Source organism: Helianthus annuus, chromosome 1, assembly GCF_002127325.2.
Source record: "Helianthus annuus cultivar XRQ/B chromosome 1, HanXRQr2.0-SUNRISE, whole genome shotgun sequence".
NCBI lineage: Eukaryota > Viridiplantae > Streptophyta > Magnoliopsida > Asterales > Asteraceae > Helianthus > Helianthus annuus.
The window spans coordinates 52,548,579-52,620,667 of record NC_035433.2 but is presented as its reverse complement, the minus strand read 5'-3'; the positions used below and the strand labels follow the sequence as shown (position 1 = coordinate 52,620,667).

At 39.2% G+C, this 72,089-nt stretch overlaps 2 protein-coding genes across 3 annotated transcripts; one reads left to right on the top strand and one right to left on the bottom strand.

Annotated features, from left to right (window-relative positions):
• Nucleotides 1-13,081: 13,081 nt before the first annotated feature.
• On the bottom strand, nucleotides 13,082-15,718 carry LOC110902160 (PH domain-containing protein DDB_G0287875-like). Its single transcript, XM_035987515.1, has 4 exons — nucleotides 15,325-15,718; nucleotides 14,341-15,099; nucleotides 13,453-13,637; nucleotides 13,082-13,411 (listed from the first exon to the last, which is right to left on the bottom strand). Exons 1-4 carry the CDS (start codon nucleotides 15,716-15,718, stop codon nucleotides 13,082-13,084), a joined length of 1,668 nt encoding a protein of 555 aa, XP_035843408.1.
• A 31,367-nt stretch (nucleotides 15,719-47,085) lies between these two features.
• LOC118482763 lies at nucleotides 47,086-58,430 on the top strand. Of its 2 annotated transcripts, none has more exons than XM_035978429.1 (3): nucleotides 47,086-47,496; nucleotides 47,598-47,707; nucleotides 57,768-58,430. In XM_035978429.1, exons 2-3 carry the CDS (start codon nucleotides 47,630-47,632, stop codon nucleotides 58,134-58,136), a joined length of 447 nt encoding a protein of 148 aa, XP_035834322.1. In that variant the 5' UTR covers nucleotides 47,086-47,496; nucleotides 47,598-47,629; the 3' UTR covers nucleotides 58,137-58,430. The 2 variants fall into 2 exon arrangements, 1 of the variants encoding a protein (XP_035834322.1); XR_004868775.1 differs by lacking the exon at nucleotides 57,768-58,430 and adding an exon at nucleotides 47,930-49,068 and having other exon boundaries at nucleotides 47,087-47,496.
• The last annotated feature ends 13,659 nt before the right edge of the window (nucleotides 58,431-72,089 follow it).

Genomic DNA, 72,089 nt, shown 5'->3' with positions numbered 1-72,089 from the left:
GATAGATCCATGTCGATAATTAACATGCTTCGTTTCGCTGTGTACGTGCTGGTTATGCGTAAACTATTTCGAACTCTATATGCTATTATCAAACTTGTATACTCGCCTTTATACTATGTGTGTTGACTTTTATTTTAAGATGGTTTTCCAACTTTCTTTCAACTCTTTTACACTCAACACCTCCAAAACCGATAGAAACGGAGCTTGTGCCGACTTACTAACCATTTCGGTGGTTGCGTGACTCAAGATCCGGAATCTATCCACGAGGTTCACCGATTTCGGGTTAAACGTTAAACACCGTCTCAAACCGTTCATCAACTAGATTTGGGTGATTCCTGTCCGATCAGGAGAACCAAGTAAAGACGAGGTTTCTGCTGTTTGACTCGTTGTCAAAATACCTCGATAAAACGACAAACAATCAGAACAACCAAGTGTTAGATGAACAGGTCGACCAGGTCAGGGTGCTGACCGATCGGTCTGCTGTCCGAACGGACAGCAGCAGATCGGACAGTCAGCCGATCGACTGGTCAGCCGATCGGCTAGCACATGGTCCCACACTTAATCAACTTGTTTGAAGTTGGGTATTGAACGAACGGCTAACCGATCGGACTACCGTCCGATTGGATTACTCTTCGGATCATGAGATACTTGACTTCAACACTTAATCGATTTTTCAACATGTTCGACGCACTAGGAGTGCCACCCGATCGAACAGTCGTCCGACCAGGTGACACCCTGCTGAGAACTTGTTTTGCCGAGGTACCTAGCCGATCGGGTTGCCGGCCGATCGAACGACCGTCCGATCGATCGACCTGAAAGGTAAAGATACTTCAAGGTTTTCAAATACTACAACCAAAACTTCAAAAGTCAACCATCATACACAAACGCATCTTACTCAAAGGAAGAAATAATCCACTCGAACAGCCATCCGAACGGACTGTCAACCGAACGGTCAGCCGTCCGATCGACCAGCTGTCCAATCCATCGACACTTGTTTCTGTTTTACGCATTGCTTATCGTTATACTATCGAACTGTTCAGGCTAACCTTACTCTCAAGCGCTCCCTTCAATCCATCAACCGCTGTGAGTATACTCAATCCCTTTTTGCTTTACGCACCTTTGGGTGTTACATACGTTACATATACGAAATCACATCGAACACACTACGTAAAACTTTTAAAAACGCTAACCGTTACCGCATGTTATATGTGACTTAATGAATGCTTGTTTGTTATGTTTACACATGGAATGTTGTCTACCTACCTTAACGACGATAGTACTATAGTTTGGACTCAGCACCCGCTCATGTAGGGGTTGTTAAGGACAATTATTTTCATGGATTACAGTGGTGATCATGTTTTACGAACTGCCTCGGGCAGTCAACCCGCAGTCATTGGTATCGATAGATCCATGTCGATAATTAACATGCTTCGTTTTCCGCTGTGTACGTGCTGGTTATGCGTAAACTATTTCGAACTCTATATGCTATTATCAAATTTGTATACTCGCCTTTACACTATGTGTATTGACTTTTATTTTAACGTATGTGACAGGTAATTAGGATGCTTATCTGCTAGTAAAGCGAGGCTAGAATAAAGCTCTAGAGTCCAACAAATAGTTGCCTGTAGTAATTGAATCAAGGGTCTCTAGAAGCAGATAAACAATTGCTATATTTAAATCTGAGTTGTCGGAACAGAATTATTTGCCTAGATTTTGTCTGTAATAATTTGTTTACTGTTTAAGGCATGGTATGGGACATGTTATTTTAAATTGAATAGTAATGATAATTGTTATGGAAACTTCTGGACAATCTGTTTCGCTCAGTGTCGCGCTCTGATGATTCTACCATCGGTTGGGGTGTGACAGATTGGTATCAGAGCCATAACTATATCGAATTAGGCAAGACTCGACCTAGTCCGGGTCGATGTCTTAGAGACCTAGACTATAGTTAGGACCCAATAGACCAACTCGTGTATGTCCATTAGGGACTATGTATGAGCGTATTACTATCCTTCGCTATTCTCGCCTACGCTACACTATCACCGCACTCGAATTTTCAATAGTGAGGAAGCGATTTAGTCAAGATTAGGTGTGAAAGCCGCAAACTCTCGACTAAATTGCTTGATCAACCCGTATTTTCACTATTCACCTTGCGCACATCAATGCTGTTTTCATCAACTTATCAATGATCTCTTCATTATTTTTGACATACCAACTCCCTCCATTTTAAGTTGAGGTGGCAGAATCTTTCAATCATTTGTGGAACAGTTTCACCTTTCATACAAGCAAGCGAATCAAATTCTTTTTCAATAACGAACACTTGTTTAACGGGGAAAATTATACCAAACTAGGATTGAAATCCATATTTTGATGAATAATCTCCTCTATTTTACTAAAATCAAGGGGAAGTTGTCAAGCCAGGGGTGAAACCCTAACCTTGACGACTTGTCCATGGATTTTACCAAAACTCTCACCAAAGTCTCGACGGACTCCAACGACCTGAACTCACAATACGGCTAGAGGGATGTGCGCCGGATGCCCAAGAATCGAGGCAGAGGCCATATCCTGAAAGTCAAAATATGTACGACAGATCCTTGAGAATAGTCAAATCGCTTTGGGTAGTCAATGTCTAATAGCCGCAGACAATCTGTCTCTCGATTTTTTATGTGTTTCAATTATGAGCCTGCAACTGCTGACTCTGATGAATCGTTGATTTTATTTGTTTATATGTGTTTAACTGTTTATGTGCTTAAAATTTTGAGATTTACTCGATTTTTTCTCATACTTCGATCGACACACACAACCCGCGTTGCTCTTCTATCTCAAAACGCTAACAAATCGTTACTGCCATAAGGAAACGCCGTACGCAATGATGCTCGCTATACTATACGCTTAACCCATACTAATCGCGATCGAACAATCGCAGACTTTGAATGATAGGTTTCTGTATTCTGACTACCTCCATGACTGAATGCATATGTGTTTCTGTGCTTCTGTGCCCTACGTGCTTACGTGCTTACATGCTTACGTGCTTATGTGCTTATGTGTTCCTATGTGAATCTGTGATTTCGTGCTTACGTGTTTGTGCAAATTATGCGATTGTATTCCTAAGCTTTAGTAAGTATTAGACGTGTGAGGTGAGATTCGATTATGATGTGTCTGAGACCTACGACGATGTCTATTGCAGACAATGTCGTCATCAGGACACCGTCACCCACTTACTTGCCAAGAAAAGAGAGACAAACGTCTTGCTGCTATTATCACCAAACAGGTAGCAAAAGTTGTCAGTGATGTCTACGAGAACATCAGTAAATCATCTGCGGAGTCGAGAACCGAAGCTCCTAAAGCGTGCATACACAGGTCCCCACCCGGTTTGCTCAACATGCTCTTATCACCATCCGGTGGGTCTTGCCTGTCGTTTTTGCGCTCACCGCAACATGTACGGCCACTTTACTGCCAACTGCCGTACTGGTCCTCGCAACACCCTAGCTCAAGCCACTACACATCAAGCTCTGCTCCCGGCTCCGCGAGGCCATCAAGCAACTCAGGCACCCGCGGTCAACGTCCGCGTTTACTTCGCATGTGGTGACCCCAACCACTTTGCGAACATGTGCCCCAACAGGGTCGTGAAGCAGGAGCCCCAGCAACACCATCAGCAGCAACAAGCCGCACGCGCCAGAACCTTCAACATCAACGCGCGTCAGGTTCAGACCGACAACAACGTGGTCAATGGTACGTTCCTTGTGAATGGTATTTATGCATCGTGTTTGTTTGATACTGGAGCCGATAATTGCTTTGTGCCGTTCGAATTTGAAGAGCTCCTTAGTCGTAAGCGCTCTTATCTGCCCTCGTCATTTGATGTTGAAGTCGCTACTGGAAGAACCGTCGCCGTCAATTCTGTTCTCCGTGATTGTACTCTTGAGCTCAACAATCACATCTTCGTGAAAACCATGCTGAAGTTGTGTGCTTCGACAAGATGATTCGATTCTCGCTCGCGAATGGTGATTCACTGTGTGTCTATGGCGAAACTGCTTCGAAAGGTCCCAAACTTATGTCCTGTGTCCAAGCTAGCAAGTATCTCCGAAAGGAATACAGAGCTTTCTTGGCCAACATTGTAGTAGTGGAGAAGGAAAAGAAAAAGAAGACAGAAGTCAAAGACTTTCCTGTGGTCCGTGAATTTCCTCAGGTGTTCCCTGATGATCTTCCAGGACTACCGCCAAGTTGTGATATCGACTTCCGTATCGACCTCATTCCTGGAGCCAACCCTGTTGCCAAAGCTCCTTACCGACTCGCACCGTCCGAAATGCGTGAACTCTCGAATCAACTCCAGGAATTACTTGAAAAAGGCTTTATTCGCCCAAGCACCTCTCCTTGGGGCGCGCCAGTCCTCTTCGTTAAAAAGAAGGATGGGTCGTTCAGGATGTGCATCGACTACCGGGAATTGAATAAGCTAACCATCAAGAACCGTTATCCCCTACCTCGCGTCGACGATTTGTTTGATCTGCTGCAAGGTGCTACGTGTTTCTCGAAGATCGAACTCCGATCAGGCTATCACCATCTATGTATTCAAGAGGAGGATATACCCAAAACCGCTTTTCGCACCAGCTAGGCCATTACGAGTTCGTTGTTATGCCTTTTGGCTTAACCAACGCACCCGCGGTCTTCATGGATCTGATGAATCGCGTGTGTAAACCATATCTTGACCGTTTCGTCATCGTGTTCATCGACGATGTATTGATCTATTCCAAATTGAAAGCCGAACACGTGCAACATCTACGTTTGGTTCTCGAACTACTCCAGGGGAATCAACTCTATGCCAAGTTCTCAAAGTTTGAATTCTGGTTGGAGAAGGTTCAGTTTCTGGGTCACATAGTTAATAGTCAGGATATCCATGTCGATCCTGCGAAGATTGAAGCAGTTAAGAGTTAGATTACGCCAAAGAACCTGTCTGAAGTCCGTTCTTTTCTCAGACTAGCAGGCTATTACCGACGATTTATCGAACGATTCTCAAAGATCGTTGTGCCGCTTACCGCTCTTACGCATAAAGACAGGTCTTTTGTTTGGGGAACTGAACAAGAGTCTGCTTTCCAAACCCTCAAGCATATGCTTTGCAATGCTCCTGTTCTCACATTGCCAAATGGAAATGAAGGTTTCATTGTCTATTGCGATGCTTCCAATCTCGGTCTTGGTTGTGTTCTCATGCAACGAGATAAGGTTATATCTTATGCTTCTCGATAGCTCAAAATCTACCAGAAGAACTATACAACCCATGATCTCGAGCTAGGCGCAGTTGTTTTTGCGTTAAAGATTTGGCGACACTACCTGTATGGTACCAAGTGTACGATCTTCACCGATCATAGGAGCCTGCAACATATCCTTGATCAGAAAGAACTTAATATGCGTCAACGCCGATGGGTAGAACTTCTCAACGGTTACGACTGTGAGATTCGTTATCACCCAGGCAAAGCAAATGTCGTTACCGACGCGCTCAGCAGACGGAGTTTTAATGAACGCACCTTGAAGAGAGAGAGAATCTATCACGATGGAGCTCAGCTTGTAAGCAAATCGAATGGGATCTTCTATTTTCTGGACCGAATTTGGATCCCTAAGCGGACTAAATTGCGAAAGATTTTGATGGACGAAGCCCACAAATCCCGGGATTCTATTCATCCCGGTGCCGATAAAATGTACCAGGATCTTCGTTACAAGTACTGGTGGCCGGGAATGAAAAGGGATATCGCTCTCTACGTTGGGAAGTGCCTGAGTTGTGCAAGGGTCAAGGCTGAACATCAAAGGCCCTCTGGCTTATTCGAGCAACCCCCAATCCCTATGTGGAAATGTGAGAGTATAGCTATGGACTTGATAACAAAGCTTCCGCACATGTCATCAGGTCACGACAGCATTTGGGTTGTTGTTGATCGTTTAACCAAATCAGCCCACTTTCTGCCAATACGAGAAGACTACAATGTGGAACGATTAGCCCGAATCTACACCGACGAGAACATTTGTAATCATGGGACGCCTCGTGACATCATCTCTGACCATGATGCTCGGTTTACCTCGTGATTGTGGGAAACGTTTCAAGCTGCTCTTGGAACTACGCTTAACCTGAGTACCGCATTTCATCCTCAGGCCGACGGCCAGACTGAGAGAACGATTCGTACTCTTGAAGATATGTTCCGTTCGTGTGTCATAGACTTCGGTGGTAATTGGGACAAATACCTGCCATTAGTCGAATTCTCGTATAACAACATTTATCATACCAGCATCCAAATGGCACCATTCGAGGCTTTATATGGAAGAAGATGTCGATCGCCTATTGTGTGGCATGAGATCGGCCACTCGTAATTAACCGGTCCTGAGCTATTGCAAGAAACGACTGACAAAGTCCTCCAAATTCGAGACAACTTGTTGAAAGCTCGGAGTAGAGAGAAAAGTTATGCCGATAGACGACGCAAGCCCCTTGAATTTAACGCTTGGGACTACTACTCCTAAAGGTATCACCTTGGAAGGGTGTGGTCAGATTCGGCAAGAAAGGGAAACTAGCGCCTCGATATGTTGGACATTTTAAGATTCTGGAAAGGATCGGAAAAGTCGCCTATAGACTCGAACTACCGGAGGAACTTAGTAACGTCCACCCGACTTTCCATGTGTCAAACCTCCGAAAGTGCCTGGCTGAGCATGATTTAATTGTACTGCTAGATGACCTCCAAATAAACGAAACACTACACTTCGTGGAAAAGCCTGTTGAAATCATGGATCGCCAAACCAAGCAGCTCAGGCGCTCGCGCATTCCTATCGTGAAGGTCCGATGAGAAGGCAAACGAGGCGTAGAGTTCACTTGGGAACTCGAAAGTGACATGAATGCAAAGTACCCGCAGTTGATTGCTATGGCTTCGGCCTAATCTCGGGACGAAATTCCCTAAACAAGGGGAGGCTGTAACACCCAGTGTTTCGAAAGTCAAAGTCAAAGTCAAGATTGAAGTCAAAGGAGGAAAAGATCGCTAATAGCAATCTGTCTCTCCTTGCTCAATCCCTGTTTTGACTTCTTTGACTGTAGAATAGTCTATTTTATGTTTTTACGTTAGTTGTATTATGTGGAGTAATTAATTACAATCGAAGTAATCAAAGTATATTTCTCAATACGAACCGCTTTACGACTGTCAATAATAGGAAGTAACAATGTGATAAAGTTAATTAAACGAAAATCAAACTTATCCAATCATCATCGCGCTCGCAACTCGAACTACGAATTTTGGGTTCTTGTTATACGTGTGTGTGTGTCTTATGTGTTACTTTTGCGTGTTTATTTATGTTATATGTGGCAATCAATCGAATCGCAATCGCAATTGAATCGCAATTGAAACTCAATCGCAATCGAACTCAATCGAAATCGAATCATGATAATCTAGTAGATCTAAACATTTTCACCAAAGAAAGGATTGAAAGATGGTTTTCCAACTTTCTTTCAACTCTTTTACACTCAATACCTCCAAAACTGATAGAAACGGAGCTTGTGCCGACTTACTAACCATTTCGGTGGTTGCATGACTCAAGATCCGGAATCTATCCACAAGGTTCACCGATTTCGGGTTAAACGTTAAACAACGTCTCGAACCGTTCATCAACCGGATTTGGGTGATTCATGTCCGATCAGGAGAACCAAGTAAAGACGAGGTTTCTGCTGTTTGACTCCTTGTCAAAATACCTTGATAAAACGACAAACAATCAGAACAACCAAGTGTTAGACGAACAGGCCGACCAAGACAGGGTGCTGACCGATCGGACTGTTGTCCGAACGGACAGCCAGCCGATCGGACACTCAGCCGATCGACTGGTCAGCCGATCGGCTAGCACATGGTCCCACACTTAATCAACTTGTTTGAAGTTGGGTATTGAACGAACGGCTAACCGATCGGACTACCGTCCGATTGGATTACTCTTCAGATCATGAGATACATGACTTCAACACTTAATCGATTTTTCAACATGTTCGACGCACTAGGAGTGCCACCCGATCGAACAGTCGTCCGACCAGGTTACACCCTGCTGAGAACTTGTTTTGCCGAGGTACCTAGCTGATCGGGTTGCTGGTCGATCGAACGAACGTCCGATCGACCGACCTGAAAGGTAAAGATACTTCAAGGTTTTCAAACACTACAACGAAAACTTCAAAAGTCAACCATCATACACAAACGCATCTTACTCAAAGGAAGAAACAAACCACTCGAACAGCCATCCGATCGGACTCCCGTCCGACCGGAAAACTGTCCGAACGGATTGTCAACCGAACGGTCAGCCGTCCGATCGAACTACCGTCCGATCGACCAGCTGTCCAATCCATCGACAATTGTTTCTGTTTTACGCATTGCTTATCGTTATACTATCGAACTGTTCAGGCTAACCATACTCTCAAGCGCTCTCATCAATCCATCAACCGCTGTGAGTATACTCGATCCCTTTTTGCTTTACGCACTTTTGGGTGTTACATACGTTACATATACGAAATCACATCGAACACACTACGCAATACTTTTAAAAACGCTAACCGTTATCGCATGTTATACGTGACTTAATGAATGCTTGTTTGTTATGTTTACACATGGAATGTTGTCTACCTGCCTTAACGGCGATAGTACTATAGTTTGGACTCAGCACCCGCTCATGCGGGGGTTGTTAAGGACAATTATTTGCATGGATTACAGTGGTGATCATGTATTATGAACTGCCTCGGGCAGTCAACCCGCAGTCATTGGTATCGATAGATCCGTGTCGATAATTAACATGCTTCGTTTTCCGCTGTGTACGTGCTGGTTATGCGTAAACTATTTCGAACTCTATGTGCTATTATCAAACTTGTATACTCGCCTTTACACTATGTGTGTTGACTTTATTTTAACGTATGTGACAGGTAATTAGGATGCTTATCTGCTAGGAAAGCGAGGCTAGAATAAAGCTCTAGAGTCCAACAAATAGTTGTCTGTAGTAATTGAATCAAGGGTCTCTAGAAGCAGATAAACAATTGCTATATTTAAATCTGAGTTGTCAGAACATAATTATTTGCCTACATTTTGTCTGTAATAATTTGTTTACTGTTTGAGGCATGGTATGGGACATGTTACTTTAAATTGAATAGTAATGATAATTGTTATGGAAACTTCTGGACAATCTGTTTCGCTCAGTGCCGCGCCCCGATGATTCCGCCATCGGTTGGGGTGTGACATTCAGGATACGAATTTAATGTTTTAAAATCTTAACTTATACGCGTGTACCACCTCTGAATATACTCCCGTATCCAGACTACTATATTCAGTCTTACAGGTGAGTGCACACTTATGATATCTGTAAGGGGTAAATGCGTGGCCATGAGAGCTCAGGCTAGAACTTCCGTTCAATCAGAGAGATGATGGCTCGACTTTAGGTGGGTCCCCTTTGGGGATCTTCTTTACAACAGCACATGAATAGCATTTTTCAATGTTTCATCATTTTTTATGCTGAGGGTGGGCTTTAAGAATAAAGTAGTGCAGAGTTTTATACGAGGACTAGGCTATTGCTTCCACAAAATCAGAAGACCTGGTATAATACCCCAGATATCATCACGTACAAAGACCTAGTATGTCAGAAATAGAGCCTTTCAAACAGGATTTCAGGGGTTACCTATATATCCGAGAGATGTTCCCCACGTAAAAGCAAGTTGTGATTTAGGTTTATATCCCAAACAAACTTACTAAACGTGTAAAAACCTATCGGCATATCATCAGCGAGACTGCTTAACACATTTAAACTTTACAATTCTTTAGCATACTGTAACTGTCTAGTTGATGTACTATCATTTTCCATTTTACACAAACTCTTTTTCAGTTTTCTATTGTTTTTAGATTTTTGAAATATTTCATGTTTTTGGGTTTTTGAATTTTTTTTTATTGTTTTTGTATTTTCTGAAAATATAACCTATCTCCCCCTAAATACCAAAACAGCTAAAAAATCGACAAACCATTGCAGATTGCTTTTCAACATCATCTACAGTGGTCCCTTCATCTACACCAAGAATCCCCTCCGCGACCGATAGAAGCTTCATACCGTTCAGTTTTTAAAAGATATTGAAAACGAGTTTTATCAAACGCTTTGGTATGTAAATCAGCTTTTTGTTCATCGGTGTGGATTTTCTCAATTCGTATCAACTTCTTCTAGAAACAATCTCGGATGAAGTGATGACGAATTTCAGTGTGTTTCGTTTTAGCGTGATGAACAGGATTTTTAGTTATGTTAATGGCTGTCTCATTATCAACAAAGATAGGAGAAGTAAGAAATTGCAAACCATAGTCGCGCATCTGTTGCTGAATCCACAAGATCTGGGAGCAGCAACTGCTGGCAGATACATACTCAGCCTCACATGTAGACAGAGCAACAGAGGTCTGCTTCTTACATTGCCAGGTGACCAATCGTGGTTCGAAAAACTGGTATCCCACAGTTGTTGACTTAGCGTTAACTTTGCAGTATCCGAAGTGGGAGTCAGAATACCCTTCGAGCGTGAAGTCGCCTTCTTTTGGATACCACAACCCCAAGCTTGGAGTTCCATCAAGTAGCGCAATATCCATTTCACAATCACCATATGCGAAGATCTAGGGCTTGACTGAAACCGTGCTGCGAGGCAGGTTGGATACATGATATCGGGTCTTGAAGCTGTCAAATACATCAGCGATCTGATCATGGAACGATACATCGTTTCATCCACCTTTTCTCCGGTGAGATCAGGATTTATCCCATGGTTCGTCGCTAACGGGGTGGAAGCTGGAGCAGTCCCGGACATCCCAAATTTCTCTAAGATATCATGAACATACTTCGTCTGATGTACGAATATTCCCTTGGGCAGTTGATCAACCTGAAGCCCCAAGAAGAACTTCATCTCACCCATTGATGACATTTCAAACTTTTTCTTCATAACTCTTTCAAAATCTTTGCATAGATCTTCATTTGTTGACCCAAATATGATGTCATCCACATATATCTGGACTTTCAGAAGATGTCCGTCGACTTCTTTGGTGAAGAGAGTGGCATCCACTTTTCCTCGGATGAAGATGTTGGCAAGCAGATGTTGAGATAATGTCTCGTACCAGGCTCTCGGGGCCTGGTGTAAACCATATAGCGCTTTATCCAGTAAATAGACCTTGTCTTTGTGGATTGGGTCGGTGAAGCCCGGTGGCTGTCCGACATACACCTCCTCTTTTACCTTCCCGTAGAGAAAAGCCGATTTAACATCTAGCTGATATACATTAAATAATTTCCAAGATGCAAATGCTAGGAAGATTCTAATCGCTTCAAGTCTAGCAACGGGAACATATACTTCGGTGAAATCTATACCCTCCTGCTGACTAAAGCCCTGGACTATGAGTCGAGCTTTGTTGCGAATAATAACCCCTCGGTCATCTCTTTTGCACTTAAACACCCACTTGGTGTTTATCTTCCTGTGACCATCAGGCAAGTCTACCAATTTCCACACTCCCAACTTCTCGAACTGACTCAGCTCCTCCTACATCGCGTTGACCCAAGAATCTTCGGTTAGTGCTTCCTTATATGTTCTCGGCTCAATCTGCGAAATAAAACAACTAAGTGAAAACTCAGTTTGTAAAGGAGCAACTGTAGAAAAAGAACAAGTAAGGCCTTGGTCAATTTGTCATCTGGTGCAGACGCCTGATTGCAATTCTCCAATAATCAGCTCCTCTGGATGGTACGAAAGAGTTCTCGGCATCACCTCGCCTGGAACATCTACCTCGCCTTCCAAATTTGTGACATTCTGATTTGCACCTTGTTCACTAACTGGAATTGTTTGATCTGAAAACTGGATCTGCTCCCCCTCAGACTCTGAATCACCACGATAAAATGTTGGCCCGTTATCAGGTATTGATTCATTATTTGTTGCCGTCTGATTGTTAGGAGCTTGTTCATGTTCTGAAGATGTCGGAGATTGATGAACTTCGACATTTTCTCTAGTATTGCTTGGACCAGCTTCATCATCGTTTGAAGTTTGTCGTTGACGTCTAGAAAGTTCTGCTGGGAATCTTTCTTGTGATGATTCATATTCTCTTAGAATATCCAACTCGTCAAAGAACTCTGGTTCTTCCTCAATATTGAATGAGTCCCACAGAGTATCATAGTTAATGCGCCATGAGTCGTCGGGATTCTGTGGTGGCGTTGTATAACCTTGGCACTCAACATGATGTGCTTAGATAATTCGCTTAAAGCTTGGAACAAAGACTCGTTTCATTGGACTTGTATAACCCACGAAAATTCCTTCGATGCTCCTTGGACCAAATTTACCATAGGGTTCCAGAACTGTGCAGGGAGACCCAAATGGTTCCAAATACTTGAGGTTCGGTTTGCGGTTTTTTATCAGCTCGAAACACGTCTTGTTGAATTTCTTCACTATAAGAACCCGGTTGAGTGTATAGCAAGCGGCTGACACTGTTTCTGCCCAAAAGTTGACTGTAATTTCGAATCGGCAAGCATCATCCTGGCCGTTTCAATAAGCGTCTTGTTCTTTCTTTCTGCTACTCCATTTTGTTGTGGAGTGTAAGGAGCGCTAAATTCCTGTAGTATACCTCTCTCATCACAATACTCTTCCATTTTGTTGTTCTTAAACTATGTACCGTTGTCACTTCTGATTCTTCTAATTCGAGTTCTGTACAAGTTTTCAATTTTTCTGAACAACGTCATCAAACTCTAGACAGTAGAGATCACCAGTTATACTTTTGACATTTACCGGACCAAAAAGATCCATATGAAGTCTCTCTAACGGTCTCGAGACTGAGTTAACCTTCTTTTGAGGGTGTGATTTCTTCTTTTGCTTGCCTTTGATGCAACTAATGCACTCCCCTTCCAGATGGAAACCTTTCAAATGAACACCATTTACTAAGTCATTCTGTACCAAGTAGTTCATCTTTCGTAGGTGAATATGGCCCATCTTTCGATGCCATAATTGTGACTCCTTTTCGGTGGCTCGTGACATGAAGCAGTGAGTCTGACCCGTGGTAGTAGTGGCTACGCTCATGTCCAACACGTACAGATCATTGACTCTTGGTGCTCACATGATAACCCACTCTTCGGGGACAACAAACCCCGGCTTCAGAATCAAACATTCCTTATCCATGAAGTGTGTTGAATACATACGGTCACAGATCTGAGAGATGCTCAGAAGATTGTTTTCAAGCTCAGCGATGTAGTTTACTCTTTCAAATGTGACAATACCATTGGAAAAAGTTCCTTCACCAACTATACGACCACCTTGATTGCCTGCAAATCCCACATATCCTCCATTAAACCCTCGAACATCGTAGAGTAGGGTTTTCTTCCCCGTCATGTGCTGAGAAGCTCCACTATCCATTATCCAACGTGAGATGGATCTTGGAAGATTCTGCACATTTTAAAAAATAATTAGTGAGATTTTGAAGCAACCCAAGCCTCTTTCGACTCAAGTAGCTTGACGTTTAGAATTATGGTTTTGGTGTACAATGGCGGGAAATTTTTGTCATTCATCTTTAAACTTTCTTCAGTCCTAACCTCAACCTCTTTATACAAGAAAAATTCGTCTTTTTGAGGTTGACCAGATGGTTGGTCTTTCTTCGGAACATACTTCTTCCCTGGTGGGATAGAAATTTGTTTCTCAAGTTTCTCATAGTAATCCGAAGGAACATTCATCTTTACCGGTGTGGTAGAAGATGAATGTTTTGCAGACTCTGAAACCTTTGGTTTTGGAGAACTTGTTTTCTTTTCAATAGATTTTGGCTTCCATGTTTGTTGAGATGACGCAACCCGCTTGTAAAAATTGTCATTTTTAGTTACCAACTTCTTTACGGGTTCAGTTTTGATTTTGATGTTTTCATTTTTCAAAACTTTCTTCTCAACAATCCTTGGAGCTTTGCCTTTTGCATCAACTTTCTTTTTCGGACTCTCAACAGCTTCAGATTTAGGCTTTAAGTTGGTGCACTTCCGTGCAATGTGTCCAACTTTGTTGCACTTGAAACATGTACGGGTATCAACTTCCCAACTTGCGCCTTTGGTCTGATGCTGTGAAGCCTTCTTTTCAAAAAAACTCTTCATTTGATTTTGAAAAAATTTCAGATTCTTGCTCGGAAAGTGAGCTTGAACTTGAACTTTTCACAAACACCTTTTTCTCAACAAACTTTTTGTTTTGAAAGTTCCTTCTTTGATAATTCTTACCACCCTGATATCCGCCCGACCATCTATTTTGATTGTGGTTAGAAAATCGTGGTAGAACAACAGGTTTTTTGTAGTAAGCTTTATCTTTTTCAAAGTTTAATTGCCTTTTGGAACGTTTCAAACCTTCAATCTCAGACACATCAATCTCAACCAACTTGAACACATTTTTCAATTTGTCAACATTCACATTTTTCAAAGGAAATTCAATATCCGAATACAACTTATCTGATCCCGACATTTTGTACATCACAAGAGTAGGTTCTTCACTTAAGTTGTTTTTGGATGTTGATTTCGGAATGTAATTGTTCAAGCATTCTTCTTCCTTAGTTAAATCACTTTCAGATTTCAAAACATTTTCAACCATACTTTTAACAACTTCGGACTGAACACTGTCTTCATCGAATGATGAAGTGAATGTGACGTCGATTGTTTCTGGAAGTTTAACCTCATTTGTTTCATTATCGTTAACCAACCCGGACTTTTTCTTTGAAAAATTATTCAATACTTGCGGTGGAAACTGATGATACCCAACCCCAGTTCCGTCCGAATATACATCTTCGTCAGCTTTGTTCTTCCCAATTGGTTTAGGAACATTATGTTGAAGAACAAAACTTGCGGAGTTGTAACTGTTGAGTTTCAGATTGATTCGTTCATTTTCAATGCTAGCCTCCTGAAACTGAAGCTTCAGATTAGCAATCTCATCCACCTGTTGGTTGATTTTCTTTTCTTTCGACTGAAGTACTCCTGACAGTTGAAGATTTTCTTTGGTTGTTTTATCATTTCTTTCATCAGAATCTTTTATCGTTCTATTTAGCTTCTCGTAATTTTTGGAAAGTTGACGGTTTTCATGAATTAACTTTTCATTTTCTTTCCTAATTCGTTCTACGTCAATTTTATCTTTTTCAAGTTTATCAGTTTATTCTTTTATTAGATCATTTGAAGCTTTTACCAATTTGTCACGACTTAAGATCTGATTTTCAACTTCTTTGACTCTTTCTGTCAGTTCTTCAGTCTTTTTACCACTAAGGTAAGCATGTGTGCTACAAACCTTGCAGTCTTTCATGCAATTTTTGCAGTCACTTTCAATTTTGGCTTTATCAGTCTTACCTGACTCATTTGTTGAATCATTAGAACTGACCTTGTTCTTTGACTCAGTTCCAGACTTAGAATCTACCTCTAACTCTTTCGCTGCAAGAACTTTATCAGCCATTTTCTTCAGGTTATCTGCTGTGAACTCTTTTGTCGTGTCGATTATCCCATCATCGACCTTTTTTGACTTCAACTTTTCTTCAGCTTCTCGTGCCCACATTCTCTGTCTTGCTTCTTCTTCTTCTTCTTCTTCTTCTTCTTCTTCTGCTATTTGCTCTATGAGAGTTTCAACACTGATTGATGAAGGTTCAACAACTATGTTTCCTTTAGGATCCAAATAGCATTCGCGATCAGCATCCCATATTTTTGCGCTTTTTGCCTCTTTCCATGTTCGATAGATTTTATCTTTCATGTTTTGGGCTAACATCTTCCTGTTGACATATTTTCCTTCTTCTGTTCGGTATCTTTGAAAGGAACGATTTTTGCCATGAAGGAATAACCCACTGCATCTTCTTCTGGTAACAAATCACTCCAATCAAATCCCTCATCATCATGGATAACGGCTAATGCTCTCGACTTTTCTTTGGGATTTGCTTCAATTTCCTTCATTCTGGGTGGTTCTTCTTTGTTCCAGTGATAAATGGCCCTTTTGTAATAATCATCATGAAACGGATTTTCTGTTTTATCAGTAGCTGCATTTCGGCATTCTCGTTTAAAGTGCCCCTTTTGCATGCACTTAAAACATGTAACCTTCGATTTATCAAAACCTAGCTTTGTTGAAGGTCCACCAATGGAATGTCTACCTGTTATTTCCATGAAACTTTGTGCCCTCCGAACAACACTCGCCATACACCATCTAATGTCAATCAACTCCATCTCTTCGGGGTCGATTTGATCATAATCTTCTTTGGTGAGGTTGGTGTTTCCGATCTTTCCAGCAACAAGGCTCTCATATGATTCCAAGATGGATGCCAGAAACACCATTTGCTGCTTGGCTGCTTTTTCGCTGAAGTTTTGTGCATTGTTGAGGTTTACAGCAATATTGCACTGGAACATGTTTTTCGGAACAGATTGTTGTTGTTGTCTTGAAGCAGAAGAAGATGATCCTCCATGATATCCACTGCTCGGAGTAGAACTGTTGTTTTGACTTTCTTGATTTGGCATGCTTGAGTTTTCTGCTGAGAATGCAGTCTTTGGTGACACAGTTTTTGGAATCATGCTTCCCCGATAATATAAATCAACATTTTGTTGATACTGGGTGCTGTTGACTTTGTTTGTCTTTCTAATCTCCAGCTCATGACTTTCCAACCTTTCAATTAGCAAATCAACTATCAATTCAGTCGAACTCACTGTGTTCTTCAACATTAGCGCAAAATACTGCAAATCTTTCTCATCGGGCAGTGAGTCAAACAACATATCAACCAATTCTTCCTGTGTAAACGTAATCCCATATCTTACAAACTCCATCTTTAAGTGACAAAATCTTTCTATCATCTTTGACACAGACTCATTTTTCATACACCCAAACAGATCAAATTCCTTTTTCAACAATTTTTTCTTGTTTTTAACAATTTCTGCACCACCCACACACTTCATCTTTAATTTCTCCCATAAATCTCTAGAATCTTTGTAGTCAATTAATGATATAATATCATCCCTCACTGATTGATGTAATAAAGCGATGCATTTCTGTTCTGCAATGAAAGATTCTTGTGCAGTATCAGTTAAATTTTCATAGTTAGTTCTTCCGATGTCAAAACCATTTCTCAAACTCTTCCAACTTAGGTATGCGAATGCCTTCAGCCATTCCTCAAACCTACTTGCCCATCTGTTGTATTCTTCTATAGCCATCAACTTGGGTGGTTTATTGTAGGTGCCATAAGCGTTATCAACACTCAGAGAATCAGCAATGGTTTTCCTATGGTTCGGATTTGGTGCTGAGGTGTTCGTGTTGTCTGATGTGTTCTCTCCTGTGCTACTAGTGTAAGCAAATACATCACTAAACGGGTTCAGAAAATCATCCTCCATTTTAGATTACTGGATGTTTCAAACGATCTGAATCAGATTCAAACGAACTGGATCAATTTCACACAACCTAGTTCACTTCGTGCGAACTTGACCTAATTCTCAAATGATCAGGTTCAAATGATTTAAACTCAAACGACCTGGAACCTATTCACTTCGAGCGAACTGGTTCAAAGACACCCTGTACGAACTGTTTACTTTCTACACGACCTGGTTCAATTACAAGAGACCTGGACACTTTGCACGACCTGGAGGCTTTTAAACCCACACCGTACAAACTGAGCTTGATTTCACACGACTTGGAACCTTAATTCAAACTCAAACAAATTGATTTGATGCGAAGTGGGTCAAACCGTACGAAGTGAACCTTAATTCAAACTCAACTCGTGCGAACTGTTAACCTTTCAAGCGAACTGATTCAACAAAGCTTAATCCGAGCGAACTGACCACACTATTCAAACGACCTGGGGTCAATACGTGCGAACTGAGTGTAATTCCACACGAACTGTTGCTGATGTCACACGATCGGGTATGTTTTTTTGACAAAATTGATCACGATTTAGGTCGAATTAGGGTTTGATTCTTTCAAGGATTGATTAAAACAGTACTTCGCGTGTTATATCACAAAATCAGTCCATTTTATCAGTAAAATCTTGGTTAATTTTGAAAAATCGTGAAGAAAGTGAGTAGAAATGAGATTTTCAGATGAAAACAAGCTGAATCGGTAAGAACTCTTCCTCCTGAGCTCTGATACCACTTGTAGGATCGTTGTACGACCTAAACAAGTCGATCAGAAGAGTTCTAATCCAAACCAAAGGCGGAATTCAGTGATTAGGACTTGATTGCAGCTTGATTCACACTTAGATTCACTTTAATTATCTTGTATAATGATTTGAAAGCTTTACAGACCACTTGACACTTTGGTAGCACCTCTGCTCTGAAATCAGCAACGTTACAAATGAAAGACACAAGAGCCCTATATATACTAGTACCAGTTCGCACGAAACACAGCATGCCAGGTCGTGCGACCTGCCACTTCGTACGAACTGGGTTATCCAGTTCGTGCGAACTGGTCAAACAACCCTAGACTCCTGTTTTGTAGTCTATCAAGCTCTGGTTTATCCTATCTAGATACAAGACTCGATACAAGACGAAGTCGACAGACATATGCACCAACAGTATTTGATTGTTCTTTAATTTTAATATTATATATATATATATATATAGGGGGCTGCTAGAATGAAAACCACCTCGAGTTGTAAGAACCGCGAGAACTACACCCCACGGGTGGGCGTTCACCATGATTTTTTTTACAACTAGATGTGTGTATTATAAACACAGTCGTAAAAAAAATTTTAAACGTCGCGGCCGAGGGGGTAGTGTTTTACACCACAAGTTTGGTGTTTTTTATTTTTTTTCTTTTTTCTTTTTTTTCACCAAACTTGTGGTGTAAAAAACTACCCCCTCGGCCGCGGCGTTTAAATTTTTTTTTTACGGCTGTGTTTATAATACACACATCTAGTTGTAAAAAAAAATCATGGTGAACGCCCACCCGTGGGGTGTAGTTCTCGTGGTTCTTACAACTCGGGGTGGTTTTCATTCTAGCGGCTCCCTATATATATATATATATATATATATATATATATATATATATATATATATATATATATATATATATATAGGATTAGGTTCATTTGTGAACAACATCTTCATAGTGAACTGTGTGAACTAATCAGGACCATTGTATGAACTAATCAATTTTTTTACAATTGCTTATCCATGATTATTCTTCATGTCCTCATCATTAATCTTGTGTGATAATGTACACTTGTTCTGAACAAAGGTGTGATAATGTGTGTGTGTGTGTGTGTATATATATATAGGGTAGGGTTATAGAGTGAACATTGGGTTGAGAGTGAACTGTATGAACTAATCTGAGCCATTAATTATTTAGATTTTGAAAATTTTAATAATGTCAGTTTTATAAATATTTATATGTAAAAAATAAATGAAAAGGGGATAAAGGTAACTTGTTAACCACTTCTCCCTCTCCAATTAAATAATTAATTACATTCTCTCTCATTTTTTTTCTCTCAACAATTAACTAATTTTTTAATTCTAAAAAATATAACCATTATATAATATATTGTTCCATCTAAAACATGATTAAAAACACTGTAGAAGTGAATGTACATATATGTATTATACGTATTCACAATTTAAAAACGTATGTACATATATGTACATTAACAAATATTGTTCCATCCAATCATCTTCTTTAAGTGTACACGTCCGATTAGCATACCTAGACATCCACCTGATGTGCATACTAAAAATTGATTACGCTCAATGGGTTTTAGTTTCATAAAAATCGCTAAAAACGTAGCCTACAACATAGCATAACGTGTCATCAAAACATTTCTTCGTGTGAACAAACTTTCATCATACACACTAAATCAAACATTTTAGCGTCTAAATTCTACAACACACATATATACATGCCTCGGAGTCTTCGCGACTTGATCATTTACCTAGTTATACAGTCGCTTACTAAGCAAGCTACAAAGGCACAACCCCTTAACATGTTTATAAGATGAACTTATAAGATACATTTTCCATTCATCCACATGATCAGGATATAGCAAATTTCGACAATGTATTGACTTTGAAAACGTTATACGTTAACATATCTTTTCAACTTTATGTAAAAGATGCATTACACAAGTTAGGTTTTCAATTAAGCGAAACATCAACTTTAGACGCGTATCTGAAAGTAATCCAGCCATACTTTTGACTAAGAGCCTAAAATCATTTCTTTCGTAAAACCTTTTATTTAAAAAAAATTTATTTTACTTTTAAAACACTTTAACGAGTACGCAAATCACCCCAAAATAGTCTAGAAGGCTTCTAAGCACTAGAGACTAGATGATCCCGAATATGCCCTTTTTGACCATAACTTGAGTTCTACAAGGTCTTTTGACCCGATTCCAGTTGCTACTGATTTTAAATAACAAATAAAGTATTTTAGACCTTATAAACTGTTCGGGAAACTCAGACTTCCTGTAGAACTCAGAAAGCTCTTTAAAAGCCTTTAAAATGACCGAAAAACCCCTACAGGGCGTATAATGAACTTAAACTCGTTACGGGCAATACGGAAGGTATCCTACTGATACCACAACCTCTTTAAAAGAATATTAACTTAGGAAACAAGTGTAGGACTCCTACGGTTACCCGTTGCGCCTTTTGCGCGCACGGTTCGGCTTATGTAACTAGTTTACATGAATTAGCCGAAACTGGTCAAACCATATTGTTTGGACCCCAAAATCCAGAGTATGATTATTATACCCATATAAAACAAGTCTTCAAACTTGTTGGGTCAAAATCACACTCCATTCACGGTTTTCGCCTTTCACGCGATTAAACCATAACTATCCTTTGAAACCGACCGGTCTAAGCTATGGCAAATTTAAAGACCCGTTAGGATTCTAATAGGTTATTTTTAAACCTTCGTTCCAGAATAGGAGACCAGTAAAAGCTATCTGTGATTTATTCAATTAAGGATTATACTTGCAAAGGTAAATACTTTTAACTTATTTTCCGTTATACGGGCTTGGGTTACGGTATCTAAAATACCGCTTGGTCGGGCAATTGACCCCAACTCATTAGTAGTTAGGTATTATCAATGTGACCCGTTTGAAAACTTGTTTTGTTGGCTTGACGCCTTTGGGGGCTTAATGACCATGTCCCGGATATCCTTGGCAGCATTTACGAATGGCCACGACCTTGACATCTCGGTGTAGGCGTACACCCGGCATTATGTCTATAATTATAAAAGTGTAGCCGTTGGTTACCCGCCACGGTTTTATACTATGTGGTGTGTCTATTAAACTTTAACCCGATACGACTCGGGCGACCGAACGCATAGTAACATGTAATTCTTTACAAGATTTGAATATAAATTATCCCAAGTTATAAAGAGTTTGTGCCTTGAGCATTTAAACCCATTTTATTAAACATTTTACAAAAGTGTCAGTTGAATGTATTTACCAGTGTAAACTGACGTATTTTCCCCAAAAAGACTAAATGCAGGTACTAGGCGTAATTGGCTGGGATTTCTCCTTAGCATCATTAGAAGTCTCGCAAGCTTAAGATGCCTGAAGTCTGTTGAACAATACTTTTGTTATTTTTATTTGATCCCCTGTGGATTATTATTTCAACAATGGTGATACATTGATATTACACTAAATGTTGAAATATATTATCTTATTGCTTCCGCTGTGCATTCTTATATTGTGTGGTTTGACTATAATGTTGCCAACTACGTCACGGTAATCCCCCACCGGGCCCACCGGTGAGACACGTGGAAATCGGGGTGTTTCGAGCGCTGTTCAACCAGCACGAGTGGTACTTCACACCCTCCCATCAGACATCGCAACACCAGCAGCAGCAACAGCAAGATCCCTCCGAGGATCCATGTTTCGTGGCAGTTACGCCACCACCTCCGCCACCGGTTCAACCAGAAATGCCTGATCCGCCAAGGCGTAGGAGATCGGGTGCTCGTATGTCCACCCGAAGAGGGGAATTCCACTTCAGCACCCCTCGACACTCTAGTGGTAGTCACTACCCGCCACTACAAGAAGAAGGACCTTCAAGTCCAGTACAGGAGGCGAACTCCGCACCAGTTGCACCATCTTCGCCACCATTTGGGTATGACCACCCAATACCTGCATACACGGGTCCAACGGCATACAACCCGTTCGAACAGCCGTCGCACACGCATTACAATTACAACTATGAGCGCGACCCATATGTGATAGCGGCTAGGTATAATGCCCGCTATCCCGACGGAGCTTTTGGAAACCTAGGGATATCGGATTACTCAGCTCATGGGTATCCAGCACCTCCTAGACCTCCAGTTCCGCAACCGGCGCCACAGCCACGTTTCTCTCCTCCTGAACAAGAAGAAATCCTCCATCGGTTAAGCGTGTGGAACGGGATTTCGAGGAAGAACGAAAGAACAACAGGGGATTCCTTAAGGGTCTAGCGAACCTGTTGAAGGGAAAGAAGAAGAAACGTGACCATTAGTCCTTATATATGTAATTTCTATTTTAAAACAAGTCCCTGCGTGGACGTTTATCGTATTTCAGTCCCTACGTGGACTTATCCTTTAGTCCCTGCGTGGACACCTATCTTGTATTGGTCCCTGCATGGACTTGTCTCTTTATTAACCTCTATGTAGGTATGTACTTGTTTAAAAGTCCCGTTTAGGGCAGCGTGTAATCGTATTTGAAGTTTATGGAATGTTATGTTATAGATTTCATTTTGTTATTACTATATATGAAATAAATCAAAATCATTCCTTTTAAATTTAAATCTGCCTAAATAAAGAATCTTAAGAGTGAAACCTAGCCAGGTGTCCTTATAAGATCCGGCCAAGATGGTAAGTCCTGATTAAAAGATTCAGATTCCCTGTTAACCTCTGTAATCATGTTAACGTTCATGGCAGATGTGATTCGTTAAAAATCGCACGCGTCATTCTGTATAAAAATCCTTCTAAGGATTTCAAAGCCCAAATAAATGATTTATAAATCATGGGTTAAATCATCAATAAAGATGATCATTTATTAAACATCCATTAGTGATGTAGTGCCTACGGGCCGAATTATTAAGCATCCATTAGTGATGTAGTGCCTATGGGCCATAATGATTGTCATATAAGACAAAAGACAGTGGTGGTCTATGACTCCCTGTCAGAAAGGGTAAAAGGACTACGGTTCAAACCTTCATACCTTGATTCTCTGTAATCTCGGCTAATATTATAAAAATGTCCTCGTGACTAGGCTTTTATGCCACTAGCAATATTATTTGTAATTAGGATAAGTATGTTCAAATCCTAAATAAAAGTGAGTAACAAATTAACCAGATGTGGTCTCTGTTACCATGGTTAATGAATTGCCATAAAAGACAATTCCATAATAAACTCCTAAATAAAATTTTCGTTAGCTTCTGTAACAGATTCAAGTTACCATGGCTGACCCTAGTGGAGAAAATAGCCACTCGAAGGAAGACGAATATGATAACGCCCAAGTTCATCTGACGGGCGCAGAGTTGAAAGCTCTTGTCGATAACGCTGTCCAGGCAGCTCTGGATCGACAATATAAGGAATATACTGAATCTCGGAGCCGAACCATATCCAAACCACACTCCAAGCCGAAAACCCACACAAAATCTCACAGCAAACCGCTGTCCAAGCCTAAAAAGGACGATGATAACCACTTGTCCAATGAAAACAGTGTCCGTCAAGAAAGGGTATATACTGACGCATCTCGCGCCAGAGGCTGCACCTACAAGTACTTTGTATCATGCAAACCCCAGGACTTCAATGGGGAGAAAGGAGCGGTCGATTGTATGACGTGGCTTGACGAGATGGACACCGTGGTGGACATCAGCGGCTGTGCGGAAAGAGACGTGGTAAAGTTTGTGTCTCAATCTTTCAAGGGCGAGGCCCTGGCTTGGTGGAGGTCGTTGGTTCAAGCCTCGGGAAAGGTTGTTCTATACAGCATGACATGGGAGGAATTCGTTTCTCTCATTAAAGAGAATTACTGCCCTCAACATGAGGTGGAAAAGATAGAATCCGATTTTCTATCATTGGTGATGACAAACCTTGACTGCCAAGCTTACCTAACGAGCTTCAACACGATGTCGCGGTTGGTTCCATACCTGGTAACCCCGGAGCCAAAAAGAATCGCTCGTTTCATCGGTGGGTTAGCCCCCGAAATAAAGGCAAGCGTGAAGGCCTCTCGGCCAGCGACCTTTCGATCTGTAGCTGATATATCTTTGTCCCTTACTCTGGATGCGGCCCGACAAAGATCGCTAAGGAACAAAGAAGCTGAAAAGAGAAAGCGTGAATATGAAACTTCACGGAGGTCGAGCAAGAAACACCGTGGAAACGGTGATAACAAGAGGGGGTCGGAGTCAAGGAAGGATGGGCAGCAGTCTGGTGAGAAGCCCAAGTGCAAGAGTTGCAAGAGACATCACTTTGGAAAGTGTAGGCTCGAGTCAAACTCGCAGACTCAGTCGAAGTCGTATGCTTGCGGGTTGTGCAAGTCCAAGGACCACAAGACCGTGGACTGGAAGAAAATAAAGGATGCAACCTGCTATAACTGCAGCGAGAAAGGGCACATTAAAAGCAACTGCCCTAAATATGCCAAGAAGCCTGAAGAGGCCAAGAAGAACAATGCTAGAGTCTTCAGGATGGAAGCGAAAGAAGCAGTGCTGGATGACAACGTGATCACAGGTACTTTTCTCGTAAATGATATCTTTGCAAGGGTACTTTTTGATTCGGGCGCTGATAAGTCTTTCGTAGATCATAAATTTTGCAAACTGCTGAATATACCTGTCAAAACCTTAAATGTGAATTACGAGGTAGAGCTAGCAGATGGCACCATAGAAACCGTCTCCACTGTGTTAGATGGATGTGTGATATCCATTAAGAACCACTCTTTTCCTCTATCTCTAATTCCCTTTAAATTGGCCGGTTTTGACCTAGTATTGGGTATGGACTGGTTATCTCACAACCAGGCCCAAATCGTCTGCAACAGAAAGCAGATGGTGATAAAGACTCCGTCTGGTGAATCGCTTACCATTCGGGGAGACACCCAGTACGGATTGCCTGAGCAAGTGACTATGCTCAAGGCTTCTAAATGTCTAAAGAAGGGTTGTGTCATCTACATGGCACAGGTGATTATTGAAGAACCTAAACCGAAGATAAAAGACATTCCCGTCATTTCGGAGTATCCAGAAGTTTTCCCTGAAGATCTACCTGGTTTGCCACCAGATAGGCAAGTGGAGTTCAGGATCGATATCATCCCTGGAGCAGCACCTATTACTAGAGCACCTTACACGCTAGCACCAACCGAAATGAAGGAGCTAAGGACCCAGCTGGATGAACTGCTAGCTAAAGGTTTCATTAAACCTAGTTCGTCTCCCTAGGGAGCACCTGTCCTGTTTGTTAAGAAGAAGGACGGATCGATGCGTCTGTGCATCGATTATCACGAGCTTAATAAAGTCACGATAAAGAATAGATATCCTTTGCCAAGGATCGACGATTTGTTCGATCAGCTTCAAGGGGCAAGTTATTTTTCGAAGATTGACTTGAGGTCAGGCTACCATCAACTGAAAGTCAGAGATGAAGACGTGCATAAAACCGCATTTAGGACTCGTTACGGTCACTACGAGTTCCTAGTGATGCCTTTTGGGCTCACAAATGCACCGGCTGTGTTCATGGATCTCATGAATCGCGCCTGCAAGCCGTACTTGGACAAATTCGTCATCGTTTTCATCGACGACATTCTTATATACTCGAAGAACCGATCTGACTATGAGAAACACCTTCAATGTATTCTCAAACTGCTACATCATGAGAAACTCTATGCCAAATTCTCTAAGTGCGAATTCTGGCTACGAGAAATCCAATTTCTAGGACACGTTGTCAGCGAGCGTGGTATCCAGGTGGATCCCGCTAAAGTAGAGGCTGTCATGAATTGGCAAGAGCCAAAGACGCCTACTGAGATTTGTAGTTTCCTGGGGTTAGCAGGATACTACAGGCGATTCATTGAAAATTTTTCAAGGATTGCTGCGCCCTTAAATTCCCTGACCAAGAAGAAGATAAAATTTGTTTGGGGCCCTAAGCAGCAAGAGTCCTTTGATATTCTAAAGCAAAAGCTGAGCAACGCTCCTGTGCTGACACTATCGGAAGGTAGCGAGGAGTTCGTAGTTTACTGCGACGCATCACACACTGGCATGGGGTGTGTGCTCATGTAGAAAGGCAAAGTCATTGCCTATGCTTCGAGACAGTTAAAGGTGCACGAGAAGAATTACACCACCCATGACTTGGAGCTGGGTGCCGTTGTGTTCGCACTAAAACTGTGGAGGCATTATCTATACGGTATCAAGTTTGTGATTTATTCGGATCACAAGAGCCTTCAACATCTATTTAATCAGAAGGAGTTAAACATGAGGCAACGCCGTTGGATGGAGACTTTAAATGATTATGATTGTGAAATCAGATATCATCCCGGCAAGGCGAATGTAGTCGCTGATGCCCTGAGTAGAAAGGAAAGGGTGAAACCCATCCGAATCAACGCCAAGAGCATTGAAGTGAAGAATAATTTGATTGAAAGGATATTAGCTGCACAGCGAGAGGCTGTGTTGGAAGCTAATTATCCTAAAGAAAAGTTAGGAGTAACTGAGGAGCAGTTAACTCTTAGCAAGGACGAAATTTTACGATTGAATGGACGAATATGGGTTTCGATTTATGGAGGACTACGCGATGTTATCCTCCAGGAAGCCCATAGTTCCAAATATTCTGTCCATCCTGGAGCTGATAAGATGTATCAGGATCTAAAGGCAAATTATTGGTGGATAGGCTTGAAAAAGTCTATAGCCGCTTATGTAGCAAAATGCTTAACTTGTGCGCAAGTCAAGGCTGAGCATCAAAAGCCATCTGGCTTGCTACAACAGCCTGAGCTTCCCGAATGGAAGTGGGAATGCGTAACTATGGATTTTATTACCAAGTTACCCAAGACAAGGAAAGGAAATGACACAATATGGGTTATCGTTGATAGGCTGACTAAATCAGCGCATTTCTTACCCATCAAGGAGACTTATAGCTCCGACATGTTAGCCCAGTTATACGTTGATAAGATTGTAGTCTTGCATGGCATACCTGTGTCTATTATATCTGACCGAGATACTAGATACACGTCTCATTTCTGGAAAAGTTTCCAGCAATCTTTGGGCACACGTTTGAATTTTAGTACGGCTTACCATCCTCAGACAGACGGTCAGAGTGAGCATACTATTCAAATGTTGGAAGACATGCTGCGAGCATGTGCTATCGATTTGGGTGGTAGTTCGGATAAGAATCTACCACTAATCGAATTCTCCTACAACAATAGCTACCATGCCAGCATAAAGGCTGCGCCTTTCGAGGCATTATACGGTAGAAAGTGTAGATCGCCTGTTTGTTGGGCGGAAGTTGGAGATGTCCAATTGTCAGGACTAGAGATAGTCTTCGAGACGACGGACAAGATTGTCCAGATTCGAGACCGTCTCAAAGCTGCCCGAGATAGGCAGAAGAGTTACGCGGATCCAAAGCGTAAAGATTTTCACTTCGAAGTAGGTGAAGAAGTGTTACTTAAAGTATCACCCTGGAAGGGGGTGATGCGTTTCGGTAAGAAAGGCAAACTAAGCCCGAGATACATAGGACCTTTCGAGGTTATCGAACGGGTCGGGTCAGTTGCCTATAAGTTAAACTTACCTGAAGAGCTCAATGGAATTCACAATGTGTTCCACATCTGCAATCTAAAGAAGTGCTTCGCCGATGAATCATTGGTGATACCACATACAGATGTGCATATAGATGAGAGCTTAAAATTTGTGGAAAAACCTTTGTTGATTGAAGATCGACAGGTAAAGAAGCTTCGAAGGAAGCATGTACCTATCGTAAAGGTCAAGTGGGATGCCCGTAGAGGTCCCGAATTCACGTGGGAGGTTGAAGCCACGATGAAAGAAAAATACCCTTATTTGTTTGAGTAAATCTCGGGTCGAGATTTATTTTAAGGGGGTGAGGATGTAACACCTCGAAATTTTGTGTCCAATAAATAAATGACACGTGTCGAATACGACAAAAATAATATAAACCTGGATTTAATTAAGATATGCGGTAGGATTTTTCGGATATGTCGACATGTTAATTTTATACCTCTGAGCGACTCCGTTATTATAAATCCCGAGACCCCAAGCAAATTTATAAGCACCTAATCTTAATCGGGTCATTAATAATATTAAAAAATATCCAAGTTGATTAATTTGGGTCTTAAGAAAATAATGCAAGATAAATAACTAGCCATGAGCCCATCCTTCTTACAAACCCATATTGCATAATGGGGTGGACATCTGGGCAAGTATGGGTTAAAGGCAATCCATCAAAATTATTAATTTCAAGTTGACCATTCAAATCATGAAAGGTTAATTTTTTTGCCACTGATGATCGCTTACGGACCGTAAGGGTCATGCCTTACGGACCGTAAGGGGGTGAAGGGGTAAAAGTGTTTCCGCCACAGGCTTACAGACCGCAGGCCCATGCCATACGGTCCGTAAGCGACGCCCAGCGACAGAAAGTTGGCTGTTGGCTGTTTTAAGTGGTAAACATTAATGCCAAGATCTTCCAGAGATATGGGCGACCCCTAATCATATTTTAGCATTGAGGGACAGTTGTTGATCATCAAGGGAGCCTTGTAGACCCTTGTGTGATGATCTTAGTGATCCTCATTGCCTATAAAAGGCCATAATGTTGCAACAATGTTCCTCACACCCTCTTAATCACATCTGGAGCTCAAGAACACTCTCAAGTCTTCTCCTATCCGCATTGGACTTCTGTAAGTCGTTCAATCCTTTGTGGTTTAGTTTTTGCTTAGTTTAGTAGCTAAAAATCAAACCGTCGTAATTACGGTTTGACTTCGAGATTAGTCCTCAATGGCTCAGTCATATCTCAAATTGAAAGTAGTTATAAGTTGGTATTTATGTGGGTAATAAACCCTTAAAAGGGTTCCCCCTGATCACCACTCTAACTAGTTCAAATGACGAGTCAAACATGCTTAGAAAAAGTCAACAGAAGTACTATTTTGCGATTTACGCATAATCTGTAATGTGGATGGTATGCAACCTGTTTAAACACTCATAAAACATGATAATAAGTATATTAACAAGTCTAAGCTTGTTTGATCCGGCCATTTACTATATTGACCCGGTTCGGAGCCGAAAGTCGCAAAACTTTGACTTTTGCTTTGACTTCAGTTCTGACCCGTTTTAGGGTAATGTAGATATGCCTTAGGACTCTCTTAGGACCAGGTTACATGATGGTATAACCCTCTGTGACCAGTCCGTTGTTTGTCCAAGTCTTTTACACCTTTCCGTTAAGTGCTTAAAAGTTGACCGTAACGCCCTTTTCAAATTAAAACGAGAATTTCGGACATGTGAAAGGACCATAACCTTGGTTACTGAATTCTAAGCATGTCCCTAAAGTTTCACGTCAATCCGAGGTCTAGAATAGAAGTTATGCTAAATAGCGCAATTAAAGAAAACTTTTGTAATAAACGGCGCAATTAGCATAACGCCTATCTAAACCAAGATTTCGACACCAAACCTCTTACACACTGATGTAAAATAATATTTTGGGATTTTTAAAGATTTTTAATTATTTTTTACCTGCTCATAACCTACGGTTATGGCATCGGTTCGGTAAATACCGAATATGCCCTTTTTGACCATAACTTGAGTTCTACAAGGTCTTTTGACCCGATTCCAGTTGGTACTGATTTTAAATAATAAATAAAGTATTTTAGACCTTATAAACTGTTCGGGAAACTCAGACTTCCTGTAGAACTCAGAAAGCTCTTTAAAAGCCTTTAAAATGACCGAAAAACCCCTACGGGGCGTATAATGAACTTAAACTCGTTACGGGCAATACGGAAGGTATCCTACTGATACCACAACCTCTTTAAAAGCGTATTGACTTAGGAAACAAGTGTAGGACTCCTACGGTTACCCGTTGCGCCTTTTGCGCGCACGGTTCGCTTATGTAACTAGTTTACATGAATTAGCCGAAACAGGTCAAACCATATTGTTTGGACCCCAAAATCCAAAGTATGATTATTATACCCATATAAAACAAATCTTCAAACTTGTTGGGTCAAAATCACACTCCATTCACGGTTTTCGCCTTTCACGCGATTAAACCATAACTATCCTTTGAAACCGACCGGTCTAAGCTACGGCAAATATAAAAACCCGTTAGGATTCTAATAGGTTATTTTTAAACCTTCGTTCCAGAATAGGAGACCAGTAAAAGCTATCTGTGATTTATTCAATTAAGGATTATACTTGCAAAGGTAAATACTTTTAACTTATTTTCCGTTATACGGGCTTGGGTTACGGTATCTAAAATACCGCTTGGTCGGGCAATTGACCCCAACTCATTAGTAGTTGGGTATTATCAATGTGACCCGTTTGAAAACTTGTTTTGTTGGCTTGACGCCTTTGGGGGCTTAATGACCATGTCCCGGATATCCTTGGCAGCATTTACGAATGGCCACGACCTTGACATCTCGGTGTAGGCGTACACCCGGCATTATGTCTATAATTATAAAAGTGTAGCCGTTGGTTACCCGCCACGGTTTTATACTATGTGGTGTGTCTATTAAACTTTAACCCGATACGACTCGGGCGACCGAACGCATAGTAACTTGTAATTCTTTACAAGATTTGATTATAAATTATCCCAAGTTATAAAGAGTTTGTGCCTTGAGCATTTAAACCCATTTTATTAAACATTTTATAAAATTGTCAGTTGAATGTATTTACCAGTGTAAACTGACGTATTTTCCCCAAAAAGACTAAATGCAGGTACTAGGCGTAATTGGCTGGGATTTCTCCTTAGCATCATTAGAAGTCTCGCAAGCTTAAGATGCCTGAAGTCTGTTGAACAATACTTTTGTTATTTTTATTTGATCCCCTGTGGATTATTATTTCAACAATGGTGATACATTGATATTACACTAAATGTTGAAATATATTATCTTATTGCTTCCGCTGTGCATTCTTATATTGTGTGGTTTGACTATAATGTTGCCAACTACGTCACGGTAATCCCCCACCGGGCCCACCGGTGAGACACGTGGAAATCGGGGTGTGACAGAACTGTTTTGACAAAAGCAATGGCCTTGGTGCACCTGTGGTCAACATAGTAATTTGCTAATTCTTGTGATACTATATTTGGTTAATTAATAAGTACTTTTCGTAAGAACAATGATAAGGGAGATAAACACCCCTGTAGACATCTACTGCTGTAATTAGAAGTCTTAGTTAGGTTGAGTGATTGGATCAACTTGATGCAGGACTGTATTACTGGTTAATTGGTGTCAAATTACCAAATTTGAAGCAATGGTAAGTAGTTTTTTGTACCAGCAATGATTAGGGAAATAAATATGTTTGATTCTCCAAGGTAATCGTGTATGAACACTTCTGTAAATGTCTACTGCTGCAATTAAAAGTATTAGTTAGTTTAGGTGATTGGATAATTATGTTCCCAAAGTTAGACACCCCTATAGACAATTTTTGCCCCTGTTACCCTCCATTAATGATGGTATCTCATTTTGTTTTACCTTTAAACTTAGGAGATACTTGTAATATTCTTTATTTTTCTTAAATATCTTTTTTTTGATCACCTAGACATATGCACCAAATTATCCAGATCTGATGATGACTGATGATGTGTACATTGGCTTAGTAGGTCCATAGGGTATTCTATCAGCTGCTCTTCATTAGATAAAAATAACCTTTTAAATTTTATGTAACACTAATAAATAATAAAATGTTTATGTTAAGCCACCTGCGAAATTCGCAGGTTCTTAGACTAGTATATGATATATGATTATGTTCTTACTGCAATAATACCGATTATAATACGAATTTTGGAGCATTACCCTCAAGTATATGACGAATTGAAATGTTTGATGGTAAAATTGATATGACGAACGGTTTATGGTGTATCATTGTCGCTACTGATGTAATCGAGACGAAGACGACGAAGACGAAATACAGGGAACTGCTAATGCTTGAGAACTGAGAACTGCTGATGTAATTCGAGTGTCAGACGTGATTCTTGTATAAATACACCATCCTGCACATGTGCATCACTTTACCATTACCCTATAACCATCACCAATAATCTACATCCTGCACATGTGCAGCACGTTACCATTATCCTATAATCATCACCAATAATCTGTTTATCATTTATACAACATTCTTACACATAACATTTACCTTATTAAATATCACTTTTTACCATTTCTGTATTCACTTTTTAATATTCTCTCTATATTTTCAGGAACATTCATACACAATGAAGCTGCTACCATTGCTGCTGGAATTCCATACCCCCCCCCCTAACGATGAAACCAATTCTTATTCCGATGATGATAATGATACTAATGAAGATACATATGATGATTTTGAATACCCTTCACATACAAATGTACATGAACAGCCCCTTAGACGTTTATCCAGATGTCATAATGCACCCAACCATCAAAAATTTGATTAAGTTCGTCGTCAAAATATTGATCATTTTGTTTTATTATTCGTTTTACATTTAATCTAACTGTTTACATTCAAGTTGCTCACCTACGTTGAACTGTTGTTTACACTTAATTTGAAACGTCTGCGTTCATTTTGATTATGTTGAATTACTGTTTACATTCAATTCGACCTACACATTTACGTTGAACTACTCGGTTAAACATCATTTAAACTATGTATTCCGATATTATGATTACAAATTCCGATGTTAATGATTGCACTTGCACTGTTTATGATTGCACTTGCACGGGTGATACTTTTTTTTATCACTCACATTGTTATTGTTTCTACCAATGCACATGTGCATACATGAATATTTTACCTACATATAACCTGTTTTCTTTACATATACATCAACATATGTAATGTGGTACCCCATACATAATAGGGTACCACATACGTAATATCATATGAACAAATATACAATATCTTAAAAAATACATATATTCATTACTACCATGTTTATTGTTTTTTATTAATACACAGGTGCATTACCAACATTAAATAACACACTATCACACAACTTTTGTATAACAACAAGTAAATATAACACCCTTATCATAAGGAATCACATAATCCGAAGAACAATCGTTATTACACATATGCATCACTAGCATATACTATACTAAACAAAATATGACATCCTAAATTAACAAATGTTACCATTCGTAATACATTATACAATACCAATATGTATGTTATATCAAACTTTGCACATGTGCAATACCAACATTACCTCTACCAAACAACATAATACATCATATATTAAAAGACATGATCATCCGTATTGCATGTCCACAAACTACCTACACATAACATTTGCTTTAGTTCACAACCTCACACCTTCTGCTCTTCTTTCCAATTTCTATGCATCTTCCAACACTCCTCATGTTTCAATGCATCTTCGTCTATCGTTTTCCGATAATTTTTCATCCGTCAATCTATTAATCAAATACATCCTTGTTGTCAATCCATGAGTAGTTTCGAATATTTTTTCCTGCATACATTACATCAATTATTTCATGTATACACATGTGCAGTAATCATATTACATACAAATGTACAATGCTTATGTTTTAAGGTAATAATGCACGTTTGCATATGCCGTAATACATTCATATTAACTTAATCTGACAAAATATGTACATGTGCATAACTATGCACATGTGCATTAACATGACTGACCTTATCAACAGGTTTGTTTCAATAAAAAAAATTAACCCTTACCAAATCAAAATTCGTATTACCACCAATCATATTTAACATCAACTAGTAACAAAACTATTATGACAAACTATGCACATGTGCATAACTTTTTTTTAATGCAAATGTTATTCATGGAAGCTAACCTCCAAAACAGAGGCGGTCGAACCAACCCCTACAGCAAATCAAAAAACAACAACTCAACACAAGAACCTAAAGACCGAAAACGAGAAGCTACCTTATATCGAACCTACACCATTTTTCCCAGCTCACGGACCTATTTTTGGACCGATTCTTATACCATAAAAAAACCGATGGACTTAATATTACAGATAATATCTCCAGGAACCTTTTATTGTTCCTGGCTAACCATATACACCAATTTGTCATGAACATAATGCGATATAAAGCTTCTTTCACTTCTCTATCCAGATGGTAAAACTCAGAGGCAATTACGATATCTTTAGCTGAAAACAGAATAAAAGGACTCACCATGCACCACTGACTGATGTGATACCAGACAGTTTACGCTACCCTGCACGAACAAAGAAGGTGTTCAGCTGTTTCTTCGCCATCTTCACACAGACAACATTTCACGTCTCCGCCCCAAAAGTTCCGATCCCAGAGTGAAGTCAGCGTGGGAATACGATCTAAAACCTCCCTCCAAACAAAAATATTGCATTTTTTGGGACCCATTTCGACCATTTCACAACGTGCCTGCTGCTGAAATCGGGGCCGCTATACAGGAAGTTCTTGACAGCATTGACTGAAAAATCAGAGTCATTACCTCCCAACCATCTTTGCCATCGGACAAAGTGACATTATCGAGGAGCCCAATCAACTCGTGCCATTACAGTAATTATTCGGCAGAGCTTGGGTTTCTCGACAAATTCCAAACCCCCATAAAGTTTATATTATCCTGATTGTACTGGTCCGCCACCAGTCGTCGTTTCTCTTGTTCTATTCTAAATATATTTGGGAAACGGGTTTTGTGCATAATTATGCACATGTGCATTAACATGACTGGCCTTGTTAGCATATTATGACAAACTATGCATATTTACATCAACATGAATGACCTTATTAACCTATTCTATCAAATTATGCACATGTGCATAACTGTATATCACCCAATGCTACCTTATTATCATATTCAACCATGAGTTACAGGTTCATATAACTTCATAATATAATTGATTACATAATAATATAACTACATAACTGTATGTCATAACAAAAAACAACACCAAAATAACAATACATACAAATTATATATCATTTATGAATAAATAATTGAGATTAGTATTCAAATTAATGTGCATATTAACAAACTATGACAATTTATGCATACGTGCATAACTATATAAAACACAAAATCACCTTATTATATTGATTTATTAAGTGAATCCTATTCAATTTTTTGTACACATTAACATACTATTACGTTTTATGCACATGTGCATAACTATGTATCACACACCTCATTGTCTTATTCAGTGTAATCATAATTTGTCAAACTTTGCACATGTGCATAACTGTATAGAACATAAAATTAGTTTATTCATGTTCCGTATAAACCTATTATGTATAAGCCTGTTATGTCGTGTTAATGCACATGTGCATTAACTGTATATATCATAAAATTATCTTATTATCCTGTTTCGTATAAGCCTATTCTGCCTTTTCTGTATAAGCCTATTCTGTCGTGTTAATGCACATGTGCATTAACACCACATAACTTGTCGACAGTCATAATTCAGTACTAAAACCCTATCACTTACCAAATCAACTTCCGTGTTGCCAATCATATCCAACATTATGCATATAACATCATTATTTAATAAAAAAAATACATAAAACAACACATCAGAATCACATTACACATAGTTCATCACAACATTAGCCCTTCTGTTCACTTAAAAATCTGCATTAACTGTATATATATCATAAAATTATCTTATTATCCTGTTTCGTATAAGCCTATTCTGCCTTTTCTGTATAAGCCTATTATGTCATGTTAATGCACATGTGCATTAACACCACGTAACTTGTCGACAGTCATAGTTCAGTACTAAAACCCTATCATTTACCAAATCAACTTTCGTCTTGCCAATCATATCCAACATTATGCATATAACAGTATTCTTTAATAAAAAAAATACATAAAACAACACATCAGAATCACATTACACATAGTTCATCACAAAATTAGCCCTTCTGTTCAGTCAAAAATCATATATATACCACAATTTTCAATAATTCGTTTATGAAACAACTGTTTAAATGTAATAACCACATAATAACATGTCTGAATCGACTGTTGATAGTTGTTTTATCATATACGAGTACAAAACAAGGTGTATGAACTTACAATTTCACGGAACGGTGCAACAGAGGATTGATAGTCCGTTGGATGACTTGTGTTCTTCCGATTATCCCTATGTATGCATTACGATCGTTTTGCCCTAATTTAGATTGGAATATAAATGTGCAATCGGTGATTATGTTGTTAATGCACTGATATATACTAATTTTGATGACGAATACATGATGAATAATAAGATCGAGATGATGAATTTTGGGGGATTTGGAGTGTGACATGAACTGAGCTGATGAATTGTGTAGAGATTGGATCTGAGATGATGAATGGATGTTAACGTACATTACGGCTTAACGTACATCACGTACGACAGGTAATTACGCACGTTCATTATAAAATCACGCACGTTATAACTCAAAAATCCAAAATCACGCATGTTGAAACACAATAATCACGCATATTAAAAACATTAATAACACATGTTATAGAACAAATCACGCACGTTGTCGTACATGAAGTACATTAAGCCGTAATGTACGATATACTTTTTCTATATATATATATATATATATATATATATATATATATATATATATATATATATATATATATATATATATATATATATATACAGGGGACCGCTAAAATGAAAACCACCTCCAGTACCGTACGGGGCGAGTTGGACCAAAAATATTTTTCATAAACGTAGATGCGTGTATTATAAAAACATTTGTAAAAAAAAAAATTGAAAAAAAAATGCCGTGTGTGTAGTTTTGAGCACCACAAGTTTATGTTTACAGGTACCGTAAATTTAACCTGTAAACACAAACTTGTGGTGCTTAAAACTACACACACGACATTTTTTTTTTGAATTTTTTTTTACAAATGTGTTTATAATACACGCATCTACGTTTATGAAAAAAATTTTGGTCCAACTCGCCCCGGATCAAAAAGTTCTCATGGTTCTTACAACTGGAGGTGGTTTTCATTTTAGCGGTCCCCTATATATATATATATATATATATATATATATATGTATATATATATATATATATATATATATATATAGTGTGAGGTTCATTGGGGAACACTAAAAAAGTGGGGAACAGTGGGGAACCGACTCAAACGAACTCTGATTGGACTCATTCCAGCGGCGTTGGAACCGGCTCGTCGAACCCTAACTAGGATCTCTTAACTCTAAACCCTAAATCATAACCCCTAAACCCTAAATATATTAGAGTTGGCTTTTAGGGTTTAGCTTTAGTGTTTAGCTTTAGAGTTTAGCTTTAGGGTTTAGGGTTTAGCTTTAGGGTTAATGGTTTAGCTTTAGGGTTTAGCTTTAGTTTTAGCCTTTAGGTTTAGCCTTTAGGGTGTAGCTTTTAGGGTTTATAGTTTAGATTTTACAGTTTAGCTTAGATTTTAGCCTTATTTTTTAGCTTTAGGGTTTAGAGTTTAGGAGTTAGGATTTAGGGTTTAAGGTTAAGAGATCCTAGTTAGCAGTGGCGGACCCAGAAATTTTTTCATGGGGGTGCAGAAATTTTTTTAAAATTTTAGGCGTCTAGATATATACATAAAAAAACCGGTTCGGGTCAGGTCATGTAAAAAAAGAACATCAAACTTAAATTTATATAATCATCAAAAACACGTCAAATATTGTTACAAACATATTTAAAAAGTCGCCCTACGGGTTTTCATTTTTTGAAATCTATCCAAAACATCATCTAGAGGTACTTTCTTAAGCAAGTCTTTCTCTATATAACATATACAACTGTCACTTAAATTCTCATCGCCAATCCGATTACGCAAGTCGGTCTTCACATTCTTCATTACCGAAAAACATCTTTCAACGGTTGCGGTTGCGACGGGTAATACGAGAACAAGCTTCAATAAACGATATACCAATGTAAAAGTTACGTGAATATTTGTTGAAACCATTAACCTTACAAGACTTGACAAACCATCCAAGTTGGCGAATTGTTTATCTTTTTTCACAAAATCAATGTAGTTTCCGAGTTGAACCGGAAGCCTTTGGTTTTCGGCTTCATCGAAATCATATGGATACTTTCCGGCTAACTTTAGTATATATGGAATGTCAAACGCACTAAAATTATCACACGGACTCAAACAACTCATACAAAGAAGTAGTTCCGATGTTACCTCGTTAAAACAGTTCCCAAATTCTTGAATTTGCAAATCTAGAACCGCATTGAAGCAATCATACTCGTAATAGTGCCGATTTGAGATGTTCGTCTTTCTTCTTGGCCATCTTGGGTTACTATATTCTTCATCTAAATTTTTCACCTCAAGTTCATACATGTCACAAAAAGAGTTAACCTTCTCCAAGAACTCATTGGATCCTTCCAACCTAAACTTTTCAAGTTGGTTTTTTGTGAAACAAACCAATTTAACCGCATTCATCAAATCTTGTTCGTTTCTTTGTAGACATTGGGACAATGTGTGTGTGATGTTTAGAATATGCTCCATCAAGTGTATGTAAAATACAAAGTCGTATTTTTCATATCCTCTAGAAGTCTGTCCGCTTGTCTACTACAAGGAAGAGTTTGACCCGTTTCTAGTATACATCCAAGAACTTCCATAATGTTTGAATATAAAGTAATCAAACGCGAAAGCGTTTTATAGTGGGAATTCCAACGTGTATCTTCGGGTCTTGAAAGTGCCATTTCTTGATTCAATCCACTTCCGGTACAAAGCACGTCTTCCATTTTTTCCAATTGTCTTCTTTGGCTTTTGTCACACCCCGATAATTCCACGTGTCACCAGTGGGCCCGGTGGGGTATCGTGACGTAGTTGATATCATCATAGTCAAACACACACAGAATAGCACAGCGGAAGTCTAGGAATATAAAAAATATTATTACAAACTCAAATGTCTGAAAATATCAAAGTATTTATTATAGACGAGTCTGTAATATCAAATCCACAGGAGGATCATTACAGAATGTTTAAAATGAAGCTTAGCAGACTTTATGGCATCTTTAAGGATTTGCAACATCCTCTTTTTCGACACCGAGCAACTCCCAGCCTATTATGAGTAGTACCTGCCACTTAGCCTTTTGAAAATACGTCAGTTTTCACTGGTAAATACAATTTAACTGACTCATTTGAAAAGAGTTTATGAAAATTGATTTGAGTGCACAAGGCACAAAACCTTTTATAACTTGGGACAATTCTTAATAAAAATCTTGTATACTGAATTACATGTTTACCGTACATCTGGGGCCCAGTACAGAGACTGAGACATGATTAAACGACACACCACTTTTAAAACCCATAAAGGAGTTATCCCCAACATGTGGGTAATAATTTATTATTGGCATCTTTTCGGTGTATGCCTACACCCTGCGCATAAGTTGTGGCCATTTACAAATGAATGAGCCAAGGATATATCCAGGACACGGTCGTTAACCCCCAATGTTTAAGTTATTAACAGAACAGTATCAAAACAGGTTTTGTGGATTTACTAGCCACAATCCGGCGTTTGATTGATCCACACCCGACCAAGCGGTATTAATCTACCGTATCCCAAGCCCGTATGAGGGAAAATAAGTTAAAAGTATTTACCTGAGCTAATACTTGATTCACAGCAAAATAACTTAGTCGTATCCAATCTATCTAATTGCAGGTAGCTTTTACTGGGTGGCTCTAGTCTGGAGTGATGGTAATATATAACCAAATTCAGAATGCTAATGGTCTTATTTAAGTCATAGACTTAGACCGGCTAGCTTGAAGTATCTAAAGCGGTACGATACGCTAGATTAAGCGATGACCGGAATAGAATGTTATTTAGACCCAACAAGTTTGGATACTTGTATAATATGGGTAAACTAAGCACATTCCGGATTTTGAGACAAAAATGATAAGGTTAAACCCGTTTCGGCAAACATACGTAAACTAGTTACATAAACCGATCCGAATGCGTAAAATGCGTAACGGGTAACCAAATGAATCATATATAAGTTCCATATGTTATTATGCTTAGAATATGTCAATACATCAGGAGGAAGTCAACATATATGCCCAAAAAGTTTTTAAAACCATTTTAAGTCCCGCAGGGGCATTTTGGTAATTTTAATACTTAATAAAGAGATTTTATAGCAAACTGAAGTTCTGGTCCTTTCTAATCAGTAAAAATATTTAATTTATCTCATTATATCAGTAAGATATCATACATATGTGAGGTTTACCATTTATGGCCAAACTATGCCCCGAAAGGGTATTTTGGTCATTTCACATATGCTTTTACGGACATTTTTGGAAGTCTGAGTTCACGACTTATGCCTACTGAAATAATATTAAAATTTGTTTAAAAATTCAGTAGGTAATAAGTCTTAGGTGTTAATTATGGTTTAAAACCATACTATGCACCTAAATAGCGTAAAAATCGCTAATTGACGATAATTAAGGGGTTTTATGGAAATCTGTGATTTTGATCAGTTTTGAATGCTCAAAATAATTTATTTAATATATGAAATCAGTAGGAAAAGGTTTGGCATTCAAATCATTTGTAAATCTTATTTTATGCATGAAAAGGGCATTATCGTCCTTTACCGAATTAATACAAGAACTCTATGATATGATCAGTTTATAATCCGATCAATAATTCTAACAATCCCTAAAAATAATATCTTAACAGTAGGTAATGAGTTTTGGGTCAAAATCTAAGTTTAAAGATGCTTTATGCAAGATATCGCAATTTACTTAGTTAAAAGCTTCTAATTACGATATCGAGCATAACTCCTATTTGGGACCAAGAACTGATGTCAAATTTTCGGGACAAGCTTATATATCAGTAACAAAGGTTTTTGTCCTCTCACATTTCTAAAAATCTCATTCTTACGTCAAAAGGGCAAAATGGGCGTTTATAAGCATATTAACGGAAACTAGCGTATAATTCAAACCACAAGGAACCATGCAATATAACTCCAGAGGGTTATACTACTGAATAATATGGTCCTAATGGAAGCTTAAATCATGGAAGAATCAAGCTTAATCGGGTCAGAACTGAAAAGTCAAAGCAAAGTCAATCTTTTGTGACTTTAGGTTATGAACCGACCTTAATCTTAGAATTGTCGAGTTGGACCAGCTTAGACATGTTCTATTAATCATCTCTAAGTTATTAGAGTGTAAAAATATAATTTATAACATCTGCATCCATGGTTTTAATTAAAACCCACAAATCTGCCAAGTTTGACTTTTTACCTAAACGGTTTGACCCGACAATTAACTAAGCAAACGAAGGAATTAGGAGGTGCCCTTTCAGGGGTTAATCACCTACCTAACTATGGTCTTATACCCACTTTCAATTCAATCAGTGGCTGGACCATGAGAGTATAAACCGAAAGTCAAAGTTTATATGCGATATTTGACTTTTCGGTTGATAGAACTTAAACCTGAACTAGTGAGTGGGCTAAGGCACTTACAAATGGTCCATGCTATCTTTTCTACTAAAATTTGGTTCCACTTCAGCTCCTAAGGCTCCAGATTTAGAGGATGAAGGAAAATGAGCAAATGAATTTGATGGGTTCTTGGCCTATTTATAGTTTTTGGTGGAGAATATGATCAAGACATGTGTTAAATAAATTCCTCAGATCATTACAGGTGGCTTAATAGCTGTATAATCAGCTTGGAGTCCAAGGAAGTCAAGCTTAGTGATTAAGGATTGGGTTTGGAGTGATAAGCAAGCAAGAACAAAAGAAAAAAAATGGACTGCTGCAGACCTGGGCCTCGCGGCCCGCGTAATCTGTGGCCCAAGTCTTCGCGGCCCGCCTGGCGTTCTGGCCCAGCGAAATAGTTTGCTGTTTATGCGGTTCTGGTCCCTGATCTATGCTTCTTTTCAATTCAGCACACATATGTTGCTGTTCGTTTGAATTGGCCCACAAAATGGCAGCCCAATGGGCTTATGGCCTGTCTTTAAGCCCAGATCAGTTCAGACATGTTTCAGGCTTTTACAACAACAGCCCCTGACTCTTTCTGAACCATTTTTATACTTTCAAACGTGACAGTTTAGTCCCTGAGAGTACATATATGCATATAACAGCCCTTTATAACCCGTATATCTTATAAAAAGTCATATTCAGTCCCTCTGACATCTGAATCAGATGGTTACAGGTCTGTAACAACTTTTGAAGGCTGTTAAGATCAGAAACAGTTTGCTGAATTACAGTTTCAGTCCCCGCATATGTCAAAAAGACTTTTCTGATGCGTATAAGGTTCGTTAATCTCATTTCAAGGCTTCGCTATGATGCTAGAACACAGTGGACATGAGATATGCTCAAAAACATGCCGAATGTCGGCTCGTTTGGTCGTACGGTCGCGTTATGCGTCTAATTACGACGAAACACGGACGGATGCTAAAAATGGTCCAAAACATGCGACGAGTGGAATTTTATCATGCGACACACTAAAATAAAATATTTTAGTGCTTACATAAATTTTTGGGTGTCCGGGGATATTCAGAATGCGAGATATGCGCGAAAGTGCAAACTTGTGCACTTTTTGACACTTTTAGTCCCTGCATGACATAAAAGTTTATTTTTGCGCACCAAACACCTCTAAGCCTATATCTAAGCTATCTAAAGGATAAATAGGGTATGTTTAACTCATGGATATAATCCGGAAGGTCCGTTATCAAACGATTCGACCTACTTTTGTAATTTGACGCAATTAGTCCTTTAATTGCGCTAAGTAGCGTAAAATGTCGTTTAATGAGATTCAAGCCTTCTATAGCCCATAATGGGCCTCCCCGAATGTATGTCCAATTATTACAACGCTCCGGTTCACTTAAAAGGTCCCCGAGAGGCGTATATTCAAAAGTTGACGCTTTTGGTCCCTCTAATGCGCAAACTTGCGCATATCATCGTTTAATAGCATCGAAGCCTTATCTAGTCCATGTTAGGCATTCTCGAGAGTATTATAATACATTACGATGCTTCGGGTTTGCTAAAAGGTCATTCAGAGGTATAATTAAACATGTTGACGCTTTTAACCCCTCTAACTTTCAAACTTGCGCATAACTACAGATATTGGCATAAAAGCCTTACATAGCCGATATTTGGCATTCCCGAGAATATGATGAAACATAATGAAGCTCTCGGTTTGTTAAAAGGTCACTCAGAGGTAAGAATTAACATGTTGACACTTTTAACCCTTATTGCGCAAACTTTCGAATAATTTCGCAAACGGCTCCTCCCGTCCAAGTAGTGGCTCGTCTGAGAATACGGACATCGTATAAGGTCACTCAGAGGCCTAGTTTAGGCATGTTGACACTTTCAGTCCTTCTATAAACAAAGTTTTTTTTTTCGATTTTGACGAAACTAGTCCCTCATAGTCAACGTTTGACTTTATTAGGGTTCATTACACGTGTCATCACATCATTGGACACGATTTTACGAGGTGTTACAGCTTTCACGAAGCATGTCTTGTCGCTTGGAAGATGCACAAACGACATTTGTTAAACATGTTATCGTTTCAAATACTCTCCAAATAGGTGTGTGTTTGTGTGCAACCGCCACAACAACTAATTGAAGTTGGTGTGCAAAACAATGAATATAGAAAGCCGAAACATTTTCCTTTAAAATAAGAGCTCTTAAGCCGTTAAACTCACTCGACATGTTACTTGCCCCGTCATAACCTTGGCCTCTAATCCTTTTCAAACTCAACCCATAACGTGCCAACATATCATCAATAGCCGATTTAAGTGTTAATGCGCTTGTCTCTTTGACATGAACAAGCCCAATAAAACGCTCCTTAACAATCCCAACTTTTTTTAATATTTAATCAACAATCCAGTAACTTCTTTATAATATTTAATAATAAAATGAACCCTATAAATCTATTTTCCTAATTTCCTACAATTTCCATTTGCCGTAACTTTACAACAGCAACCTTATCAACATTCAACAACCCTATCAAAAACCTTATCAAAACTCTTGAAGAATAAAATCAAGGAGTGGTACCTGGTCAGCTAGTTGCACTCTGTCTACGGCGACTCGACGAGATTTATGGCTGATCGATTGAAGCTTGTCTGCAGGTTGATCCTTCTTCTATTTCTTGGTCGCTGCAGCAGAGAGGGGAGGGCGGGAGAGATGAAAGGTCGATTGGCCGATTGGGTTTATTTGGGTAATTGGGTTATGTTTTGTTAATTGATTTTGTTATTTGGGTTGGGTTTTACCATAAACTTATTCAATTGAGCTTGGTGTTGGGTTATAGGAATACAAGTTTTATTTAAAGAGATTAGTGGGCTAACTTGTTTACATAATTGGGTCGGGTTTAAATCCATGTTCACATTTTTTTATATAAATTCCTAACATTTTTTTCTAAGGGGTGCGGTCAGAATTTTCCAAGGGGTGCGGTCGGGATTTTTCGCGAAAAATAACACTAAATTTTTTTTTTCAAGGGGTGCGGCCGCCCACCCATGGGCTCAAGTAGGTCCGCCCCTGCTAGTTAGGGTTCGACGAGACGGTTCCAACGCCGCTGGAATGAGTCCAATCGGAGTTCGTTTGAGTCAGTTCCCCGCTGTTCCCCATTTTTTTAGTGTTCCCCAATGAATCTTCTCCTATATATATATATATATATATATATATATATATGGGGCCGCTAGAATGAGAACCACCTCGAGTTGTAATAACCGCGAGAACTACTTGATCCGGGGCGAGGTGGACCAATTTTTTTTTTCAAAAACGTAGATGCATGTATTATAAACACATTCGTAAAAAAAGAATTAAAAAAAATGCCGTGCGTGTAGTTTTTTACACCACAAGTTTGTGGTTTACAAGTTCCATAAATTTACAAAACTCGTAAACCACAAACTTGTGGTGTAAAAAACTACACGCACGGCATTTTTTTTTAATTTTTTTTTTTTACGAATGTGTTTATAATACATGCATCTACGTTTTTGAAAAAAAAATTTGGTCCACCTCGCCCCGTACGGTGTGGTTCTCGCGGTTCTTACAACTCGAGGTGGTTCTCATTCTAGCGGTCCCTTATATATATATATATACATACATATATATATATACATACATATATATATTCATACATATATATATATATATACATACATATATATATATATAGGGGAGGGCTGTATAGAAAACCCTAGAAAACCCAACCTCCCGACATTTTTTTTTTGAAAAAAATAACACATGTAATATACATGTTTTTAAGAGTTTTAGGCCAAAAAAATCAAAAAAGCGTCGAAGGAATGATTTTTAAAAAAAAAATCAGCAAGTTTCTGTCTTTTGTGCCTAACACATGTTAGGCAACCGGACATTGCTGAAATTTGTTTATTTTTTTAAAAAACATCCCTTCGACGCTTTTTTGTTTTCTTTGGCCCAAAACACTTTAAAACATGTATATTACATGTGTTATTTTTTTCAAAAAAAAAATGTCGGGAGGTTGGGTAAAAACGGGGGGAGATTTGAGTTTCCAGAGTTTTCTAAAAACTTAAAGGTTTTCTGTCTAGCCTTCCCTTATATATATATATAGAGTTAGGATCATGTAAAAAAGGCCCAAAGTGTGAGAAAGGTAAGAAAGAATCTCAACCATTAGATATTTTGATCTAATGGTTGAGATCAATAGGGACCAAAATGTAAAATAGTTTTCTTAATTTGGACTGAATTGAAAATTATAGGGGTAATAAAGTCTTTATATCCATTCAAAATAGGAAATTGTAAATCAAAATTCCTAGAATTCCGATCTCTCTCTCCAATTGATCGTTCAATTTCTCTCTCTCTCTCTACAATTTCAAAACCCTAATGCCGCTAAACCTCCATATCGATCGAACAGCGGCGACGACGAGCGGCAGCGGCGACAGCGAGCGACGAGCGGCGACGGCGAGCGGGCAGCGGCAGTGGTTGTGCGGATCGGCAGCGGTGGTGCAGCAGTGGTGGTGCCGGAAGTGCCAGTGGCGGTGCCGGAACTGGAGAAGATGATACAGAGGTGTTATTTTTTTCTTTACTGAATGGTGTTATATCTTGTACTGAATGGTGTTATTTTTGTGCTGAATGGTGTTATTTTTGTGCTGAATGATGTTATTTTTTGTACTGAATGGTGTTTTTTTTTATTTACTGCCGAATGGTGTTATTTTTGTGCTGAATGGTGTTATTTTTGTACTGAATTGTGTTATATTCTTGTACTGAATGGTGTTTTTTTTTATTTACTGCTGAATGGTGTTATTTTTGTGTTGAATGGTGTTATTTTTGTGCTGAATGGTGTTATATTTTCTGAATTGTGTTATATTTAAAACACCATGTATGAACATGCTCTGAATGGTGTTATATTTATGGACGGTTATAAGTCCTAAAATCCAGGTTTTTCTCTCTCCAAATCCTTAAATCAAGGATTACCATATTTGAATTTGTTAATGCATTTACAATCATACCCTTTTCAATTAATTTAGATCTAATGGTTGAGATTCTTTCTTACCTTTGTCACACTTTTGGTCTTTTTTACAATAACTCCACACTATATATATATATATATATAGCAAAAACTGGGAATGTAGTCACATACTAGTTAAGTAATTACATTGACTTTATATTGTTTGGGCTGGGGTTGTATCTTAATTATTAGATACTGGGTGAGAGCAGCCATGGACAGCTTCTCCCAACCGTCACCGTCGAACACAAATTTTATCATCTACAACCCCAATTTGAGGTGGACGGTTTTTCCAAAGTTTTTAAAAAATTTATTTATTTTATTTTCTGTGTAAAAATATGCGTCTTTGATTTGGGTAATTGGATTCATGGTGAATTAACACTACTACAATATGAAGTATTAGATGATGTTCAAGATCTTTTTTAGACGGCGTTTTAATAATGACCTCGTCTTAAAATTAATTCCTCACATGGCCGTTGTGTCAATACAATTAAAATATTCAACAAAATTCCATATAACCCCGTCTTATGCTTAAACCCCGTCTTAAAATCAATCCCTCACCCTTTAAACGGTGTTCCCTTTAAACACCGTCTTATGCTTATATATGCACCCTGTGTTTTTGAACACCGTCTTAAACCCATTCTGTCATTTAACCAAAACCCTATCCTCATTTGCTCAATAGAATTTAAGATTAAAATTTCAATTAACCTTTTGCCCTAGAACCAACATCCCGCGCTTTCATTCTTCATTTCCCCCAATTCATTCCCCCCAATAGCAGCCTCCCTCCCAACTCACCTCCGATCCACCACTTGACAAACTCATCGGAGTTTTGTTCGACGATAAACCTACATCTTCATCATCGATCAATATCAGACTCCGCTCCGAGAAATTAGGGATCGAAAAGTTGTATTTGATCCTCAAACAAGGCTTTGATGCTGACAGTGATGGGAAATTAGGGCTTCAACGATGGGAACCGGCTCAGATTCAAGCCGTTGTTTCCGTTGCGTATGCGATTGTTTGTTCAAATCGATCTGTTTCTGGTAGGTTTTCTTATTAGGTTTTTGCTATTTGTGTTTTGATTTTCGTTTTGGTTTTTAAGTTGTTTAAGTGAAATGTGTGTGTACTTTTTGTGATTTGACAGTGGAGCAAGTGGAACCGATAGTTGTTGCTGTGATGGAGCAGTCGATGGAGTTTGCTCTTTGTTGGTTGGAGAAGTCAGTTGCTACCAGTGATGATTTAAGTTTTATTCAGGTTTGTTATTTTGTTTTATTGCTTACTTGTCTAATTATTAAATATGCATAAGTTTCGTTTGAGTTTAATCTGTTTGAGTGGTAATTTACATGGGCTTCATCGTCATCCCATATGAAATGCTTTTTTTTTGTCAAAAAGTTTGTTGTTTGCCAGTTTCATCCAAGTCATCCCATATGAAATGCTTTTTTTTGTCAAAAAGTTAAAAAGTTTGTTGTTTGTCAGTTTCATCCAAAACACCGTGGAGGAGGTGGCGTTGGTGGTGCCGGAATCCGACGACACGTCCCTACCGGTGATGACGTTTCGAGCATGGACACTGGGTGTAGGGTCATGCATAGTTCTAATATTCCTAAACACCTTCTTCATATACCGAACTCAACCGTTAGCAATATCAGCAATTCTGATGCAAATTTTTTTTATCATATTTCTTTTCACTTTTGGGATTTTTTGCTATTTTCATCCAGATGACTAACTTTTTTTGCCACAATTGTTTCTGAGATTTGGATTTTTTTGTCATTTTCATCCAAATGTCTGACAAGAATAACAAAGCAAATTTGACGTTTGATTGAAAATGTCAAAAAAAAATCACAAAAGTGAAAGGCAATATGGTACTAAAAAGTTGTTTTGCATGAAACTGACAAAAATGCCCAAACTCAGAGACGATTTTGGCAATTTACTCTTTTAATTTTATTAGTAACCAAGTTATATGTTTTTTTTTTATTTTATTAATGATAGCAATATCTTTTTTATTGTTCTTCTTTTAGTGATAACTTGGAATTGTAATTTTACTAAAGTTTGAGATCCAACATATTTCTTCAAATACTCTTTAAAAAAGGAAACATGTAGTGGTGTTCATTATGTGGTTTTATTCGAATTATTCGAATTTGGAAATTTTTAAAGTAAATTCAAAAAAAAGGATTGAAAATTTGAAAATTATACAAAAAAATATGTAAGAAAACACGAATAAGTAAAATTTATAATATATTTCAAATTTGAGTTATTATGGTTGGTTCGATTCAAGATTCCGAAATTCAAATTCGATTCAGAACCGAATCAGAAATTCGGACTAGATAAGAACTTGATTCGAATAACCCTGAAGTCGAATTCGAATTTAGATCAATTCGAATTTTAGGTATTTTAATACTAATTTAAATAATGAACACCCCAGACTGTCCCCAATTATAAGTAGTTTTAAAGTTTAACAAGATTAAGTTTACATGTTCGTTTGCATATATTCACAATTACACACATTTTAGTATCCATATAATAAAAATATATATAAATTTTGTTAATTTTTTGCTGTTCAAAAAACCAAAAAAAAAAAAAAACCCTCGCCCATGTGAAAGAAAATTTCATTTCAACAAGGAACCAGAATCTAGTACTTAGTTTTAAATACTTCTTTATTTTCTTAATATCCTAAATTATTATGTGTAATATTTTAAATAATAAAAAGGTAATACCCATTAACAGCAGAAATTATTATACCAAAATGTTAATAATTTTTTAAAACAGTAAATATTACTTTTGGTGTTCAAGGTCTAAACTAGTGACACTTTAGGAACGTTGTCTGCCCATCTTGCATTCATAATCTTATATTGTAAGTCGGTCCAACTAGAAATGCATTCATAATCATAATCTTATATATTGTAAGTCGGTCCAAATAGGAAGAAGTAAATATTTTGAAGCTTCTCCAAGTGGATAATGACCGAAGCAATCAACCAAGGAGAATTTCACAAGATTAGTGCAAACCATGATTAAAGCTGTATTTCATATCTCCGAGTAATTGGTATCAAGAAAAAAAAAGTTGTTTTTTTTTTTGGCCAGCCAAAGAAGCACTATATTCAACAACAAAAACTCCTCGCTTAGCAAGCTGCTAAAGAGGGCACATACACCACAGACACGAAACAAACCAAAATGACCCAAACAATACAGAAGCAAACTAAATAACTTCCAGGGCTGCATCTCCACTCCAATTTTCCAGGCTTAGGTTACTAATTCTGCTCCTTTTCACCACCCACCAATATGAAGATTCCTTCACTTGATCCAGCACTGAAATCGCAGTCGAAAGTTTTTTGTTAAAAATCTTGTCGTTACGCGCTATCCAAATAGTCCACATTGTCAATAGAAAAATAGCATAAACGACCCGCTTCCTTCTTTCTCCCACATGCAGATTTTTGCAGAAACTAAGAAGCTGAGTCACTGACACAAAAGTTTCCGGAATCGGGACTTGCAGCCATACGCAAATAAGCCACCAAACCGACTTCGCGAAAGTGCAGCTGACCAAAAGATGGTCTGTTGTCTCGGCTTCGATGCCGCAAAGTATGCACATCCCATCCCCAAAGCAGACATTCCTAACCGCCAATGCAGCCGCAGTCGGTATGCCGCCACTGATTGCTCTCCAAGCAAAGCAGTTCACTTTTGGGGTAGCAATCTTACTCCATACAAATAGATCCGTACTATTAGCTGAGTTAAAACTCTCTCCCATAGTCGATCTTACAAGCCGCACCGAGAAATCCGCGTTGCCCCTTCCAGTTTTCCACATCCATTTGTCCGTCTCGTCCTTCAACGCCTGCTGCCCTAACACGAGCAGAAGGTTTCTCCAATCCGAAACTTCTTGCGCCGACTGCAGTGGGCTCTTCCAGCCCACCTCCCATCTCACCCCCGCGTCCAAGTATTAATAATTGTCACAGACTCTAGCCTCTTTATTACTAGCCTTTGCAAACAGCAAAGGGAACCTGTTTTTGAGATTCCCCTGCTGCGTCCAATTATCATACCAGAACCTAGGTTTGTCACCTCTACCCACTGCGCACACGATGGAGTCATTTAGGTCTATGTTGCCCTTGTTGAATTCCTTATTTACCCCTACAATAGCCTTCCACAGCCCGTTTATTGCATTTTTAACAGGAACAACGTTGCAACTCATTCGACCCGAGTGAATGGAAGTCAAGACCTTTGCCCAAAGCTGATTACCGAATTGTCGGTATCTCCACCACCATTTTGCGATAAGGCCCAGGTTTAGGTCCCTAATCCCCCCAACACCCAGCCCGCCCTTCTTCTTAGGACTAAGGATCCGCTCCCAGGCCACCCATCTGATTTTCTTAACCATCGATGCCCCGCCGCAAAGAAATTTCCTTCGGATGCCCTCAAGAGTATTGATGACTCCGCTTGGAGCCTTAAATAAAGACAAGTAGTAGATAGCGAGGGAGCCTAATACCGACTTAACCAGAGTTACCCTCCCCGCGAAGGAAAGCGATTTAGCTTTCCAAGCCGACAACTTAGAGTTAAATTTATCAACCATCGCTTTCCAGCTTGTTATCCGGTTCATTTGGGCCCCGACCGGTAGACCGAGGTACACAAAAGGGAATTCTCCATATTGACAATTAATACTCCCTGCCATCTCCTTGACCCCTTCTATGTCGACTCCGACCCCGTAAAGTTTACTCTTATCAAAATTCACCTTAAGACCCGACGAGACAAAGAAGCATCTTAGAATTCTACTCAAATTTCTAAGATTACTTTCCGAGCATTCACCGATGAACAAGGCGTCGTCGGCGTAAAAAAGGTGAGAAATGGTTGGCCCCCCATTAGGGAGAACCACCCCTTTGTAAATACCCGCCTCGACGGCCTTAGCCATCATCACGTGGAGGGCCTCCATAACGATTGTGAACAAAAACGGAGAGAGGGGGTCTCCTTGTCTAAGCCCTCTCTTCAGCTCAAACTCCTTCGTCGGAGCCCCGTTAACGAGTATAGACGCCCTACCCGTGAAGAGAATTCCCATAATCCAATTTTTCCATTTTGAAGGAAAACCCATGTGATGCAATATGTTTATCAAGAAGCTCCAATCCACACAATCATAAGCTTTCTCAAAGTCCACCTTAAAGAAGAGAAGACTTTTCTTTCGTTTTTTCGCCCACGAAAGAATTTCGTTAGTGATTAGCGGTCCGTCAAGAATGTTTCGCCCTTTGATAAAAGCCGACTGAACTGGCGAAATTAAGTTGTCCAGAACCTCCTTAAGCCTATTTGCCAGAACCTTCGAGATTACCTTGCTAATGACCCCAGTAAGCGAGATTGGCCGGAAATCGGATAGAGTTAAAGGGTCCACCACCTTAGGGATTAAGGCGACGAAAGATGAGTTGCAGCTCTTCCTTATCGATCCATGTACATAGAATTCCCTCATAATTTCCCGAAAATGCCCTTCGAGATATCCCCAGTAATGTTTCAGGAAAGCGAAAGTGTATCCATCTGGCCCCGGAGATTTATCGCTCCCACATTCCCATACCGCCTTTCGTATTTCCTCCGCTGTAAATGGTGCAATTAGTTTCCCACTCTCCGACTCCGAAAGCCTATTAAATCCATCTCCCCTCATCTTAGGTCTCGCCTTTACCGAATCCGAGTATTTATTTTTAAAGAACTCGAAAACAGCCTTCATAATATCTTCAGGTCTGTTTACCCAAACCCCATCTAAATACATGCCATTAACCTTATTTCGGGCCCTCCTACTGTTGACCACTCTGTGAAAGTAGGAAGAGTTTTCGTCACCGTGGAGCACCCACTGTACCCTCGACTTCTGGTGCAAGTCGCGCACCCGATCCCAATCCCATTTTCTCATAACGAACCTGTGGACTTTCCATGATTCTCTTTCCTCTTGGGTTAGATTCCGGGTTTCAGCTAAACATTCCAGCTCATTCACCACAGCTTTGGCGTCATTGAAGACCTTTTCTTCCTCGGATTTTTTCTGGTTTCTCCAACCTTTAATCAGACCTTTTATCTCCTTCAGCTTCTTACCTAGAATCTCATCACTACAGCCCCCTCCCACATCAGCGCCCAACCCTTCTATCACCAATCGATCCAAATCAGCTTCCTCAAGCCACCTATTGAAAAATCTAAAAGGAATGGGCCCAAAGTTCAAAGTTTGAGTGGATAGGACAAGCGGGGAGTGATCCGAGATATCCCGGTCTAGAGCCATTAAAGACGCTGAGGGCCAGCAGCTCATAAACCGATCACACACCAACACTCTATCTATTTTGCTCATGTTCGACCCGTCTGCAGCCATATACGTGTACTTCCTTCCCCCCATCGAATATTCCAACAACCCCGCACACGCCAAAAAATGATTAAAGGCTATAGCATTTGACGGGTTAAAAGTGGAGTTCATCCTTTCTTCTGCGACCCTGACTTCGTTAAAATCCCCCATAAAAACCCATTTGCCATCTACCCCATCTTTCAAGGCTAGCAGCTCCACCCACAGACTTCTTCGTCTCGTTGGATCCGACGGAGCATAAACATTAACAATGTTTAACGTCTCCGCGTCCCCAATCAAATTACCCCTGACCCAGATAAAATTGTTACCTGAGACTACGTTTGAAGTTGAGAACGCAGTCGGGTTCCATATCGAAAGAAGGCCTCCTGACCTCCCAACAGAAGGAACCACTACCATCTCTATCGCCGCTCCACCCCAGAACCGGCTCACCTGAGCTTCAGGCATTTCCTTTAGCTGAGTCTCCTGTATCGCAAGAAAGGTGATCCCATGCTCCCGAACTAGGTTCCTGACCTTCCCCGGCTTAACCAAACCACCGGCCCCCTTTATATTGTAGGATAAAAAAATTCATTTGTTACCTGCCTTCTCCATATCCCCCATCACTGAAGATTCCAACAAAACCTCAAAATTTTGAAGTTCCAAGCCCACCATGTCCCCGACTGCCATCGTGTCACCCACCTCTTTTGCAATTACACGAGGTGAAAAAACACGATTGATGCCACCTTCTACCTCCTCTTCTACGCCTGTATCCTCAACCCAGTTAGTTTCATACCCATCATCAATACCTTCAACTCTCGTTTCAAAGGTATCAGGTATCTCGAACTCCACCTCCTTCACCTGGTTATCTCGCTTCTTCTCTAAACATCTCCTTCTCATTTTCCTCTTCCCACGCCCAGAATTGGAGCTCCCCCCAGACCCCTCTTCACCAGCTTGATTCAAATCTAGTGCCCTAGACTTTCTTGTTGACTCCCTGAGTCTTTGTCTGAAACTTTTACTATTAGATTTTCCAGTACTTGGGCCCCTCTTCCTTTTGTTCAGCATAGAGTCCAACCAATCTTGTTTATTAAAAGCCCAGTCGCTAGGCCCATTTGGAACTTCACTTCCAAAGCTATGTTTGGAACTATCTTGCAGCCCATCATGACAACCTAGACTCCTCGAGTCCCCTGTAGCACCCCCACATATCCCAGAGGCATTGGAAAATGGGTCTAAGTCGTTCAACTTTTCCCCTGCCATGGCCTCGGGCCCCGCGCCTCCCACCTCATGCATGCATGCGCGAACGTCGATGATTGAGTTTCCCAGCCCTTCCCCTGGCTGAGGACCAGACTCCACTGGCACCGTAATTCCAATACCGATTCGCGCATCCTCATCTGAAACCGGTGACTTCGATCCTTCCACATTCTTCTCCACGTTGATAGACCCGATCCCAACTGGAAAAGACCACGACCTAACCTCCTCCTGAACCCAAACTAAGCACTTCCGATTACCCCACAACAACTCTAGACTCTCACAGATCAGCCTACCATGAGAGACCAGAATTCCAACTGAACCAGAAAGCAAAAACCCATCGTCTGTGGAATCCGTAGATGGTTGGAAGATCCGTCCAAACTTCCCTCCGATGGCGTTGAAAGTCGATTTGTCCCAAAGGTCTAAAGGGACGCCTTTAATGGACAACCAAGCTAGCCTTTGAAAGTCTAGAAGTTGGCCTTTCCAGCTTGATAACGAGGCGAGCCATTTTGACCAAACCTCTTCCTTCTCAGCCAAGAACAACATAGCTTCCTCCGGGTTTTGGAATACAAGCAGTACCCTTAACCCCCCAAGGTATTTCAACGAAACTCCTGGTGGCAAACCGCTAGAGTGTTCGAGGAATAGCGATTCCAACCCCACAAAAGACTTCGCCTCTCCAACCAGAGCCTTCTCTCCCCAACCGGACACGGGTAGGTTAGGCACCTCCTCAACCCTCACCTGCAAATTGACTTCCTGGTCCTTATCTAATCCCATAAGGATTTGAGCATACGATCTTCCAGTCCCCCCTTTTATGGATGCCCCTTGCCCGCAGGCCCCGCCAAACCCTTTATCTTGAGGCACTTCCGGATCCATTTCAGCATGAAAAGGCACTTCCGGTACAGGTTTTGTACCAGAAACCTCAGTGGCATTGCCTTTCCCAGCCCCTACTCTCTTGCTTCCGTCCCGGTTGAACAAGGCTATCTTCACCCCAATGACTGCTCCATCAATCCTAATTTTGGCAAGCTCCTGAACCCAATCATGAATACGGGCCACGTTTGACAGACGAATGAATCCAAACTTGTTCCCCATCCTGTCCTTCTTCTTAGGCACAAAAGCATCCTCTAAATTCGGATAACATTCGAACGCCTGCCATAACCGCACAGAGTCACAGCTTCCTGGAAGATTCGAAATAAAGAAAGTGGACGCCTTCTCCCACCTCTCAATCCTCCGTCTAACGCTATCCTCTTGTTTCTTCGTCCTCCGATATTTTGCCTTGCACCATTGAGGGTCGTACTCCTCCCCCTGCTCCCCTAACTTCCTAAGTTCTTCTGTCTTCCGCCTCCTAAGTTCTTCAATATTGTCGAAGAACTCATCTCTCGGTTGATTTCCTCTCCGCCTCCCCATATTCCCTATTTTTGTGTTTCACATAAAAAAAAAGTATGCATTTTCAAAAATTATTATACTTAATGTATCCAATAGCTTAGAAACAACATATATGTTAGGGTGTCCTGAGTGATGCGGGAAAGGGGAGTGGCAAAAGCTTTTGCCGCGCGGCAACACCGTCACCGACCCCTTTGCCGCTCGGTTTCGATAATCAAGTGGCGACCAAATGCCGATGCGGGGAAATGAATTCAAACGGCTATAATGCCGTTGGCATTAATAAAAAAAATCATTTTTTACCTTTATAAATTACACAAATTCATTTCCATTTTCACCAAACAGACTCAACATCCATTTTCACTACATTTCACACTCATTCTTTCAAATCTTTTCAAAAAAATGGAAGGCTCAAACAAAGGTGAATGCAAGAAAAAAATGGTAGGGTCCGGTTTGAAGGTGAGGACTCAAGATAAACGCGGTGGTTCGGGTGGTTCTAGTGTGCCGTTTCATCCCTACCTTGGGTTTGCGAATCAAACCCAACCTCCATTTTATTTTAACCAACCCATGCATCAACCTTTCGGTTATGATAGCCAACCCCTCCAAATTTAGATGCAACACGGTCCGACGATGGTTCGACCCGGTTATTATGATTACTCCCTAGACTCCCAAAATGCTTTTGACCCGTTTGCTTTTCTAACCCCAAGCTCACAATCACCAAGACCTTTTCAAACCCCAAGCTCACAATCACCGAGAGACATACAAGATGACTCCGATGAAGAGTTCGTGCCGGATACCCAAGAACAACATTATGATGAGGATGAAGATGTTGCGGTTCAAGAAAATCCCGTGAACGAAAATGAAGCCGCACCGGAAAGAAAAGGAAAGGAAAAGCGAAACGGGAAATTTGGACGCCTAAACAAGAAGAGGCGTTCGCAAAGGCTTTTGTTCATTGCACCTTGAATAAAAAGAAAGGCAATCAACAAAAGGCGGATGGGTTTTGGAAGCAAGTTCTAAACCACTTCAATCAAACGGTCGGAGGAAGTAACCGAACCCACCACCAAGTTCGATCAAAATGGATCACGATGCAAACAAAATTGAACATATTCAACGGTCTATATCATCAAGCGGTATACTTTATTATTTATATACAGTTTATTTTTTAATGAAGTATTTGTTGGGTTTTTCACATGTTTATCAAAGTTATTTTATCCATATAAAATAAAAACGCAGCGGAATATTTATTTAAAACATGTTACTTACAAGATATAAACCCATTTTTATTATGTAAAACCCAATACCCGGATCCATATACGAATATGCATGCTATCAAAAACACAACCATAGGGTGTTTAGAATACTACCTTCCAAGGAGTAATGGATATGAAGAAGATGATGCTTCTTGAACGGTTACCTTCAAGTGTAGAAGACCTCAAGCTTGTATACCCCAAGCCTTCCAACAAACACCTTATGTTTAGCTAGGATTTCTACACTTATGAACTCACTAAGATTTCCATCTAAATCAACCACCATGGACGAAAATATGAAGGAAAGTTATGGAGTTCTTGCACTTGATTTACCAACTTGAAAAACCCTTCTTGATCAACCACACCTTGGCCGATTTTAAGAGAGTAATTTTTCAAGTCTTACACATGAAAATTATCTCCTCAAATGGCACTCCTTGGCCGAAAATTGTAGAGCCTTAGAGATTTTTCCAAGTTCATCCTTTCATTTTTGTCATCTAAAATAGTTATAAAAGATGAGAGAGAATTGCCACCATCATTGCCCAATCATGTGCCTTCTAACCATGCAAAATGCATGTAAGCTCAATTGGACCAAAATGGTCTTGGAAAGACCACCCAATCAAGATGCATCTATCCATGCAATTTGCATGCAATGTGATTGGCCAAAACATTTAGGGAAGAGCACCCAATCAACACACATGCAAATGCATGAAATCTCATTGGACCAACAATTTTGGGAAGACCCCATGGGGGTGGCGGTCTAGACTTTTAATTTTATAAAAAAAAATCAAATTTCTTTTATAAAATAATTTATGTCTTGATTAATTTTATAACTTTTATAAAATTATAACATCATATGTTATAAGACTTATACAACTTTTATTATGTTATTTAACCCATTAAATAACAAAATAAAATATTCTCTCAAAATAAATTATCCATATAATTTATTAGTTTGTCAAGTGCAATTATTTAGAAAACCGATTTCTAAATATTATAAGTGTTAATATTTAATTGTTTGATCATATCACAAATAAATATTATAAGTGTTTGTCTAGCTTGTATTTGGGTATGACTCGACTTGGATCATTACGTACTAGCCACATCAATTTAATATGTGTCTTGGGCATACAGAGTCCAACAGTATTTGGATTAAGTTGTTGATAATTTATTATTTTAGGATCGTTTTCGTCCAAGCGGGAGTGACGATACTTTTGTAATGAAGCAAGCGCTAAACGATTACAAAGGCAAAGAAAAAATTGATTTTGCTCATATTGCGGCTTGGGAGATTGTTAGAACAAATCAAAAGTGGTCGCCAGTACCCTTGTTGGGTGAAGAAAACTCCGGCTCGAGTCAAAAAAGAAAGTCTTCGGATTCGGGAAATTATAGAGCGGATACACCGAATGTCGAAGTCTCGAGCGGATTCGGTATTCCCGACATAAACGAGGATCCCTCGCCAAGACGACAAACAAGAAAGGAGAAAAAGGACAAAGGGCCGTCTTCAAGAAATGAAGATCCAAGAAATATAACACACAAATTCGAAGAGTAAAAGGCCATGAAAAAAGAGATAATGGAAATTAAACGTATATGAGAAGAAAAATACTTGACATTGGCGGATGAGCAACGAGAGACTTTGCGACAAACAATGTACGACAAGGACTTGAAGACGTTTAATCGGCCTACCGACAATGTTCACCCTGCGATGTTGGAAATCACACTCGCTAGAAAACGTGAGATCTAAAAAAATATGGATGGCCTTGTGATTTTTAGTTTTTTTTTTAAACTTAGATTTTATTTATAATGTAATGCTTTATTTTTATTTATAAAAGTTTGATGTTTTTTCCATTTTATCTTAAATTAAAAAAAAAACAGAAAATAAAAAAAAAAGTTTACCACTTCAGCAAGTGTCTAAACCATTGCCAACACTTTTCAGCAAAGTTTAAACATTTTTCACTGATTGACGTGGCGCACTCTGATTGGTTGATTTTTTAGTTTGTCACTCTCAAGTGTTTAACCACTCCTTACACCCTTAATGACTAGTTAATTAGGTTTGACTTTAGTTTTATATATATATATATATATAGCATAATTATTACATAAACCAGAAACTAAACGCTAAACAGCATATCATAACAAAATAAAATCTCAAAACATTCCACAGGAAATCCAAACTTAAATAACATATCCATTACATAGATAAAAATAAGTGTCACTACATAAGTAATAGAGTAAGTAACATATTGATACACAAACAATATTGAATGAACAAAATCGTGTTAGTTGTATATAACCTGAGAACATGCCTCTTGAGCACAAACATGGTGGACGTCACGCCATTGAGGGTTACCTATAGACCCATCCCCAAGGGGAACACTAGCTAACTACAAAGTATTAATCAAAGAGATAATGCAAGTATAGTACTGATATATTTTTTAACTAAACTTTTTAAAGAGCATTGAGACATTGAGTGTGCATATCTGATATACCCATGTGCTAGCCTATACAACAGTGCTGTGTCCTGGCACTTTAAATATCATGTTTTTAATTAGCCATAACCAAATGTGCTAGGGATGAGCATGGTATCTATTCGGTACTAAACTGGTATCGGTATCGAAAAACAGTAAAAGTGGGTACCGGTACTGATACCGAATACACCGGTTCAGTACCGGTACGGTACCGATATCTACCGGTGTTTTACCCGTAAATACCGGTACCGTACCGGTTCCGAAAAATGGGGAAAGTGGGTACCGGTATCAAATATACACGGTACGGTACCGGTACCAAATATACACGGTACGGTACTGGTACCCGGTGACAAATGCTCATCCCTACTATGTGTCTCTTGAGGAAAGACCAGGGTTCAAGTCCTGACATGAAGTAAAATTGGTGTAATTTAAGAGTAGTGATCAGGAAATCTTTGCCGTTTAAAAAAAATATCATTTTTTTTGTTGGTTGCAATAACCACTCACCATATTCTCGAATGGCTTCTCAACGCGACACATTCTAATGCCTTCTCACTTTTTTCATGACTTTAAGGCTCTATATATACAAAAATATCTAAACTAAGAAGAACAAAATGTAACATTACATAATTTTTAGAGTTTAACTAATTACAACTTTTAAATAACTCCTTCTATGATTTTTAAAAGTTCTTAACCTTTTCATAGGGTTAGATCGTGTGAGAAGCATTAGGCTAATTGAGAAACTAGGCATTCTACAACATACATTTTCCCTAAGCTTTTTGTAATATACACATATATATAGTTTAAAATTGACTATATACATATGTGTATCATTCAATACTTGACAATATGCATATATGTATATAGTCAGTTTTCAACTATACATATATGTATATTATGAAAAGCTTAGGGAAATGTGTGGTCAGGTATGTTTCTCACGTTTCTCAAATACGATGGAGTTCTCTTAGGATCCCTACCCTATATATATTTGTGTGTGTGTGTGTATATGTGTGTATGTCTGAAAGTTCTGTAATATTCTAAGTTCTGAGAAAACGGTAGAAAGTGTGAGAACGGTGAGAACGCTTATGGATTGTGCGATTAAAACAATCTATGGACTAGATTGGATCGTTGGCGTTTTCGTAAATAACATCAATTTTATTACGTGGACGCGCCTTATTAAGGGTAAAAAGGTCTTTACACCTCTATACCAAAACGCCATACTGATGAATAAAACGCCATTACGGACCAAAACACATCGCTATATAAACAAAAACATCCCAGACATAAAAACATACCCCCCAGAATCTGAAACGCCATATTTTCTACTATATACCATTCATCTTACAAACGCCAAAATCCCCAAAACATCAAACACAACTACTCAAAAAACGCCATATTTTCTACTATATACCATTCATCTTGGAAAACGCCAAAACACTCAAACATCAAAGATTCCAAAAAAATCAACGGTTCTTTCAGATATACTATTTCCTCAGTAAAATGCCAAATATATTCAAATATTGTTCTACATCAAAGTTTCGGATAATGCATTCTTCCCTGATGTATTGTGACTCAAATAACATTTTGCTTCATGAGATGGACAAATCATAAACAAAAAGATGCTGGGGTCAGACTTATGTCATTTTCTGTATTTTGTTCTTGATGAATATTATAATGGCATGAAAAGACGAATGACACTGATGAGTTGTTTGAAGATACATATTCAAATAAAAAAACTCATGTCATTTTGTCTTTCCAAACGGCCACAAAAACACAAGCATGGCTAAGCCAAACCACCAGCGAACATGATTCAAAGAAGAAAGAGACTGATGACAGTGAAGATTTGGAAGATGAATTGTTTTTATTTTTATTTTTTTTAATTTTCTTTTTCTGTTGTTTGTTATGTATTTTTCAACTTAGAATAAAAAAAATACATTATATTAATAAAACGCCAAACAGTCGTAATGCATATGAAACGCCATAAATGGAGTAAAATCGCCAAAAACTCCCAAACTATAATGAAAGTAATTTGTAGAAGTATTAATTAATAAAAGCTAAAAATGGAAAAAAAAAAGGCCAAAAACTACTTAAACCCATTCAAAAACGCCAAACCTGGGAGATGGAAAGTCTATGACCCTAAAAACTCATAAAAAACGGAACAAAAAAACAGAAAAAATACACAGTAACTGAAAAGACGGCTACCTTATTAATATCATTTATTATAAAGAAAATCTCGCATAAACTACGCGCCAAAAACATCCTATAAGAGAGACGTCTCTGCACAATCAACTGATCACAAACCCATAAACAAAACGCCAAATTTCCTAGAAACCATTCACTTTAAAAACGCCAAACATAATAGTTAAAAAAGCCATAGATGCAGAACCTCGATTCTGCTATATTGAGTATTGATCTGAATGAAGTTTCACTGAATGGATTCTTCTCTAAGTTGGGTATCTCTATAATCTTTTGCTGAATGAGATGGACAAATATTCAAGATAAAGAGACTGATGACACTGATATGACATCATGTCACTGTAAGTCCCGTTAACCGGATCTTTCAATGATATCAACAATAACTTGTGTAAGTGCGGAAATCAAACACAAGCGGATTCAGGAAAACGATAAAGTAATAATAACAAAAATAATCAATCAAAACATAAATCTTGCATTCACCTTGAAACGATGACTGATACAAGACAAGTTAAAGATCTCGAGTGGCTTCTGTTCTTCACCAAAATTCATCAACCCTCTAAACACAATGAGGTTTTACTTAAATACTAACTAGGATGGGTCAAGACCATCCTAAAGCCCACTCGAGATCATCCAAAACCCAATACAAACATGTGACCCAAAACAACTAGTTAAACATTACAAGATCAACCCTAAACTTTGTATTTCTCTATGTATAAACCTCAAGGTTCCAACAATCTCCCCCTAGGTTTATGCATAGAGATTCTTCAGACTTCAACTGTCACGATCACCACCCAAACGATCCTTGAGCCCACCGAAACCTTTTGTGCGAATATGAATAGCTGAAGCAACTGCATCAGTCCACCCTTTCGCAATTTCTTCATATTTCTCAGTATCTCTAATTTGATTGCGAGCTAACACTTCCAGATCTTCATATGCAAGATTCAACAAATCAACTTGATCCACCAAGCGAAAATTCACATCATCATCACAAATAATAACTGCCTGCCCTAGACGCTCATCATAAGCCCAAAAATGCAAGGACTTCAAAGCACCTTTTGGAATCTTTCTCACTAAAGGAATCACCTTTTCTTTATCAGTCGCTGGCCAGTGTACAATCTTCATTCGCTTGTTTGTGTATGGATCTCGAACACCTTTAGCTGGTTTAACAAGAGACTCTGCAGTGTGCATCGACGGAAAATTACGAAGAACTTCCCTTTGCAATCTCTCGAAAAACAAATATCCACGACCTCCAGGTTTATCATCCACATAAGGTGATTTAGACAAGTTTATCAAATCAACCTTTGTGAAAGTCTGAAACTGAGCTGGAGTCTTGTACCACTCAACAGGTCCAACCTTTCTCTTTATCCACCATCTTCGACGATCATGATCAAATCCCCAGCTAACCACACCAGATCGATTTCCAACTTTATCGTAGAGAGTTTCACCCACATCCATTAGATGATGAGTTACTTGAGCATCGTCATCATCTGGATTAAGATTCTTGTTCTTTAGAATTATAAACTCCCTTTTCTTTTTAATTCTTTTAGCCTTTTCTTTGTCTGCAACTGGATCAGTCACCCTTTTGAAGTATTTTTCCATAGCAGCGCTTCTCTCAGCATCATCTTTATCAAAGGCTTTTCTTCTGTTTTCTACGTCAGTCGGATTAGAAAACTCTTGTCCAAACTTCTTCTCCAGTTTTCCACGTAAATCATAAACCATATTAAATAGCAAACTGACGTCTCCTTGAAGCTGCTCAATTTGTTGATTCTTTTGTACTATGGTATCTTCAAGTTGGATAATCTTTGCGTCTTTATGAATCGAATCTTGCTCAACCACAATCAGACGTTTCTTCATTTCTCTCATACTAATGAACTTATCATCATCACTTGAATCATCATCAAATGGCATTCTCAACGGCTCTTCAGGTCTCTTACCACTTGAACTGTTGGGCACGTCATGAATAACTCCAGAAGGTCCTGCAGATTCAGAAATACCAAGTGACATAGTATCAATGCCAGAATCAGAAACAACATTTGTAGCTTGAAGATCGACAGTGGTGGTATCAAAATCATCTCTTTGAGTATCAGCATTAAACTCAAAGATATCTTCAGTAGTGTTGGTGGTATCAGCGACACTTTTCTCAAAATCGAAGTCATATAAACCATCATCATCTTCAGCAGCACTCACAGGTTGATCTTTGTTTTATTCAACATACATTCCGAGTCTAGGATCCCTCCTTTTCCGCTTCAAGGGCAATGAATCAGGATCCTTTGGGTTCTCACTAGGCTCTTCATTTGATACTGTAAGATTGGAAAGAGGATTTCCCATCTTATCAGTCACAGATTTTAACAACAAAGCCAAATTCTCAGCAGTAATCACAGGCGGGACAGTAGAAACAGCAACATCAGCTTCTTTTTCAGGAGGAAGCTCTTCATCATCTCCTGAATCACACATAATCTCTATGCCCTCATCGTCAGAATTAATTGTTAAAATCTCTGTCTCAGGCTCATTATCAACAGCACCCCGAACATCATGCTCCTCAGCAACCATTGCATTTACTGGAACAGGTTGTACTATTACTGGATCAGCAGCTACATCTTCAGTCTCTACAAACTGACCAAATTTCTCTAATGGAATACGCCCTTCAAACTTCTTCTCCGTGCCTTTCTTGGACGTAAGGGCACCAAAACAAGCTGGTCCCATGGGTTTCAGCTCCAAAGTATCACCAGATCGCTCCAAATTAGAATAACGAGCATTTAAGATCATCTGCAAAAATCTTGGATACATAATAAATTTGTCTTTTCGAATCCTGGTAACATTTCTCTTCATCCCTTCAAAGATATACTTCGAGTAGTTGAACGGCTCATTCGTAATAAGTGCAACAAAAGCAGCCGTTTGTGTAATGTTCAGTTGATCTGTTCCCCCTCGATTTTCTGTCATACACAAGATAAACATGTGTGCCAGCAAATGCCAATACGGGTGTAGAAACTTCTTTACGAGTGAGGGATATTTTCCTTCATAGCTCAACCGAGGCAAAATGGCCTCTACAGTACCACTTGGAAGATCAATCGGATCAAATTCATTATCACCAAACTGTAGAACTTCTCTTATCATTTGCTCAGTAATGACAATCTTCCTTTTCTGAATCTCTGCTTCTATCATCCCCTTTCAATCAGCTCCTAGTGCGTCAAATCTTGCTGTCTTCCAAAAGTCTTGAACAAGACCTTCATAGACAACTGGATTATCTCTCAGTGCATGAACAAGTCGGCAGCTATTCAACCCTTTAATCAGCGATGTATATAATCTCTTGTGCTTCTCTAGAGGAGCAACTAAGTATCCAGCTTGATTATGCATAGAAATAAACTTTAAATCCATATCCTACACATAACAGAAACATTAAGAACATAAGAGTTTGTTAACTTGATGAAATTTATTAACAAAACATGTTCATAGTTAACACAGCTGGTCAACAGTCAACAAGGTCAGTCATTGGTCAACAACTCAGATTGTAAAAGTCAGCATATAGACCACAAGATTTCTAGTCGAGACCGTGAGATTTCGAATCGAGACCTTAGTCGAGACAAGAAAGATCACTCGAAACCATTTTGTTTTGACTCGAGACCAATATGACATTGACTTGAGACCTCGGTCGAGACTGATGAGGTTGCGACTCGCAAACACAGATCTCGAGTCCCTAAGGATATTCTACAATCTGAGTCGAGACCTCCCAAACACCTTTTGATCTGTTACGATTTGGATCAAAATCCAAAAACACTCTCAAAATTCTTTAAAGACCAAAACATGTCCAATTTTAGGGTTCATGAGCGTCTTCAAATATTCATATGATGTTCAAACATTCTTCATCAAATCTTCAAGAGAACCTGCAAAACTTCAACTTAATCATCATTAAATCTATCAAACTACCTTCAACAGATTCAACACAGCAAGTCGAGACCGGAGTAACGTCGGAAAAGCGAAGGAAATGGCCGGAGAGTGAGATAGAAATTTTGAGTACAGTGATTGATTAAGAGTGCACAATGAGGTCTCGAGTCGAGATCCCGTTAAATATCTCAAGTCTGTGGCCGGGCCTTTAACATTTTGGACCGAGACCACAGTCTCGATTCGAGACCACAATTTAGTTTGAATATTGGATTTATAAACGTGTTTCCAATTATTTTAACAATCCAATTAAAAATCAACCTTTTCTTATACAACCCTTCAACTTCCTGAGCATGTTTTTTATGAAACAAAAAAAAACCTACAAACATAAAAATAAATAATATCGAAATATTATTTACAAAAAAAGATAAAATAAGAATATATCATAATTGCTCAGGGATCAAATCACAGGTTTCGGGCTTGACCACACTTATCAACACTGATCTACTACTGAATGATCTAGACGATTGCCAATATATTTGTCCACCTAAACTCATCTCCCTAGACCTTTTCCATATAACTGCCTGTAACAAATTTTATCATGTTTTCATTTCTTAACAATGAACACCCAAACAAATACTAATCAAATCCCGGAGATATAAACAGCACACTCTATCATGCAAGTAGCTTCCCTACCACATATTTCACAAGTCCAATCCAGATCTCTGAAATCTTAACTGGGAATAGGTTGAGAAGAGAACAGAATAGATCTTAAGCAGAGATGGTAAAATATACAGATCAAATGAGTTTTTCTCAGTTTGATATAGGTTTCTTGGGTTTCTTTTGGGCACTTGAGGGCCTCTTTCGGGTGTTTAATTGATCTACAGCGCGACAACGTACAGCTAGGTCAGCATGTATCTGGATGCAGCATAAGCTAACGTTGCCTAGCACCTCCAGGTCAGCATGTATCTGGATGCAGCAGAGGAGATACACGACTTTTTCAGAGAAGATTTCAGAGTCAGACCAAAATTGTGTGTATCGGGATAACATACAGACATTCAAATAGACATGAGCTTATTCCAAGTGATTTTCTTTCCTGAGGTCATGTACTAATTTAGTTCTAAACAGAAACAGCCAACGTTTCCAGTCTTTAAGGATAGAGCCTACCAACACATCATCCTAGAGTCAAACCATTTCGATACTGGTCTTACATGAGTCAGCCCTCTACCATGATGTGAAGATTCATTTCATTTCCCATGTCATGCAATGCTTCTTTTTGTATTTTTTTTAATGATTTTGTATTTTTCATAATTTTCTCCCCCTAAATTTGAGAATAAATAAAAACTACCTAAGAATAGAAAACTTTATGAACAAATTTACCTATGAAATAAAATAAAAACATGCTCAGTCAGAAAAACGGATCATTTTCAGAAAATCCACAAGCACTTGAAATTTCGAACTGCTGACAGGTTTTGCGAACAAATCGGCAGCATTTGCATCTGTGTCGAGTTGCTCCAGTTTGATAAGACCTCTGTCAAAGCAGTCTCGTATAAAGTGAACTTTAATATCAATGTGCTTGGTTTTTTAGTGGAAGACAGGATTTTTCACAATTTGTATAGCAGCATCATTATCACAATAGATAGTAGTTTTAAGATAAGTCAAACCGTAGTCCTGCAATTGATGCTGCATCCACACTACTTGTGAGCAAGATGCCGAAGCTGCAACATATTCTGCTTCAGCTGTGGAAATTGCTACCGTTTGTTGCTTCTTGCATTGCCAAGAAATGAGTCGATCACCCAAAAATTGGCATCCAGCAGAGGTGGATTTCCTGTCCTTATCAGTGCCTCCAAAATTACTGTCAGAAAACGCAAACAGGTCAAAATTCGAATCCCTCGGATACCACAGACCAAACTGGGGTCTACCTTTAAGGTACCGAAAGATTCGTTTAACAGCAGTAAGATGAGAAGTTTTAGGATTAGCCTGATATCGCGCGCAATTGCAGACAGCAAACATGATGTCTAGAAGACTTGCTGTTAGATACATCAACGAACCAATCATAGACCTATAAAGTCGTTGATCAACAGAGGATCCTTCTGCATCTTCAGTTAGCAACGGTCTTTCTGCCATTGGTGTTTCTGCTGGTTTAGCGTCTGTGAACTTAAATTTCTTTAGCACATCATCCACATATTTCCCTTGATGAATTAGAATGCCCCATGAATCTTGTTTAACTTGTAAACCCAGAAACAATGTCATTTCTCCGAGCGCACTCATCTCAAACTTCTTTTGCATAACTCTCTCAAACTCCTTGCAAAGCTCCTCACTTGTAGATCCAAAAATAATGTCATCAACATAAATTTGAACCAAAATTTGATCCTTGCCCACTCTCTTGATAAACAGAATCTGGTCTATCGTGCCACGTGTGTACCCATGAGCCAGAAGATGCTCAGTTAGAGTAGCATACCAAGCTCGTGGAGCTTGGTGCAATCCATACAATGCCATGTCAAGCTTGTAGGCATATTCTGGATGATCTAGATGAACAAAACCCAGTGGCTGCTCAACAAAAATTTCTTCCTTCACATCTCCATATAGAAACGCTGTCTTGACATCCATCTGAAACACGGTGAACCCCATATATGACGCGTAAGCCAAGAAGATCCGGATAGCTTCAAGTCGGGCAACCGGAGCATACACTTCATCATAATCCAGACCCTCTATTTGTTTGAATCCTTGAACCACTAAACGTGCTTTATTTCGAACAATAACTCCCTCAGAATCTTGCTTGTTTCTAAAAACCCAGCGAGTTCCAAGCTTGCGTTTTCCTTTTGGCAACTCCACAAGTTTCCATACTCCTAGCTTCTCGAACTGGTTTAGCTCTTCATGCATAGCATCTACCCATCCTGGTTCCTGCAACGCTACATCAATAGTTTTAGGTTCAATTTGAGAAATGTAGCTTGAATATAAGCACAAATTAATGGTTCCTGATTGGCTTCTGGTTTGAACTCCTGCACTGACAGGACCAATCACATTCTCAATTGGATGATCTCTTTGAACACTTGTTGGAATGGCAAATTCAGGTATCATCTCGTCTGGAGATGTGTGTATGGTGCTTGGCTCCTCCTCATTAGGTGCTACAGGACTGTGACGCACAGGAGTGGTAACAGTACATTCTTCAGGAATAGGATCAACAAACAGTTCTGATCCAGCTGCTTGAGTAGAAATTCCACTAGATTGTGCACCTTCTGGAGATTGATGAGACGTTTGTTGAGGCATAGGATGCTGAGATAAAACCATTCCCGGTGGGTCAATGGTATGAACTCTTGAACTTCATTCGGCCAGTTCATCTTCTTCAGTATCACCAAAAGACAGTGGTTGTTTGGGAGTAGACACACCTGCATCTGTAGGGACACTAGACAAAATGTTAAATGATTTAAATAATTCTGCATAATCGTATAACCAATCTGGTCCAACTCTAGCGTCCGTAGCATTTTCTTCGAGCCATTCAATGTTGCACGACTCGACGACCTTTTTAGTTACTTTGTTGTATACTCTATAGGCTGAACCTTTAGCGTATCCAACAAAGAAACACTCGTCCCCTTTGACTTAAACTTTCCATTAGTGTCCATAAGTAATAATACACATGGACAACCAAAGATGCGAAAGTGTGAAACCGAAGGTTTACGTCCTTCCAGAATCTCATAAGGAGTTTTCATATGACGTTTGTTTACTAAAGCATGATTCTGGACGTAACAAGCCGTACTAACTGCTTCGGCCCAGAAGAAACTAGGAAGCTTCGAATCAGCCAGCATGGTACGTGCAGCCTCTATAAGAGTGCGATTTCGTCTTTCTGCCACTCCATTCTGTTGTGGAGTTCGTGGTACACTGTACTGTTGATCAATTCCCTTCTCAGCGTAAAATGTGTCCATGGTGACATTCTTGAATTCCGTCCCATTATCTGAACGAATAGCCTTTACTTTCGTACTGGCTTGATTTTCTACCAGAGTAACGAATTGTTTGATCAACCCCGCAGCTTCATTCTTGTGACTTAGAAAGTACACCCAGGTGTAGCGTGAGTAATCATCGACTATTACGAGACAATAAGCCTTCCTGCCAATACTTAACACATTCACCGGACCGAAGAGATCCATGTGAAGTAAGTCAAGCACAGCTTTGGTTGAGGGCGTAGACTTGGATTTATGAGGCTTTCGATGTGCTTTTCCTTTCGCACAAGCAACACACTTTTCTACCAACATAAAGTCTTTGATTGGTAGATCACGGACTAGTTGACCTTTGGCAAGTCGATTCAAATTCTTCATATTCACATGCCCAAGGAGACGATGCCACAATAAACCATCATGTTCTGAAATCTTCGAGAACAAACAAGTAATTTCTTCACACGGCTTCTTGTTCATATCAATGACATAAGCATTTCCCCGTCTCTCGGCTGTCATTAAAAACCAGTCTTCAGGAATCACGATCCCTGGCTTCAATACGTAGCAACCTTTTTTAGTAAAGTGGACTGAATTTCCTCGATCACAAATCTGTGAAATGCTCAACAGATTGTGTTTCAGTTCTGGAACATAATTCACATTTTCGAAGCTTAAAACGCCATTTTTCACTGTTCCTTTCAACGTGATTCTGCCTGATTCTCCTCCCGCAAAAGAGATATATCCACCGTTAAATTCCTTTATATTTACCAGTTGGGACAAGTCTCCTGTCAAATGCCTGGAACAGCCACTATCCATGTACCAGAGGCGCACGGTAGTCCTCCACAGCTATTCCTGCACGATTAGCGGGATTAGTTAGATTTAGGAACCCAACCCATAGTGGATCTGGGTTTCCCTTGTGCATCAATGTAAGTTACTCTCTGCCATACTAAATTGTCTTTGTTCAAAAATTTCGAGGGATTTTTAATGGCAGAATGCTGATAGATGAATGAGACAAATTGGATTGCGTAGCCTTAGCTTTAGGTTTCCAATGTTTATTTGACCATTGAGAATTGTAGTTACCAAAATCTTTATATTGATTTCTTTGAAAACCTTTTTGATGTTTTTGATTGCTACGTTTGGCTGCATTCCAGTCTTGATCAGAAGGCTTAGCCTTACGATAGTTATTCTTCATTGTCTTAGACTTATCAGTCGTCACTGACTCCGAAAAACGATATCGATTTGACTTCTCCTTCTGATTTTGTGCATATTTATTCTTAAATTGCACACTTGGGAGGTGAACACAGTTTCTGGCGATGTGTCCAGCAACTCCACAATTGAAACATGTTTGTCGTTTCAATGTGTGGAAGTTTTGATGCTTCATAGCAGATGTGGGTTTGTTGGGTCTAGAAGATTGAGCTTCCTTGTTATTGCTTGTTTGATTAACTTGTGCCTTTTCTGAGCATTTAGTTACCTGCTGATCAGAACTAGCACTAGCACAAGTATGAGATTCAGATGAAGTAGATTTATTTTTATTAAACGTTTCATCAGAACCATCAGATTCCATTTTAATTTTCTCTTCAGAAACACTTTCTTGTAATTTTTTATTTATAATGACCACCTCTTCCTTTTGAAAATCAGATTCAGTTTTAATCTCAGAAGATGTTGAAACTTCATCAATACATGTTTCATCAACACATGTATCATCTGAGTTTGATAATGGTTCCTTTTCAACCTCGGTTTCCAATGGGGTCCCATTCAAAACAACATTAGGGACTTCCACTGAGACCGATTAAGAAGAAGAATCAGAACACTGTTGATTTTCTTGAGAAGAAGTTTCAGTGGTTTCACTGAATGTATCTTGAGGGACCTCACCTGTCACACTGTCATTAGCTGAAGAGTTAGAAACATTAGAATCACAATTTTCAACTACTGAAAAACATCCATCATGACACACATTATTCAAAGATTCATCACAAGCATTCAAAGTTTTTCCCAAAACATCAGGCCCAAAAGAAGACGAAACGTAACTATGAAACGAGTTCAAAAACGTTGACCAAACACACAACCAGAATCAGTTTTATCAAAAGTAGATTTAGAAAAATCAGAATTTAAAGGTTGTTCATTCCCAAACATATCTCCCCATCTCACTTCAGGTACTTTATCTGCACATGATGAAGAAGCGTTAGGATCAAATGTACCCTTAGATGTAAAATGAATTGGTTGAACCACCTGTTTCTCCACAGATTTACCATTAATTGATAACTTCCCGTTTTTGGGTCCATAAGTCATTCTACTTTCATTTATCATCTCCTCCTCAGTCATAGGTAAGTAAGTATAATTGTCATTATAAGGAGGAGGAGCCTGATTATAACCCAATCCCAGCCCTTTCTTTTTCTTGTATGCAAGCTGTTGATCACACAAGTTTTTGACTAGTTTGCAGGAAGAATCAAATTTTTTAATATTGAGTTCATTTATTTGATATCTGTCTCTGATATCTTCCAGTTCTTTAGTCAAAATGCATAATTTCTCTGAAGTAGATTTATTTTTATTAAACGTTTCATCAGAACCATCAGATTCCATTTTAATTTTCTCTTCAGAAACACTTTCTTGTAATTTTTTATTTATAATGACCACCTCTTCCTTTTGAAAATCAGATTCAGTTTTAATCTCAGAAGATGTTGAAACTTCATCAATACATGTTTCATCAACACATGTATCATCTGAGTTTGATAATGGTTCCTTTTCAACCTCGGTTTCCAATGGGGTCCCATTCAAAACAACATTAGGGACTTCCACTGAGACCGATTAAGAAGAAGAATCAGAACACTGTTGATTTTCTTGAGAAGAAGTTTCAGTGGTTTCACTGAATGTATCTTGAGGGACCTCACCTGTCACACTGTCATTAGCTGAAGAGTTAGAAACATTAGAATCACAATTTTCAACTACTGAAAAACATCCATCATGACACACATTATTCAAAGATTCATCACAAGCATTCAAAGTTTTTCCCAAAACATCAGGCCCAAAAGAAGACGAAAC

Bases quoted from the DNA above. Each gene is read 5' to 3' on its own strand.
- LOC110902160 (XM_035987515.1), bottom strand. From the start codon at position 15,718: ATGAAAGATAAAATCTATCGAACATGGAAAGAGGCAAAAAGCGCAAAA. The intron at 15,100-15,324 runs GTAAGACTGATA...AAATTGACGTAG, and splicing joins TGATTCAACAAATGAGTCAG to AACGAATTAGGAAAGAAAAT. The intron at 13,638-14,340 runs GTTTGAAACGTT...CTATCCCACCAG, and splicing joins TGATGTGTCTGAGATTGAAG to GGAAGAAGTATGTTCCGAAG.
- LOC118482763 (XM_035978429.1), top strand. From the start codon at position 47,630: ATGGAGCAGTCGATGGAGTTTGCTCTTTGTTGGTTGGAGAAGTCAGTT. The intron at 47,708-57,767 runs GTTTGTTATTTT...TTATTATTTTAG, and splicing joins ATGATTTAAGTTTTATTCAG to GATCGTTTTCGTCCAAGCGG.